At 39.3% G+C, this 72,089-nt stretch overlaps 1 protein-coding gene across 1 annotated transcript; it reads right to left on the bottom strand.

Annotated features, from left to right (window-relative positions):
• Nucleotides 1-38,309: 38,309 nt before the first annotated feature.
• MCHR2 (melanin concentrating hormone receptor 2) lies at nt 38,310-57,786 on the bottom strand. The gene is given in 5 exon segments (XM_036872073.1): nt 38,310-38,617; nt 40,796-40,914; nt 43,140-43,334; nt 47,611-47,820; nt 57,605-57,786. Coding segments are annotated over 5 exon segments (1,014 nt in total).
• Between the last annotated feature and the right edge of the window lie 14,303 nt (nt 57,787-72,089).

Below are 72,089 nucleotides of genomic sequence, written 5' to 3'. Positions count from 1 at the left end.
ACAGGTGCCCAGTACAGCACACGTGCTTTGCACAATGAAGAATTCAGCCCTGATAACGTATCTGTTTAGTGTCACAATCAAACTAGGCAACTTGCCACATAAAAGATAGTATCTAGCCTAATAATTCGGATTAAATAAGATGTGTAATTTACCTGGCAAATCTGAAAAGGTTTTATTTTTGAGAAACGCTGGAACACTTACAAAATCAACCTGATTATTACATTTTTCACACATACCAGTTGCAAAGATGTTGATGTCCAATGGAGGAATATATCTGTGTGTATATACTTAGGACTCATACCACTATTGCACGTTAATTATATTTTAATTAGGTTTATAACTTTGTGTCAGAGTAGAAATATCAATATTATTTAATTTTGCTGATTTTTTTTCTGGAAATTATCCTCCCTGTTGTTATACTACATTTTTTTTTTTTGTCTATAATTGTGGGTATATTAGCATAGGTTGATTTCTTTAGTTCCCTCCCTCCCTCCCTCCTTCCTTCCCTCCTTCCTCCCTCCCTCCCTTCCTTCCTTCCTTCCTTCCTTCCTTCTTCGCTCCCTCCCTCCCCCTTCCTCCTTCTTCTGTCTCCCTCTCTCCCTCTTTCTCTCTCTTTTCCTTTCTACCAACAGAGACTTATTTAGCTTACTGTTTCTCTCAGTGGGGCTATAAAGATGAATAGGTTGACATGGATACAGACTGCTATAATGTAAGCCATAAAGTGATGACTGCTTTGAAAGGGTTAATGTAATGTGCTTCTGTGATTCTCCGTGTAGCAGGGTTGTTTCAAAATAAGCTCCAAGCCAGTGTTATTTAGATTATTGTCCTGGTGCCAGATTTCGTGCCCTGAGAGTTAGATGAAACTCTCTCCAACTTAATCATGTTCCAGAAGCAAGGCTGATGAGCTGGTGGCTTGGGTCCCAGTGTGTGCAGAGCAGCTCTGGGTGGCTGTCCTCCCACAGAGCGGACAGCGGGCTGCTGGTGGTGAGAGCGGGCAGCTTGGGAAGCCCAGCGACAACCATAATGCTATGAAGCAGGTCACGCACTAAAGGGGGCAGGATGCCAGACATCGCTTAATCTCTCAGACTCCGATTTTCTTCATCTCTCAGCAAGATATACTTTTCTTTCATATCACTTATCACAGCTATACAGTTAACTGTGTGATATTTAATAGTGTTGGTCTCTTTCACTAAGCCACGTAGGCTCCACGTATATAGGGGTTGTGTGTGTTTTTGTTCATCTTGTGTATCCCAGTCCCTAGCACAGAGTTTTACATACAATAGGCAATCAATAAATATTTACTGAGAGCACAGATAAATGAACAGTGGAAAATTATTCACCTGAAAGTGTTTTTATGAGGATTAACAAGTAATAACTATTGATATTTTTGAAGGAATGCACGCATAATATAAGATACCTAGATGCTCCCTGGCTTGGAGTGGGTACTTAATAAGTGGTAAGAATTTCAGGTTAACTCATGCATGAATTGTTTAAGGGCAAATAAATAAATTAAAGACTTTTAACACTTTTGATTACTTTTTGTCTGATGTCAGTCAGTGACATATCCATATCATGTCATAGAAACCAAAATTTTCACATGTGTTATCATTAGGTCAGTATTTATTTTGAGAAACCAGGGAGAGTTTTTAGGGGTATTTGGTCTTTGGCAGGTGTAGAAATTATATGGATTAGAAATAGAAATCCTTCTTTTATGAAGACATAGATTGACGTCAAATATTCCGTAAATGAATCATTTTACATTTCTAGTTGAACAACTTGCAGCCATGAAAGCCCAGATTCCTGCTGTATGGCTTAGCAAACAACTGGAAAATATGTGTTTAATGCAACTTTGGGGCATCAACTTCTATGTACCAAATCCCATGCACTTAGACTGAAAAATCAATTCATAGACAGAACCGTCACATAGAACATTGAAGCATTCTCTCACTGGTCTAGCAATCTTTTGGTAATGATGATTGCATAGAAGATTCCACAGAGGGCTGTCAGCTGACGTCTTTCAGCTGTCAGGGCTCTCAGCAGCTGGGGAATAAGCCCTTCCATCCAACAGGAGAGTCTGGGTCACTATTGGAGGGTAGGACGGCAAGATGAAGGGTAGTTGACTGGTGCGCCTGGTGGGTGGGTGGTGACTGGCAGTGGCTGGTGGCTGATGATGGGTGAGGGTGCACTCAGCCACTAAGTCTTTGCTTAGTGCCACCTAAGAGAAACTAGAGTAGGTATGATTTGGAAAGACATAGATCCATGCACCCAGGCTCAAAGGAGCCATCTTTATCTTCACTCTCCTTCTCATGTCTTTTTTCAATGACTGGGCCAGGATGGGGACTGGCTTGAGCCTACACACCACTTGACCTGTCCTTTACTCTCTAATCCTCTCTCACAGTTGGTTTCCTTTGCGGTGGCTTTTTTTCCCCTCTTAAGTACAAAGGATTCCCATGCAGTATTTTCTCTGGTACTTCTTTTCTGCATTCTCCCTTTCTGGGGGAAAGTATTATTTATTCAGGGACTCCTGATTCTGTCCGAGTCCCAAGAGAAAACCAAAGGCATACTCAAATTAGGATAATTCAAGGAGAGTTTACTAGAACTCATTATATACGTGTGAGTGGAGTCTAGGGGAACCTCAAGGGAAGGTACAGGAATATGGAGCTAGCATATATGTAGCTGTGACCCCTTAAGCCTGAAGGGAGAGGGGTGGGAGAGGTTATTGGAACTCAGAAAGAAAGAGGGGAGTATGGAGGAGTGAAGACCTTCTGTGAGGGGCATGGCATGGCCGGCCTGAGATAACCTCACAGAGAGGGAACCTGGGGAATAAACACCCTGACCTCGCTCTCCCTCTTTTCAGTCTCCCGCTGACAGAGCCCAAGGGGAAGCCAGAGGGTACCATGGCCCATGTTCATCTGCACAGGTTGGGATCCTGGAGCAAGTCGCAGGGTGGAAAAGGGTGGGGAGTGGATCTGGAGGAGCAAACAAGGTATCTGGCAAAACTTCCACATCGATAGTTCTAATCTTAACCTCTTTCCTGAGCTTGCAATCCAGGACACCCAAAATACCCTCCTCCTGAAACTAACCCTATTCACAATCTTCTTGTTTCTGTTAATGGCGTCTTAATTTCCACAGTTCCTTAGGTTCATAACACCAAGTCTTCTTTGAGGTCAACTCACCCCTTTCACTAAATGGTGAGTGTGAGGGCACAAGTTGTGCTTTTCCTGCCTTTGTGTCTTCCGTAGCATTAAGCAATGTTTGAAAATTGTATCTAAGATATATTTGTTGAATTTTCCTGACTCAGTGACTTGGGCTTTATTGCTAAGTAGAATAACTATAACCCTGGAGGTTTTTGTTTTTCCCTTGATTATTGCAAGGTTGCAAAACTGGAGTTGCAACAAAAGGTGGCAGTCCAGAACACAGTGTCAGGGAGAGCACAGAGAACTGCCGCTGCATCAGGGTGGAAGCAGAGAGGAGAGTGGGCAGGCAGAGGTGCTCGGAGAGTGGTTGGAGAATGAAGGCTTCCCCTGGCTGGTAACACAGAAGGGAGACTATTTGCTCTTTTTAAATGATTATTTGTGCTTTTACCTTAGCTTTTGTTAATATTTTAAGTACCTTTAAAACCAGAGGAATCTCACATTGGTTGCCCCAGGGCAGTTTTGAGATAATTAGCTGCCTACATTTCTTGCATCTTCTCTCTCCCTTCCCCCCCACGTCCACATTCCCTCAAAACCTTCACACTGCGCAGCCCCAGCTGGACCCTCCCTAGGGTCAGTATGCTGTGCCATAAACTGCTTTCTCCACTCCTACAGAAGTTTAGATTCAGTGACCAATTCCAATGCAGGCTTGCCCTGGCAGGGGGCACACAGGTGGGAAAGGAATTTAATAACGTCTATTGGTTTTTTTTTTTACAGTGGCACAGTACCTACCTCTTTAAGGCTTTAGTGACCAGTAACACCTCAGTGTGAAATTACTCTCCCACAGAAAAGTTGAGCAGATAGTACAGAGAGTTCGCATATATCCCTCCTTCCCGCCCAGAGTTTCCCTGTTAACATCTTGCATTAGTGTGATACACTTGCCACAATTAATGAACCAACATTAATACATCACTACAATAGAGATACATTGAGCCAATATTGATATAGTGTTACATTATGTTGATACACTGTATCCAATATTATACACTGTTACATTACAATATAGACACGTTGTGCAAATATCGATACATTGAACATAATTGATATAGCGATATACTGTCCACATTTAATCAGATTTCATTAGTTTTTACCTAATGTCCTTTTTCCTGTTCCAGGGTCCCATCTAGGATCCTGGACCCAGGACCACATTACATATACTTGTTAAGTCTCCCTAGGCTTCTCTTGGTTGTGATAGTTTCTCACATTTTTCTTGTTTTTGATGACCTTGACAATGTTGAGGAGTACTGGTCAATATACAGTGTAGGATGCCTCTCTATTGGAATCTGATATTTTTCTCGTGATTAAACTGGAGTTATGAGTTTTGCGGAGGAAGTTCACAGAGGTAAAGTGCCCCTTTTATCACCTTATATCAAGGATACATGCTATCAAGGTGATTTATAACTGTTGGTGTTGACCTTGACCACCTAGTTTATCAGGTGAGTCCCTTTTCCCCCCTTTTCTTCACTGTATTCTTTTTTTTTAATGTTTTCTTTTTGACATTAAACATTTTATTTTATATCGGAGAGTAGTTGAATAACAATGTTGTATTAGTTTCAGGTGTAAAGCAAAGTGATTCAGTTATCCATGTACATATATCTATTCTTTCTGAAATTCTTTTCCCATTACAGGATATTGAGCAAAATTTATAACACATGCTGATAGTAAGATAACTTATTTCTAAATTTTTTGAGAGTAAAACTCTAGATAAAATGAAAGTTGACATTTAAAAACTTCATTTTATTGGTGGTTTTTCTTTGTCACTGTCCTCAGTACAGGCCTAATCTGCTTGCAGGGTAGCTCAGCACTGGGCCTACTTTAATGGCCTCCGAGGAAGAATGTGTATCATTTAACTACTATATTTGAGTTCTTAGAGGGTTGAGACTGTGTTTTATTCATTTTTGAGTGCCTCGCAATGCCTTTTAACAATATTTATTGACTGAATGTATATATGCAACACCATTGATTCTAATAATTTGCTTCTGAGTTTAAAAGTAAAACTCTCCATCTTTCAAAACTTAAAAAAAAGGGCCTCCCAGTGAATGTTTTTGAATCAGTCACTGTTTTATTGTTTTGCAGTGCTAATATCCTGGGAACGAGGCCATGGTCTTAATGATACAACTGTGATTCATCCTTCACCACAGATTAATTTCTTTTAGGAGATGATAGTTGGGTGTTTGTTGTCAGGGAGAGTGGAGTAATTGGGAGGTCAGAGGAGAATATATTCATTGAGATAAATAAACTTCAAGTTGTACAGGCTCTTAAAACATGCTTTCTGAAAAAGACCATGCTGGCATTTTTCCTCTATTTGTTTTCAGCTTCTATATTCTAATTTACTGAAAATGTTGCTAGCCAAAACCTGGTTCTACCCACTGGAAAAACATTGCCTTTATAATGAAAAACATTTTTTTGCCAACTGTGCCTTTTAGATTTTATGCATGCTGTTTATCTTGATGCCCAGCATTAAAATTGGCTTTTAACTTTTATTTGAATTTGTACTCTTGTACATATACCATTTTTCTTTTTTATAAAAATCACAATTTTGTTTTCTGAGAAAGCCACTAGTGGAAGAGAAATTGCTTTGTAAGTATTTTGATATGAATCTAGGTTTTGTAAATAACTTGTCTGAGTAAAAATGTACATTACTAGTTAGGCTTCCTCCTATGTTTATTTTATTTTATTTATTTATTTTAATACTTTTTTGGCCACACCACATGGCATATGGGGTCTTAGTTCCCCGACCAGGGATCGAACCCACACCCCTTGCATTGGAAGCACGGAGTCTTAACCACTGGACCATCAGGGAAGTCCCTCTCCTATGTTTAAATAATCTTTGGTATCCTGTATTATCTGTGTGCCTGCAGCCTAATGTTTAGCAGTGTTTCACTAAATCCAGACTATAACAAAGTTTTCATTGACTCTCAGTAAAATTTAGCAACTATAGAAAATATTGATTTTTTTCCCATAAGGCTAAATTTAGTCAGTGTAAAGAAGTATCCATTATTCTGTGATTTTGATTAAATGTCCTTTGTTTCACAAAATATAGTGATAGGAGAATGGCAACTATTTTTAAAAAATGTTCTTATTTAACAAAACAAAAAGTTGGAAACCCTACGGAAGATTCTTTTCTGTTTGTGTTCTAGGCCATGAGAACCCATGGAAATTACTGTAATAAGAGTGGCAGAGACTATTCCTGATCCTAAAATGAGCAGTTGCAAAATAAAAACTGATTATTCTCTAAAAGAAATGTTTGACCAACCATATTAGTCTTGGGCAAGCTGAAATAGCTGGTGGCCGCTCCATTCTTCCTGTATGCTGGAAATCCTCCCCAAAGACTGAGGATTAAACCCTCGTGGACATAAGCCCTGGCCCAGGCTGATGGGAAGCCCAGTCCCAGCTGGGAGCATGCTCAGGATTCACTGATGCTGAGGAAGCAGAAAAGTGGACCATATGTGCAACACAGGATCCCCTACTGGGGAAAGATGAGAACTTCCTTGAAGAGGAAAGCACGTTAGCTATTGGCGGTCAAGTGATATTGGAAAAGACAGGCCACAACTTTGTGAGCTGGGTCTTCTTTCACGCTGGCCCAGGACCTGGGCTGGATGAATTCCCTACATGTGACACTTCTGGCAGCCCACCGGCCTCAACAGTAAACAGAGTAGTGGCAGGCCATGACCGGCATTATCCACGGAGGGCAATCTCCTGCATCCAATTCATTTTTTGCTGCAGTTTAAGTCCTCCTGGGAGCTGATGGGTGATCGGTGAGTAGAAGTGTAGAAACATTTCTTGTAGAAACAAGAAATTGTTCAAACTTTTAACGTTTGATTTCTGTTAAGGACTTTGTTAGCCCTGTTCCCCTATTAATTTTCTTGCTCTGTCTCGATTTGTGGCTAACTCCTCACACAAAGCCGGCTCCCACGGAGGGGACAGGCTTCTTTCCAGCAGCCAGCAATACTGCCACCCTCAGCAGGCATTCACACAAACACACTGTCCCATAATGACAGTGTAGTGAGGAGGGGTCGGAGGGCAGTTCAGCCCCCTGTGAAAAAGCCTAGCAGTTCATGCCTGTTTGGTACTATGCCGAGGTGGGGATGGCAGGGGACACGGAGGACGTTTGGTGCTTCTTGTGGTTCCTCCATTCTCTTCTCAGATGTTCCCCCTGTGGACCTACTGATGAAGTATCAGCTGTTCCAGTGGCCTGTGGTTATCTAGAAGACCTTTTATATCACAATTCCCACTTCCCTTTGGCTCCTCTTCTGGTGTTCTCTAAGCCAAATACCCATTTATGATAGAGACTAATGCATTGATATAACCATAGGTTCCTCTCTGTCTTAAGCAGCTTTCTCAGTTGGCCAGCCATTTGCCTGTGCTTATTCTTGGTAAAATGAGATCCATCTGATTAGGTCGAGGGAGCCAAATCCTGGCCATGAAGGCCTGGCACGACTCCCTGTTTCATATTGTAGGAAACATGCCCTCCCATCCACCTTCCCCCACAGCAGTCAGCAGAGGAGTGGTTGCTGACACTCCATTGCCACAAGGAGCTTCCATGACAGCACCCTCAGCTGCTCCTTTCTGCAGCAGGGCCAGTGACTTATCTGATTGGTGAGTCCAGGGGAAGAAATGGAAATTGCTCCCTTCAGACCTCCTGAATGCCCTCAAAACTACTGGCCTGCCTAGAGGGTATATTTGGGCTTGTCCTGGGGATGTGGAAAGATTACTGGGCCAGTTTGGCATGGAAAGGGTGGCCTGTGGTTTCCAGTTCAACCTATGATGGGATAGGTAAGAATGTTTTTGAAGGTAATATCAGGATAGCCGTGAAGACCACTGATTTAAAGCCATGGTCTGCAATCAGCTTTACTAGAAGTAAAACTGACATTTTAATTTCCATCTGTCTGTCTCTTGGTTCTTTTTTCTCAGTTGGTTCCAAACTTGACAAAAGGGTGTTATTTAATTGGGCCCTTAAGTCCTAGCATATACTCCCAAGAAACTTAGTGACAGATGCAGAAACCACTGTTATTCACATGGTTCAATTTCCACATCATCCACATCCTGGAATTCTTATTTAAAACCTTCTAAACATATATCTTTGCCTCTAACCATCCTGCGGGGGTCCTGGGTCTGCTTTCTACAACTGAGCTACTATATGACCTAGATCAGTGTAAGTTAATATGGACACCTTTAACCTGAAGGCCTAGAGCTGTTTATAGGTGGCCTGGTTCAGGGGCCCATCTGGTCCTGGCAAATATACTCACAAAATGGCCCGGATCTGTGACCACAGCTGACCTAGCAGCTCCCTCCCTCTGTGAAATCTTCAAAATTTATAGCCTGAAAGGTTTCTTTTGAAAACTCCACTGATAATCTTATGAGGATTCCTTTGTGCAGGAGCTTTTCTCTTGGTGATTTCAAAATTCTCTCTTGTTCTTTGACTTGTGACAATTTGGTTATAATGTGTCTTGGTATAAACTGCCATCCTTATTCTTAGTAGCCCCCAGGAGTCTAGAGTATGTTGGGTCTCGAAAGTGCTCTGAGACAGATGAGAAAGAAGCCAGTCTTTTCTGTAATCCTTGGAAAAGTTGGAATGTTATCTGAATTCCCTCCCCATGGAGAAGCTGGGAGCTGTTTTTGTTTTTTTTTCCCCCTGCCCATTTGCACTGCACTGAGCTGAGGAGAGGAGCTATGGTGAATTCTCACATGCTAGTTAAAATATTGCAGTCTTTGTTGATGACTTTTCTGCTCTTACCCTCAGGTAGAAGTAGAATTTATCTTCTGTGGCCCAAATCACCTTGAATTTATCTCCAGTGTATAGCACAGGCTGATTAATTGATTGATTGATTTTTATGTCCCCTTTTGACTTTGAGAGCAGTGACTTATTATGTTTGGATTCCAGTGCTTAGAACGGTCCTTGCCATGGAGTCAAGACTCAGGGCATGTTTGTTGGAAGTACTCAGGACACAGTTTCTCCATTCTTCTGCTACTTTGGGGTAGAGAAAAGTCTGAAACAACCAAAACCTAGGGCACTTTGCCTTTCTCTTGGAGAGTTCTGGGAGAGGAGAAATTGTGAAGCCATTTACTTTCAGCTGGCAACTTTTCTCTGATTAACTAAAATCTCTCATGCTGGAATGGAACATATATTCCAACCTCAATATATTCCTCTTGGAGCTTCTTCCTCTTTTTTTTGGTTATTCTTTTCTGAACACTATAGAATAGCATTGTTAAGGGGAGAAAAAAAAAAAGTGAGCATGATCCTGTAACTCTCTTGTCGGAGAAATGGCTGTGTGTAACACTGGGGCCAATTGTCTGAGGCCTGTGCAGGGCAAGGGGATTACCCAGAAGCTCCACTAAGGTAGAGAGAGTGGAGAGCACTTTTTCCCAGAGTAAATACTCCAAATGAGTGCAGAGGTGAAATGTCTCAGCAGGATGCTAACACTTCACTTCGGCATAGCTGCTGTGTCATCTTCTTTGCTTTCAGAGAACAATGCCTGTATAGTTCAAGCCAGTGGGACTTCACATTGTAGAGCTGAAGATCAGCTTGCTCTAGCCCCGGGTCAAGGTGAAATCAGAGTCCTGTGTCTGTCAGCCTGCCTTCAATGTTCCCCAAAGTCTCTCATAGTCTGTTTAGGGAGGGTTAACCTTTAAACAACAACAACAACAATAGCACAAAACCCCAAATAAAGCAAAACAAAGCAAAAAACCTCCTTGAATTCTGAGTGTACTGCAAAAAGAGAAGATTCTATTTTTTCTATTCTATGTATTCTTAAAGAAAAATTTTATGCAAAAGAGGAAACATCACTATAGATAATAACTAAAGCAGGATTCACAAACTCAGATGCCTTCAGATGATAGATATGTGACTTACAAAGGTGAAGCCCCAAGGAATAATACTAGCAAGGGGTGAGCTCTGAGGGAACTGGTGAGTGTGTGTCCTACTTAAAGACGTTCAGTTCAAACTTTTGAAAACCACCTTGTGGGCTATAACCCACAGTCTGGGAGTTTGGGATTTGCAAACTAAGATGATGCCCTTAAATCAGGCATATGATCATAAATATTACCTGAGGTCTGGTTAAATGCAAGAGTCCCAAGGCTATCCCCAGAACTTCTAAACCAGAATCTTGAAGAAAACGTCCTGGGAATCTATCTGTCTATCTACCTATCTATCTATCTATCCATCCATCTACCTTCCTACCTACTATTTATTTATCTACTACCCAGATGATACTTGGTTGGGAAATCTTGGGACACTCTGAAATTCAGTCTGGTGCTCTATAACCAAATGCAGAGCTATTAGACTTGGGGAGAGGAGTGCTGAATGATGGGCTCACTTGGGATGAGTGTTAAGAGAGGACAGTGAGGTCAGGGAGGACATCCTGAGTGGAGAGATGTTCATGCCATGAATGGCTGGAAGGCAGTCAAGGAGAGTGGTTAGGGCTATGGTGAGATCCTACATGTGAGCCAGTGGGTTTACTACGATTTCCACAGTCACAGCAACTGATTTGAGATGTTTGGAAACCTGATAAGTGGAAGTGTCTTTAAAATGTATTTTGTCCCTACAGGAAACAATGTGTTTGGGAGCTTTGCTGATAGACCAACTGCTTTTGTTTTGTTTTTTTTTTTAAAAGCACTTTTCTTTTTTATAGCTACTTTATTTATTTATTTTATTTTATTTTTGGCTGTGTTGGGTCTTCGGTTCATGCGAGGGCTTTCTCTAGTTGAGGCAAGTGGGGGCCACTCTTCATCGCGGTGCGGGGACCGCTCTTCATCGCGGTGCGCGGGCCTTTCACTATCGCGGCCCCTCCCGTCGCGGGGCACAGGCTCCAGACGCGCAGGCTCAGTAGTTGTGGCTCACGGGCCTAGTTGCTCTGCGGCATGTGGGATCTTCCCAGACCAGGGCTCGAACCCGTGTCCCCTGCATTAGCAGGCAGATTCTCAACCACTGCGCCACCAGGGAAGCCCCCAACTGCTTTTTGAATGCCTCAGTTGTCATAAGGTCTATCTGCCATTTTTCTGGATCAAAAGATTCCAGAAGTTGTCTAATTTTTATTTTTCATTTATAAAGGTCACTGGCAATAGATCACTTGATCTGCCAACTTTTGAAGGCAAAATAAATTTCCGTCTTGAAAAATCGATGACCTTCTCTTGCCTTACTGAAATGTCATGTAGGTGTTAAGACCACGATTAAAAATGCCCCTACTACAACGTGGCATATCAAAGGTAGAACAATTGTTAAGCTATAGTCACATGTCACTTTGCTGCAGAAAAATAAAGTAAGCCCTTGATAAATGGAAGACTCAAACAAATGTAGCATGGTAAATAAAAATATTAAAAATCCTTGTTTTATAGGTTTCATATAGTACATAAATACAGATATTGGCTGATCAAGCTTGAAAAGTTCAACATTTTGTTTTGACAAGAACATAAATATTAGATAGTGGAAATAGAGTTAGAGAGATTCAAGCTCTGGTTTATTGTTATTAATGACTAATTGATAATGTTTGTAACAATATGGTGATTAATAATGTTACTCCCCTTTTTGTTAATGATAAAAGCTACGGCTATTGAACACTAAGTATAAGTCAGCTATTGTTATAGTCACTTTAATATTTCTCTCCTTTTTTTTTTTTTTTACAGCAACTGTCAGGGTAGGTATTATTACCTCCATTTTATAGAGGAGAACTGTGACTCAGAAGGGTAGAGCTAGGGTTTATAACAATCCACCTGACCCCAAAGCTCATGTTTTTACCGATCGACTGCCGAAATCAGCAAGTAATTTATTAATTGCCCACTATGAGCAAGGCACTGTGCAAGTGTCAAAGTATAAAATAAGATTCTGGGAATATGAATATGAGTGATGACAAATAACAACCCAAAGTGGCATACAAAAGCTACGCAAGCCATACAGACAATAAATGATGGGAAAAGTCAGTGGAGGGAGTTATCACTGAGGAGTAAAGACGGACTTCACTGACTCATTCTGGAGACAAAGGCAGAATTTGGACAAGTGAAAAGACCAAAGGGGTGAGTGGGGCTGTGATGTGATTTTTGAGGATTAACCTGACTGCAGTGGGAGAATAGATTTTTCCTTCTGGAGCAGGTTATGCTCCAGAGTGGGGAGATGCTCGAGGGAGTTTGTTCCTACAGCCTCCTTCCCATGTCCACGTCATGGGCTGATGATGATCTGGAAAAGTGAAAATGGAAAGAAAGAGATGTGGGAATATAAAATTATAAGCCTCATATACTTTACCCCAGCCTTGTCTAGAAAATATCTTAGAGCAGAAACGAAGATCCTTAGTTAATGGCCGTAAATGAAGAACCTCAGACAAATGAGACTGTGGGCTTGTTGGGAGAACAGGCACACAGCTAGCCATAGTATATTGTCAGATAAGAACAATATTAGTGATTTTTGCACACTTGTCACTAAAAAGTTTAAATGTGATCAATATTTATTTGTATCCCATCACTGTAAAGTTATATTTCTCTCTAAACTTCTTTTATAATCAGACGAAAGAGCTTTCTTGTAACAAAGATTTTTAAATAGTTCTCCAAACTGTTGACATATAACCTTTAGACTAGAATGTTTGTTATAAGAAACTACATTTACTAGAACATTGTTATATAAAATTGTGTTCACTTGGGTTTTATTCATCACCTTTGCCATTTATTAATTTACTGTGGCGTTACTAGCTTTGATAAACTCTACCTGGATAAAAACTCTGTGATAATTCTCTTAAAAATAGGCAGAGAGCTGAAGGCATTTATTCCCCTTGAAAATGAATTCACAAGTAAAATCCAGTGTCTTTCAGACTGACTTTCAATCACAACTCAGAATTTATTGTCAAGGTAGATTCCAAAGACCTAGGAAGGGTGAATGGCTAGGGTGTGTGATCAACTGACTCTTGAGCAGAACATGCCCTGAGAGAGTTTTCTGTGTATGTTAGCATGTTCCCAAGATCTTTATCCACATGCTTGAGGCAGAATGAACTGAGTTGGGACTTTTGGGTTCTGGTCCTGACTGCTCAACTCATCAATGTGGGTAAATCTTTGGATAAACCTTTGGATAAATATTGTAATATCTTGAAGAGATTTCTGAAGCCCAATGAAGTTCTAAAATGCCATAATTCATTGATTCTTTCATTTTCTTCGGACTGATAGAATATATTTGCAGCGTGGTTGTTTGGGGTTTGAGAGTAGCCCACTGCCATGAAACAGTGCAACTAACTGGCGCTTACAGAGAATGAGACCATGATTCTGTCACCGTGCTCTAACGGATTGCTTTCAAATATATCTGACAGTTCAAAGAAAGGCACTAATTTGTTCTCAAAGTCGTAACATAATCTCTGATTCCTCAGGCAACAATACTGTGAGTTGCTGTATTTTAAAACGAGGCAGGCAAAAAGATGCCTTTGGAAAATGTAGCACTGTCATTTTTATCAAACTTAAAAAAAATTTTTTTTTATAGTATTAGATTTACCAACTGAACGTTTCATGCTCAACTCCAAACACATTTAGACTTGGTTTCAATAGTTTCAGGGCCCACATGTGTCTCAGAGATAACTTAATACCATATTTCATTTAATGTTCGCTCACACGGTCTGATTTTGCCACACTTCCAAGTTAGCATTCTAAATTGATTTAGAAGAATTAATCTTCAAACACTCTTGCCTCTTTCTGCCAGCTGGTCCCTTTGTAGGTTCTTTGGAAGATACTGGGTTGGTAAAAAATAAAGGTCTTACTTTGTTAAGTGGTTATTCTGTCATCAGAAGATCAAAACAGACTAGTCAATTTTTAGACCCATCAATTGAATCTACTTGGGTATAAATGTGCAATATGATAGCTATTTGAGAGTTATAAAACTAAGGAATAATTTATTTGCTTAAAGTTTCTTGTAAAATTGATTGTTTCTTATAGTATTTAAGACTTAGGCTATGTAATCAGGATGGTGGGTTTAGATGCATTTGTAAGATAAAGTTTTGCTCTGCTGGAAAAAGAATCCTTCTAAATCATCATGAGTAGAAGATACTTAGCATTAAGCATTCAGCATGGGTATTCTTCTCTTTTCTCTTTCTTTAGTCAGAACTACCATGCTATGTCATGTGGAAAAAATGTTCAAGATCTTAATGGTACTCTAAGTGGCTCCTTTGAAGTGATTGAATATCTTTCTTTTAGCGGAAAAAAGTTAGCATGAAGAATAATTCATTAATTTGCCACCAACAGGTTCTTCCTGTCATACTATTGCATATAATGGGAAATATGAACACTTGTACTCAGATGCCAAATTTTCCTCGGAGAAAGGATTGAGAAGTGATATAATAAGGGCAGGCTTAAGGAAATGTGCCTGTCCCTGATTCTATAAAAATTTCATAGAAGTCCTATGAATTTGAACTAAACATTTACTTTGTAAATTAATAAAATATGAGGAATAAATGGGGGAAGATGAGCAATGAGGGTAAATATTGCCTGTATTAATTAGGTCCAGTCAGAACAGAAACCAGTTTAGGTATTTCAAGTAGAAAGGAATTAATTCAGGGAGTTGGCTACAATTCCAAGTTAGAAGGATGGAGAAGCAAATCAGAAAAGGGCATGTTACCCAGAGATCGGCTGCCACCCCTGTTACTGCTACTGCAGCTGCTGCTGTTGGAACCCCGATGCTGAACTGCCGCTGCTAATTCCAGAGATACTTACTACTGGGAGGTAAGAAGAGATGAGGCATCCTAGTTGAGCATCCAAAGATCCACAGGTGAGGCGTGTGAGCAGAGTGCGTTGGGGGAGTGCTCTGATGTTGGACTAGGGCGTGACGGCTCTGTACTTCTTGTAGATGAGAGGTGCTCAAGGAGGTAGACTTAATGGTGACTGAGACATAATACATTTTTACCCAGAAGTGTTGAATCAAGGATGTTGGCCACCTCAAGAATTTGGGAAATAGATTTGGATATGGTAATCAGGATGTTCTGTTTCACCATCGTGGGAGTTATAGTTCCTTTAGTTACAAAATGCAAGCTCTCTCACGTACCCAAAGTCTAATCTTTTCTTGGAGTTTCTCTCTTTATATGATTCAAAGCATGACATGACTCACTGGTTTATGAATTAGTCCTTCTTATTCATCTACTGCAACGGTTCAGGAGAGAAGAAACTCCAACGCATCCTTGGAGACCAACAAACACATCTTTGAAGTCCTCATAACTGACTGGGAAGCCCTGCCTGCTGGTCCCTTCTGCCTCTAGTACTGTTTTCTATGGAAATCTCTCCTTTCTGGACTATGCCTTTTTCTGTTTTATCCTATATATTGGTCCTGAAAAAATTGGGCAAACACCACATATCCCTGCTCCCACTCTGGTAGAAATGGACCTAATACATTGACATCAGAGAAAAATGCTATGAAATTGAACCCTTTCTTTCATATTTTTCGGAGGAGGCTGAAAGGCAGCTCTGTGTAGAACAAAGGAATCAGCCATTTAAACTGGCCTGACTAGTTAAGCCAAATAACTACTTGTTTATTTTACCTTTGAGTAAATTGACCAGATATTTGACAGAACTGAATGATAAGTTCAGTAAAAATGGCCACTGCAACTCATAACTTTATTCTCCCCATTTGTTACTTGAAAAGTCTTTTTATCGTAACCAGTGAGTTACTGGAAACTGGTTTGGAAACAATTTGCTTTGTCTGAGAAGATAACCACCAGAGCTTAATATTTTTCCAAAGAGTCATCCAAGATCTAGGGACTGGCTTGAAATGCAGGTCATTGGTACCTACATTTTCTTTATACCCTTCGCTTGTTTTTCACTTCTTATCATCTCTTCTAAGTGCAATCTTTTCCCAGTATTTGTCCCCCATAATGTCTGTGTCTTCCTTCTGTTTTTACCTGGCTCTACAGTTTTATTGGATGCTTATCTGCAGGGCCTATCTATGAGCACCTAGATCTGTTCCTCATTACTTTGGTGGTGGGGGAACAGGACTTTGGGTCTACCACTATAGGAAGTAGGAGCAATCCCATTCCCATGACACCCAATTAAGAAGCTCTTTCTTTTGTGCAGTTAGTGGGGTTGGTTGTAGCCTTTAAGGTCCATCGCAATTGAAGGAATTACAGAAAAATGCTGTGTGTGTTTAATTGTGTTCCGTAAGCATACTACCATATAGTCAAATGATCACACTCTGCCCATCCCCCCAAGTCTCTTAGGAATTGTCAGAGTGTCTGTGTGATTTGAGGAAAACTTCCAGCTTCATTTGGACTAGTCCGCAGGATGGAGTTAGCTGTACTTGATGAGTCTTACAGTTATTCAATAAAGTTCGTAACTTACCGTGAGACTGCACAATCAGATGCATGGCAGTGATAGGCTGGGATTTATTGTTGACACAGTATGTGATATTACACAAAGAAAATAGGGAGGGGAGGTACAGGGCTTCAGGTCCTGTATTTCTGCTGTAAGCAGCTTTGTTTTAGACATCTTTGCTGCAAACATTTTTGCCACATAACTAATTGGCTGTAAGTCAATTTTGCCATGAAAGATAAAATAATGTTGACAGTTTTTGGTTTGACAGTTTGGTTTCAACTGGTTGAAATGAGTTAGCATTTCTTCAAGTTAGTGACGTTATTAATGGCTTCACTGAAGCTGACAGATGACGATGACTTGCCCCAAGAGTTGGTTTCGTATTTTGAAACATACTACATTGGAGGAGAAAGAGACCAAGGTCCTCAAAGTTGAACCCACATTTTCCATAGAACTTTGGAATGCCTATCAATGGACATATGACAATATGCCAAGAACAAAAGACAATGTATAGGTGTGTTCACAGCACAACACAGAGCTCAGGTACAAATACACATCCTAGTATTTGGAAACTGATACCTCTCTTAATGAAGGAAGAAATTTTAGCGAAAAAAGAAAAAGCATCATGTTGAACAAGGAGACAAGTCAACAAGCAAAAAAAAAAAAAAAAGTATAATACATTGGGTTTTGGTGATAGGGACAAAATCTCTTCTTAAATAAATGAGAATCTATCATTATCTATCATCGATCTATCTATTCTCTAACTATTTAATCTATAAAAAATGTCTTTCAAATATATTTGCTTTTGGCCTAGAATAAGAAATACATTTTATATCACACACTGCTGTATGCATGTGGGCACAGCACACACACGTATATATACAACTGTGCTGTTTTCTAGTAACCAAGGGGAAAAAAAGAGGAAAAACAACTGGTCAAGAGCTGCTAACCTGGTTTCATGGCTCTCTGGTTATGTACGACCTGTAGCTTGAAAAACACTATTAGTACATATCCTAAATAAACAGATAAGCATTTAAAAGTCTGTACACCAAAACCCTTTATAAAAATACTTTAAAGCAAAGCACAGGACTCAGAGAAGTGTTTAACTAGAGCAGAGTTCTTTTTTCTAGGGACCCAGAGATGGTAGTAAGTTCACCCTAATTCAGCACTGCCTCCCCTATGAGGTTTCTGATTGAATTGTCCTCTCTTTATTGCTGTGAGTGATGTAGAAATTAACAGACTAATTCCTGTATCTAGTCTCTATGTTATTTTTTTGACAACAAGGAGATTATTTTAAAATAAGTATTTAAAGAGATTGAAGTTATTTCATATGTGTTTTTGCATCCATATGCATGTTTGTACTAGAAAATAACTGCACACTCAATTCTGCATGCCCCACCCCCTTCCATTGCTCTCTAGGAATTTAGACGATGGTCTTTTTTCTCAGTCACGGTCTTGGGAGTATTTAGACATTTGCTTGTGTTGGCAATGGGACATTTCCCCAAGTCAAAAAAGAGACTCTCTCTGCCCGTTTGCTTAGCTTTGTTAAAAAGACTAGCCAGATTTGTGGAAATAGCTTTATCTTATACCTTAGTGATCACCTACACAGAAATTAGCTCCTATCCTTGCTTCCCCAAGTTAGGGGGTCTAAACACGCGTACAGCTCATACTTTACTACATGCTTTTTGTAACTTAAGTTCTGCCTTCATTTTTCAGGAGCACTCTGTATTCAAAATCTCACACTGTTTCGTAAACCTTTCAGCAAGAATCTGTAAGAGCAGTGACATGCTGTTTTGATTATGTCTCAGCTCATCCATTTAAGATGGCTGAAAAGTTGTTTCAGCAGATTTCCTGCAGGTGTATCTGATTACCTGGGCTCCATTGTTTCAGTAAGATAAATGGAAAACTTAGATCTTCATGAAGTAAGGGCTGGAGGGAGAAATTCTGCAATGAATTGTCTTAAGAAGCAAAGAGTTCCCCCTCCCTAGAAATGTTTAATCATAGACTTGGTGATTGCTGTTGGAGAGATTTTGGAGAGGATGCTGATGTAGGGCTGAAAGGTTTATATGCTTGTAAGGTCTTGTCCAGTTGAGAAATTTTCATAGTCTAGATTATGTGAAAAGACAGACATAGGATCTATTGAATTTTCAATGACATTCACGTGGGCTGGCATCCCTGTAAGGCTGGCCCCCAGTGTTCTAAGTTATCACTGATAAAGTTCGGGTCCATCATGACAGCAACTTCAGAAAAGTTTGTGCCGAATTTATTCTTCAGCTTAAAATCTTCAGTCACTATTCTTTAGCCCAGGGGTCCCCAACCCCTGGGCCATGGACGGGTAGCGGTCCATGGCCTGTTAGGAACCCGGCTGCACAGCAGGAGGTGAGTGGTGGGCGAGCAAGTGAAGCTTCATCTGTACTTACAGCTGCTCCCCATCGCTCGCATTACCACCTGAGCTCCACCTCCTGTCAGATCAGCGGCGGCATTAGATTCTCATAGGAGTGCAAACCCTACTGTGAACTGCACATGTGAGGGATCTAGTTTGCACTGTCCTTATGAGAATCTAATGCCTGATGATCTGAGGTGGAGCTGAGGCTGTGATGCTAGCGCTGGGGAGCGGCTGCAAATACAGATAATCATTAGCAGAGAGGTTTGACTGCACAGAGACCATAATAAATCGACTGCGTGCAGACTCATATCAAAACCCTATCAGTGAGTGGCAAGTGAAAACAAGCTCAGGGCTCCCACTGATTCTGCATTATGGTGAGTTGTATAATTATTTCATTATATATTACAATGTAATAATAATAGATATAAAGTGCACAATAAATGTAATGCGCTTGAATCATCCTAAAACCACCCCCCCGGCCGCCGGTCCGTGGAAAAATTGTCTTCCATGAGACTGGTCCCTGGTGCTAAAAAGGTTGGGGAGTGCTGCTTTAGCCTATTCTTCCTTTTCATGGGATGTCAAACTCTGGATTTGAAGAAAAGTTATTAAAGTTTAAAGATTGGGGAATCCTGTTGGTCTCAGACACGAACATTCTTTGAAGAACTTCTAACGATTTTTTGGCATTCTGGAATCACAGATCCTACCCAGAAAAGTGCACATTAAATCTTATAGGCTCAGAGGATTACCCCCAAATTAAGCATCCTTGTAAGAAAAAACATATCCTCTCCAAAGTCTCACATTCTCACGTTTTAGGGATTGGCAGAACACACCAGTTAGTCTTCAAGTTATTCTCATGAGGCACTGAATCTCTTTGTGGAAATTAAGCATATTAACAGATGTAAAATAGATAACTGATAAGGACCTACTGTATAGCACAGGGAACTCTACTCAATACTCTGTAATGACCTATATGGGAAAAGAATCTAAAAAAGAGTGGATATATGTATATGTATAACTGATCCACTTTGCTGTATACCTGAAACTATTGTAATAGTTTCACAACACAACATTTTAAATCAACTATACTCAAATAAAAGAAAAATTAAAAAAAAGCCTCTACCACTTAAAAAGAACACATTAACAGAAGTAATAAATACCCTCCCCCACCCAACAATAATGGTGAATTACGTTTGCACTGAAAATCATCTCAGAATTGAAAAGGAGTTCATAAAGCATAAAAGCAACAGAAGAAATCCCTTACAGAAGTGTAAATAGAAATAGAATAAAAGAAAGTAAAAAGGCCAATGGGTGACTACATAAAAGTGAAAGATGGTTCACCAAAGAACACTATAAACAAGATTAAAAGGAAAATGAGAAATTGGGGGAAAATAATTGCAATAAACATTTAGGATGTAAATGGGTTTTAGAAGTCAGCAAGAAAAACATTAAAAACCAATGTAACAAACGGTCAAAGTATATGAAAATACCATTCTTTCTACAGCAGTTATTGAGTGATTATAATGCGGCAGACATGGGGGATCTTGGGACAAACACCTCTGTCCTCAAGGAGCTCAATTCACAATAAATGAAAAACAAATGGCCAATTAACATGTGAAAAATGCCTAACTTCATAATCAAAGAAATCACAAAACCATTCAGAAACAACTTTGGCCTGTCATATTAGCAGAGACAAAAATAATATTACTGGATATTATGAAGGAGATGGGAAACAGATGCTCTTATCTATTGCAGGTCGGAGGTTTCATGGTGGCAAGTTTTTGGAAAGTATCTTTGCAACACGTGTTAAGAGTTTTCAAAAGTAAGTGCTTTTTTGATCTATTTGTTTTCTTCTACACATCTGTTCCCAAAAAAGTAGTTAAAAATTCAGACAAATACTTACATACAAAGTCCATTGCAGTATTAATTACAATCTCAAAAAACTGGGAGTAACCTAAATTCTATTTAAAAATATATACTACTGTCCAAATTGTAAGATAACATACATACATAGAAAAAACTAATATAGAAAAATTATATTTTATTTTTTGTTTCTTTATTTCTAAATTTTCTATTTATATTATTTTTCTAATGAAATGTTATTATAATAAAATATTATTGATAATTATCTTGGACTACTGAATTTGGGATCATTTTTATTTTCTTCTGAAGAAAATTACTTGTTTTTCAAAATCTCTACAATAAACATTTTTATATCTCTTATAAACTTAGAGGAAAACTAAACATTATTTAAAAACACATCTTGACTGCAAGAATGTATTTAAATCATCAAATTATCAAATTATCATAATTCTAGGGAAGCAAGAAAGAACTTATTTATGTAGAGAAGATACCAGGTAGAACCAGCTGTCTTTAGAAACTGTGATTATTTGCTTGATAACATTTATGGGATTTTGATTTATTGAAAAAAAAAAAGAACTGAGTATTTTCCACTTGATACCTGATGTAATTGTATAATTTTGAAAAGGTTATACTTTGAACATTCAAATGATCTTAAAATGTAATAGGCATTTTTGAAGTTTAGAAATTGGTTTACGGGGTGCAAGCTTTCAGTTAAGTACTTGTATCCTTCTTAAATATCATTCTCATAGATTTGCAGTAAGGCATTTGAAACAACATTAAATCTTTTAATCTCTTTTTTAAAAATATTTTTCACATTAAATCTTGAGGAGTGCAAATCAGTTGCCTTTTAGAAAAACCTTGCTAAGACCTAACTAAAGATAAAATGTCTGCAAGTACCTTAACACACAAGTGATGTGCCATTGCTTTATTACTACATTCAAATAAGGAAATGAATTCTTGCTTTTTCTTGACTATACAAAGCATGTGGATGAGCTTCTTGGGTTGCCAATATTCTGCATATTACCACACATTGATGCCAGGAGGGAAACACATTCTTGAGGACACAAAAGTTTACATTTGGAACCCTCTCAGTTCTAAATTCTGCCATACGTATCTCTTCCTTTGGTTCTAATTTGGATCCTTTCATTATAATAAAACTATAATCATAAAAAGAAATGAAGAGGTTTAAAGCGATTTGTAAGCCATCTCAATCACAAAAGTCTTCTTATAGTTTACTTGAGAAATCTTCCTATTTGTTAACATCTAGATATGTATTTTTCCACACTATGACTATGGATATAAATACAAATATATATACACATAACACATGCACACAGACACACATACAGACACACATACCCTACATCCCTTCAAGTATTCTCCTTTCTCATAAATTACTTCATTTATTTATTCCATCAATTGAATGTTTCTTAAGTACCTGTAATGTGATATATACTTAAGCACCACCAGTACCAAGATGAGTCAAGACACATCTAAGGGGCTTACAGTGTCTGAGGAGCTCACAAAGTAGTGGGTAAGACAAATACACAAATGCTCTTGCTGGTTATGCTATAGTAAAGGAGCCACAGAGTAGTAAGTACCAACACAGGGATGATTAATTTGGCTTGCTTTGACAAACACATGAAAGGATGCTCAACATCACTAATCATTAGAGAAATGCAAATCAAAACTACAATGAGGTATCACCTCACACCAGTCAGAATGGCCATCATAAAAAAATCTACAAACAATAAACGCTGGAGAAGGTGTGGAGAAAAGGGAACCCTCTTGCACTGTTGGTGGGAATGTAAATTGATACAGCCACTATGGAGAACAGTATGGAGGTTCCTTAAAAAACTAAAAATAGAACTACCATATGATCCAGCAATCCCACTACTGGGCATATACCCTGAGAAAACCATAATTCAAAAAGAGTCATGTAGCACAATGTTCACTGTAACTCTATTTACAATAGCCAGGACATGGAAGCAACCTAAGTGTCCATCAACAGATGAATGGAGAAAGAAGATGTGGCACATATATATACAATGGAATATTACTCAGCCATAAAAAGAAATGAAATTTAGTTATTTGTAGTGAGGTGGATGGACCTTGAGTCTGTCATACAGAGTGAAGTAAGTCAGAAAGAGAAAAACAAATACCGTATGCTAACACATATATATGGAATCTAAAAAAAAAAAGGTTCTGAGGAACCTAGGGACAGGACAGGAATAAAGACGCAGATGTAGAGAATGGACTTGAGGACACGGGGAAGGGGAAGGCTAAGCTGGGATGAAGAGAGTGGCATGGACATATATACACTACCAAATGCAAAATAGATAGCTAGTGGGAAGCAGCCACATGGCACAGGGAGGTCATCTCAGTGCTTTGTGACGACCTATTTTATTTAAAAAATAAAAAAAGAATATAGCAACAGGAGAAGTAACCTAACTCTGTATGTTTAAGTATTTAAAAGTGTTTGTAAATTGTTAGATGCTCTAAAAACAAAACCAAAATAGCACTGTTGCTTTTATGCTTTCTTTTTGTTATAAAAAATTTACTAGCTATTTATATATAATTAATTTATTTTGCATTGGAGAATATTTTTATTGTTTTGTTTTTGGGTCCCAGTCAAGTTCCTTTATGATAGAACAAATTCTTACATTATCTGAATTTTTATGATGAGTGTGTATTACTTTTATAATCAGGAAATAAAAATAACTTCGGATTCAAAAATAAGAGATTATGATCAACTAAGGTACACAGACCATTTCTGTTTGTTTCTCTCTGTAAAGGGCCCCAAATACATGTTAGCCAATCAAGCACTTAATCTCTTTTAAAGTTTAAGAAGGTAGCAGGAATAAAAGAAGGATGATATAGGAAATAAATAAATAAATAAAAACAGCTATATTGAGATATAATTTAAAAAATTTGGCTTGCTTTGGGGTGAGTGTATAAAGAAATAACATTTAAATTGGGTCTAAAGAGTGGGAGTTTGTGAGGTGGAAGGGAAAAGGGTTTCTAGGTAGAAGGAATCCATGCACATAAAAAAGCATGGATTTGTGAATGTCTACTCCATGTGTAGGACTGACCAAATGAATTCCAAGCGGGGAATGGCTGCTGGGGTTCGATGGTGAAGGGCCTTGTACTCCAGGCTCTATTTAAGTCCCAATCACGGTGACCTGGGACCATGACCATTATCAAGCCCTTCAAGGCCAGAGGTCATCTTGTTATCTGCCTGATCAATTATCCCAGAGTGTTCTGTTTGGGTATGCAAATAAGGCCCCTCTGGTGCAGAAGGCAACCCTCCATTCCTGCTGAAGGTTTTGCTTAATAAGCCCATTTGTCTCTTCGGGTGTACTTCGCTCAGAATCAAATAGTAAACAACACCCAGAGTGCTTCATAAGACCTTTGCCTTTGCAATGACCTAGGAAACCCAAGCTCTGCTAATCGGCAGCGGCAGTGGCAGCGAACACCTACTGAGGCTGGCAACTGGGTCAAAATGTTAATTACTCCCCAATAGCCACATTTTTTTTTCTCTCTTCGTTTGCTCTTTCACCTCTTCAGAGACTAATGGAGTTTGAATTTTCCTTACTGCTGAGACTACTGTGATGTTAAAAATAAGCTAGCCCTTTGCCTGTCTCCCGGGCACCTAAGATCTCAGGCGTCCTTGGCTTCTCTCTCTTTCCAAGTTAATTATATTCAGTGTGAGCTTGAATTTTCAAATCCATCTGTTTTCTTCATCTCTGTAGACAATTTATTTATATCTACTCTTTTAAGTAAAAAAGAGATAGAACAACAGTTTCCTCATACTTTAAACCTTTTGAGTTCAATGCAATAACTGTTTCTTTAGAATAAAATCAATGGGAGAGAAATTATTTCACAGCTGCTCTGTGTCTTAAGCATTGACGAAAGTGTTAGCATGTTTAATGCTAGCTGGATCGTAAACTTTGCAAGGGCAGGAAAATGTTTTGTTTGTCAATCTATATCTGAAACTTAGTATATTACTTGGAATATGCTACGTGCTCAATAAATATTTATAGAATGAAGGAAGAAAGGAAGGAATCAAGATTCATAATAACTAACACTTCAGAGACTCACAATTGTTTTTATCACCAAGGACCAGCTTATTAATTTTTACTTTCATGGATGCCATTTCAGTTACCTGTTGCTGCAGAACAAATCGCCCCAAAGCTAATGGTTTAAAACATCAACGATTTATTATTTTCCACAATTCTGTGGATTGATTGGGTGATTTCTCTGTTGCTTTCACCTGGGTCACTCACATGACTATAAATGCTGGATAGTCATCTGGGCTGTCAGGTCCAAGATGGTCTCACTCGCTTCTGGAAGTTGGTGTTGGCTACCAGCTGGAGTGCCTCAGTTCTCCTCCAGGTGACCTCTCATCCTCCCTTAGGCTAGACTGGCTTCCTTACACAGTGCAGGATTCCAAGAGGGCAAAGGTGGAAGCTTCAAGGCCTCTTGAGGTCTAGACTTTGGAAAGCTTTTCCTCTAAGATTCAGTACAAGGCAAGGATGTCCACTCTTGCCAATTCTGTTCAATGTAGTACTGAAAGTCCTAACTAGAGCAATTAGGCAAGATAAAGAAATAAAAGGCAACCAAATCGGAAAAGAAGAAGTAAAATTATTTCTTTTGACAGATGACATGATCATATATGTAGAAAATCCTAAAGACTCAACAAAAAACCATTAGAACTATTAAATGAATTCAGTAGTCTCAGGATACAAAATCAACATACAAGAATCAGTGAAATTTCTATGCACTAACAACAAACTATCTGAAGAAATTAAGAAAACAATCCCATTTACAATACCAACTGAAAGAATAAAATAGGAATAAATTTAACCAAAGAGGTAAAAGGCTTGTATACTGAAAATCATAAAACATTGATGAAGGATATTAAAGGAAACACAGATAAATGGAAACATATCCTATGTTCACGGATTGAAAATAGTAATATTGTTAAAATGTCCATACTACCAATGTGATCTATATATTCAATGCAATCCCTATCAAAATCCCAATGACATTCTTCACAGAAATAGAAAAAACAATCCTGAAATTCGTATGGAAATACAGAGGATCCCAAATAGCTAAGGCAATCTTGAACAAGAAGAACAAAGCTGGAGGTATCATAGTGACTGATTTCAAAATATATGAAAAGCTACAGTATTCAAAACAGTCTGGTACTTGTATAATGACAGATGCATAGACCAATGAAACATAATAGAGAACCCAGAAATAAGTCCATGCATTTATGGTCAACTGATTTTTGACAAGGTGCCAAGAACACACAATAGGGAAAGGAGAGCCTCTTCAATAAATAGTACTGGAAAAACTGGATAACCACATGCAGAAGAATGAAATTGGGCTCTTATCTCACACCATATACAAAATCAACTCAAAATGGATTATAGATTTAAATGTAAGACCTGAAACTGTAAAACTACAAGAAGGAAACATATGGGAAAATTATCTTGACATTGGCCTTGGCATTGCATTCATGGATATGACATCAAAAGCACAGGTAATCAAAACAAAAACAGACAATTTGGGTTTCATCAAATTAAAATGCTTCTGCAAAGCAAATAAAAACAAACAACCCCCCACCCCCAAAACAATCAATAGAGAGAAGAAACAACCTATTAAATGAGAGAAAATATTTTCAAACCATGTATCTAATGAGGGGTTAATGTCCAAAATATATAAGGAACTCAGACAACTCAAATAACCCAATTAAAAAAATGAACAAAGGACCTTAATAGACATTTCTCCAAAGAAGACTTACAAATAACCAAGAGAAAGGAAAAGTTGCTCAGCATCATTAGACGTCAGGGAAATGCGAATCAAAATCACAATGAGATATCACTTCACACCTGTTAGAATGGCTATTATTGAAAAGGCAAAAGATGTGTTGGCAAGAATGCGGAGAAAAGGGAACCCTTGTGTATTGTTGGTGGGAATGTAAATTGGTTCAGCCATTATGGAAAGTAGTATGGTGATTCCTCAAAGTATAAAAAATAGAACTGCCATATGATTCATCAATCCCACTTCTGAGTATATATCCAAAAGAAATGAAGTACCCAGTATTACTTAAATTTATTAGCAAAAGATAGATATTTGCTTTGAATGTTTTTCAGAGAAATAGCAAATGTATTCAGTTTTGTAAATTAAGAAGAACAACACATTTTGTTTAAGGTGGTACAGAAACAACTGTATTCTCAGTAAAGATCAGGCAGTATTTTAGAAATTTTTTTTGCTTTTGATTAGGTGGAGGCTTTACACTTTTCAATAGGTTTCTGATAGAAAAGAATACCTTTAAAGCTGTATCCCAGAATTACATTCCCAATAATAGTATGATGAAGCCTAGGATAGCTTTGCATCCTCAAGAAATGCAAAGCTTCATTTTCAGGAAGCAATGTCAAGTTTTTCAGTTGTTAAGGTAGCAAGTACTTGTGGCTTTGTTGCCATAGAAATACAATTTATTTCAAAATTATTCACAGTTTTTTCTCAATCCTGTGCCTGAAAAAAAGTAAAACATTTTGTGAGATGTTTAATCAATTTTGATCCTTTTATATGATTCATTTATGTGTTTGGATTGGCGTTTATTAGTAGCGAGGAAATCACTTGGTGGAGAATTCTTTCATTGCGTGATAGAGATGAGTACATTTAATCTTAGAAGAAAATGCATCAATGAATTGTCAATATTGTTTTTTTCCTCAATTCTGTGATGTGCATTTTCCCACGTTACTGTTTCTGAAATTAGGGTACATCTTACTAGTAATGTGAGTGTTTAATGCTGTATTTTAGTTTCCCATAGGCAGTTGTTAAATCAATGGTGCATTTTACAATCAATTGTATTTTAGAGTTGAGGAATCACTGTAGATTTTTCTCTGGTTCACCCAAGAAGAGAGAGCTGATCTACAGGAAACACAGGAGACACTGGATATTCAGATCTTGAGACTGGGTGATGTCTTAGGCAATTAAGAAAAAATTTCAGTGGAGCTCAGCATGGGGGGTAAATTGTGCTGTAAAAGCATATTAAGTGATAAATTTACAAACACCAGAAATCACAATACCAATTTAGCTTAGTGTTTTGAATGGACTATAGCTGTGTCTGAGCTAATTGCTGAAAGGGCAAAGGAAACACTTTGCTGCTATCCCTGTTGGGTGAAGTCATAAAGGAGTCATAGCTGTAGGCTGTTCCTAACGTTAGGCTAGAAGAAACTAAATTCTAAATTCTTCGCATAGAGAGGTGTCAACAAAAAACTGGGGGGAGTAAAAGAAAATATTGTTAACTTCTATATTTTGCTTTGGGCTCATTCCGTTGAACTCTTTGAAGTGAATGGAAAATTAATCTCTGCCATCCTGACAAGAAGTCCAAGCCAATTAGGAAGAATCAGTTATTTTTTTAAAAGTCTACAACTTTGAAAACATAATTCAATCCAATCTCGATTTACTCACTAAAGTCTCAGCAATTTGTTAAGGCTATTCAGTTATCAACTTTAATTTTCCTACAAGTTGTAAGAAAAACTCGAGGCCAGTTTCTCGCTGCTCGCATTAGGTACAGGTCTCCGGACACACACTGGACTGTGTTAAAAATAATTTGGTCTAACTGGGGTTCATTTGATAATCTCTAAAATGTCTTTCAGGTCCAAGGTTCCATGATCCCTGTGGCATCATACCTTTTAAAAGTGGTAATTCCTGGGACTGCAGGTGTAATACAAGTGGCTAGATTTCTGAGAATCTGGTGTGATGAGTGCCTTCAGACGATTAGCCATATTTAGGACATATTTTACTAATTCTTTTTTTAAAAAATTTATAATATTTAAAAAAAATTTTAATTTATTTTTGGCTGCATTGGGTTTTCGTTGCTGTGGGCAGCTTTCTCTAGTTGCAGTGAGCGGGGGCTATTCTTCGTTGCAGTACATGGGCTTCTCATTGTGGTGGCTTCGCTTGGTGCAGAGCATGGGCTCTAGGTGCACGGGCTTCAGTAGTTGTGGCATGCAGGCTCAGTAGTTGTGGCTCTCAGGCTCTAGAGTGCAGGCTCAGTAGTTGTGGCACACAGGCTAAGTTGCTCCGCGGCATGTGGGATCTTCCCGGACTAGGCCTCGAACCCGTGTCCCCTGCATTGGCAGGCAGATTCTTAACCGCTGCACCACCAGGGAAGTCCCGTTACTAATTCTTTTTTTTTTTTAACATCTTTATTGGAGTATAATTGCTTTACAGTGTTGTGTTAGTTTCTGCTGTATAACAAAATTAATCAGCTATATGCCTACGAATATCCCCATATCCCCTCCCTCTTGTATCTCCCTCCCACCTTCCTCATCCCACCCCCTAGGTGGTCGCAAAGCACCAAGCTGATCTCCCTGTGCCATGCGGCTGCTTCCCACTAGCTATCTATTTTATATTTGGTAGTGTATATATGTCAATGCTACTCTCTCACTTCATCCCAGCTTACTCTTTCCCCTCCCTGTGTCCTCAAGTCCATTCTCTACATCTGTGTCTTTATTCCTGTCTTGCACCTAGGTTCATCAGAACCATTTTTTTTTTTTTTTTAGATTCTATGTATATGTGTTAGCACACAGTATTTGTTTTTCTCTTTCTGACTTACTTCACTCTGTATGACAGACTCAAGGTCCATCCACCTCACTACAAATAACTAAATTTCATTTCTTTTTATGGCTGAGTAATATTCCATTGTATATATGTGCCACATCTTCTTTATCCATTCATCTGTTGATAGACACTTAGGTTGCTTCCACGTCTGGCTATTGTAAATAGAGCTACAGTGAACATTGTGCTACATGACTCTTTTTGAATTATGGTTTTCTCAGGGTATATGCCCAGTAGTGGGATTGCTGGGTCATATGGTAGTTCTACTTTTAGGTTTTTAAGGAACCTCCATACTGTTCTCCATAGTGGCTGTATCAATTTATATTCCCACCAACAGTGCAAGAGGGTCCCCTTTTCTCCACACCCTCTCCAGCATTTATTGTTTGTAGATTTTTTGGTGATGGCCATTCTGGCTGGTGTGAGGTGATACCTCATTGTAGTTCTAATTTGCATTTCTCTTATAATTAGTGATGTAGAGCATCTTTTCAAGTGTTTGCTGGCAATCTGTATATCTTTGGAGAAATGTCTATTTAGGTCTTCTGCCCATTTTTGGATTGGGTTGTTTGTTGTTTTGTTATTGAGCTGCATGAGCTGCTTGTAAATCTTGGAGATTAATCCTTTGTCAGTTGCTTCATTTGCAAATATTTTCTCCCATTCTGAGGGTTGTCTTTTGGTCTTGTTTATGGTTTCCTTTGCTGTGCAAAAGCTTTTAAGTTTCATTACGTCCCATTTGTTTATTTTTGTTTTTATTTCCATTTCTCTAGGAGGTGGGTCAAAAAGGATCTTGCTGTGATTTAGGTCATAGAGTGTCTGCCTATGTTTTCCTCTAAGCGTTTTATAGTGTCTGGCCTTACATTTAGGTCTTTAATCCATTTTGAGTTTATTTTTGTGTATGGCATTAGGAAGTGTTCTAATTTCATTCTTTTACATGTAGCTGTCCAGTTTTCCCAGCACCACTTATTGAAGAGGCTGTCTTTTCTCCCTTGTATATTCTTGCCTCCTTTATCAAAGATAAGGTGACCATATGTGCATGAGTTTATCTCTGGGTTTTCTATCCTGTTCCATTGATCTATATTTCTGTTTTTGTGCCAGTACCATACTGTCTTTATTACCGTAGCCTTGTAGTATAGTCTGAAGTCAGGGAGCCTGGTTCCTCCGGCTCTGTTTCTCTTTCTCAAGATTGCTTTGGCTATTTGGGGTCTCTTGTGTTTCCATACAAATTGTGAACTTTTTTGTTCTAGTTCTGTGAAAAATGCCATTGGTAGTTTGATTGGGATTGCACTGAATCTGTAGATTGCTTTGGGTAGTAGAGTCATTTTCACAATGTTGATTCTTCCTATCCAAGAACATAGTATATCTCTCCGTCTGTTTGTATCATCTTTAATTTCTTTCATCAGTGTCTTACAGTTTTCTGCATACAGGTCTTTTGTCTCCTTAGGTAGGTTTATTCCTAGGTATTTTATTCTTTTTGTTGCAGTGGTAAATGGGAGTGTTTCCTTAATTTCTCTTTCAGATTTTTCATCATTAGTGTATAGGAATGCAAGAGATTTCTGTGCATTCATTTTGTTTCCTGCTACTCTACCAAATTCATTGATTAGCTCTAGTAGTTTTCTGGTAGCATCTTTGGGTTCTCTATGCATAGTATCATGTCATCTGCAAACAGTGACAGTTTTACTCTTCTTTTCTGATTTTGATTCCTTTTATTTCTTTTTCTTCTCTGATTGCTGTGGCTAAAACTTCCAAAACTGTGTTGAATAAGAGTGTTGAGAGTGGACAACCTTGTCTTGTTCCTGATCTTAGAGGAAATGGTTTCAGTTTTTCACCATTGAGAACGATGTTGGCTGTGGGTTTGTCATATATGGCCTTTATTATGTTGAGTTAGGTTCCCTCTATGCCCACTTTCTGGAGAGTTTTTATCATAAATGGATGTTGAATTTTGTCAAAAGCTTTTTCTGCATCTATTGAGATGATCATATGGTTTTTATCCTTCAGTTTGTTAATATGGTGTATCACATTGATTGATTTGCATATGTTGAAGAATCCTTGCATTCCTGGGATAAACCCTACTTGATCATGGTGTATGATCCTTTTAATGTATTGTTGGATTCTGTTTGCTAGTATTTTGTTGAGGATTTTTGCATCTATGTTCATGAGAGATATTGCCCTGTAGTTTTCTTTTTTTGTGACATCTTTGTCTGGATTTGGTATCAGGGTGATGGTGGCCTCGTAGAATGAGTTTGGGTATGTTCCTCCCTCTGCTATATTTTGGAAGAGTTTGAGAAGGAAAGGTGTTAGCTCTTCTGTAAATGTTTGATAGAATTCGCCTATGAAGCCATCTGGTCCTGGGCTTTTGTTTGTTGGAAGATTTTTAATCACAGTCTCAATTTCAGTGCTTGTGATTGGTCTGTTTATATTTTCTCTTTCTTCCTGGTTCAGTCTTGGAAGGTTGTGCTTTTCTAAGAATTTGTCCATTTCTTCCGGGTTGTCCATTTTATTGGCATATAGTTGCTTGTAGTAATCTCTCATGATCCTTTGTATTTCTGCAGTGTCAGTTGTTACTTCTCCTTTTCCATTTCTAATTCTGTTGATCTGAGTGTTCTCCCTTTTTTTCTTGTTGAGTGTGGCTAATGGTTTATCAATTTTGTTTATCTTCTCAAAGAACCACCAGCTTTTAGTTTTATTGATCTTTGCTACCATTTCCTTCATTTCTTTTTCATTTATTTCTGATCTGATCTTTATGATTTCTTTCCTTCTGCTAACTTTGGGGTTTTTTTTGTTCTTCTTCCTCTAATTGCTTTAGGTGTAAGGTTAGGTTGTTTATTTGAGGTTTTTCTTGTTTCTTGAGGTAGGATTGTATTGCTATAAACTTCCCTCTTAGAACTGCTTTTGCTGCATCCCATAGGTTTTGGGTCATCTTGTTTTCATTGTCATTTGTTTCTAGGTATTTTTTGATTTCCTCTTTGATTTCGTCAGTGATCTCTTGGTTATTTAGTAGTGCATTGTTTAGCCTCCATGTATTTGTATTTTTTACAGTTTTTTTCCTGTAATTGATATGTAGTCGCATAGCATTGTAGTCAGAAAAGATACTTGATATGATTTCAATTTTCTTAAATTTACCAAGGCTTGATTTGGTCTATCCTGGAGAATGTTCCATGTGCACTTGAGAAGAAAGTGTATTCTGTTGTTTTTGGATGGAATGTGCTATAAATATCAATTAAGTCCATCTTGTTTAATGTGTCATTTAAAGCTTGTTTTTCCTTATTCATTTTCATTTTGGATGACCTGTCCCTTGGTGAAAGTGGGGTGTTAAAGTCCCCTACTATGATTGTGTATTACTGTCGATTTCCCCTTTTATGGCTGTTAGCATTTGCCTTATGTATTGAAGTGCTCCTATGTTGGGTGCATAAATATTTACAATTGTTATATTTTCTTCTTGGATTGATCCCTTGATCATGATGTAGTATCCTTCTTTGTCTCTTGTAATAGTCTTTATTTTAAAGTCTATTTTGTCTGATATGAGAATTGCTACTCCAGCTTTCTTTTGATTTCCATTTGCATGGAATATCTTTTTCCATCCCCTCACTTTCAGTCTGTATGTGTCCCTAGGTCTGAAGTGGGTCTCTTGTAGACAGCATATATATGGGTCTTGTTTTTGTATCCATTCAGCCAGTCTATGTCTTTTGGTTGGAGCATTTAATCCATTTACATTTAAGGTAGTTATCAATATATATGTTCCTATTACCATCTTCTTAATTGTTTTGGGTTTGTTACTGTTGGTCTTTTCCTTCTCTTGTGTTTCCTGCCTAGAGAAGTTCCTTTAGCATTTGTTGTAAAGCTGGTTTGGTGGTGCTGAATTCTCTTAACTGTTGCTTGTCTATAAAGGTTTTAATTTCTCCATCAAATCTGAATGAGATTCTTGATGGGTAGAGTAATCTTGGTTGCAGGTTTTTCCCTTTCATCACTTTAAATATGTCCTGCCACTCCCTTCTCGCTTGCAGAGTTTCTGCTGAAAAATCAGCTGTAACCTTATGGGGATTCCCTTATATGTTATTTGTTGCTTTTCCCTTGCTGTTTTTAGTACTTTTTCTTTGTATTTAATTTTTGATTGCTTGATTAATATGTGTCTCGGCGTGTTTCTCTTTGGTTTTATCCTGTATGGTACTCTCTGTGCTTCCTGGACTTGATGACTATTTCCTTTCCCATGTTAGAGAAGTTTTTGACTATAATCTCTTCAGATATTTTCTCTGACCCTTTCTTTTTCTTTTCCTCTTCTGGGACCCCTATAATTCGAATGTTGGTGCGTTTAATGTTGTCCCAGATGTCTCTGAAACTCTCCTCAATTCTTTTCATTCTTTTTTCTTTATTTTGCTCCCTGGCAGTTATTTCCACCATTTTATCTTCCAGCTCACTTATCTGTTCTTCTGCCTCAGTTATTCTGTTATTTATTCCTTCTAGAGTGTTTTTAATTTCAGTAATTGCATTGTTCATTACTTTTTGTTTGCTCTTTAGTTCTTCTAGATCCTTGTTAAATGTTTCTTGTATTTGCTCCGTTCTGTTTCTGAGATTTTGGATCATCTTTACTATCATTAGTCTGAATTCTTTTTTAGGTAGGTTGCCTATTTCATCTTCATTTATTTGGTCTTGTAGGTTTTTACCTTGCTCCTTCATCTGCAACATATTTTTTTGTCATTTCATTTTTTTTTTTTTTTTTTGATGGTTGGTGCTGTATTCCTGTCTTACTGGTTGTTTGGCCTGAGATATGCAGCACTGGAGTGTGCAGGCACTTGGATAGAGCTGGGTCTTGGTGCTGAGATGAGGACCTCCGGGAGGCCTCACCCCAATTGATATTCTCTGGGGTCTGAGGTTCTCTGTTAGTCCAGCGGTTTGGATTCAGAGCTCCCACCACAGGAGCTTGGGCCTGACCTCCAGCCTGGGAACCAAGATCCTGCAAGCTTCGTGGTGTGGTAAAAAAAAAAAATAAAAGGAAGAAAGAAAGAAAAAGAGGAGCAGTACAATATCAAAGAATAAAAAATAAAATAAAATTAGAAAGATAAAAAATATATTAGGAAAAATAAAACTATAATTGAAACAACTGCAACAAGGTAAAATAAAACCACAGCAGAAAAAAAAAAAAAAAAAAAGGTGGGGGGAACAGTCCAAAGGAGAGATCACTAACAAAGTATAAAGAATAAAATAAAATTAGAAAAATAAAAGATTTATTAGGAAAAATAAAAAAATAAAAGAATCAACAACAATGAATCAACAAGGTAAAACAGAACCCCAATCTAAAAGAGGAAAAAAGAAAAGAAAAAAAAAAAAGTCTTGCCTATGGGGGTGGAGTGTAGGCGGGGGTGGAACTTAGGCAGGGTCAGGGTTTAGGGTGGGGTGGGACCTACGCGGGGTGGGGGGTGACGTTTGAGCATGGGGTGGGGGCCTAGGCTCAGGACCCACACAGTGGAAAAGGCGCTGGGGGCGGGGCCTAGGTGGGGCAACGTTCAAGCGTGGGGCGGGGCCTCTGCTTAGGATCTGCACAGAAGGGGAGGGGCAGTGCATGGAAAGGAGGGCGTCTGGAGTGTGGAGTTCCGGAGTTTGGAGGTAGGGCCCTGAGTGAGGGTGTGTGGGCGGGGTTTAGGCCCAGCGCGTTGGAGGGGGTCTCCAACGTGCTGTGTAGAGGTGGGGCCCTGGGTGGGGTTGTAGGCACCGGGCTTGGGTTCTGCACGGCAGGAGGGAGGCTCTGAGGGCAGAGGATTAAGCCCTGGAGCCCAGCAGGCTCCTGGGTGCCTACGTGGACAGGGAAAACACTGGCCCCATTCCCTTACTTTGCACCCCTCCCCCACTGTCTCCCCCAGCGTCTCCCCCGCCCCGTTGGACCCCTAACTGTGGGTGGGTCCCACTGGCTGTAGGAACTCCCCTCCCCCAGTAACCCCTCAGGTGTGCCAGTCCTGTAGGTCCGGCCTTTACTTTTGCTCCCCCTTCCCTTCCTCCCACTCCCTCAGGACCCGCGTGGCTGGAGGGGGCCTCAGTGGGCAGAGGGTCAGGCCCAGGATCTCAGCAGGTTCCTGGGGGTCCAAGTGGGCAGGGGAAACTTGGCCATGCTCCCTTTTGATCCTCTGCTCTCCCAATGGTTCCCCAATTTCCCCCTCCAGGCATGGGATCCCTTCCCCTCCACCAGTCGCCCCTCAGGGACGCCAGTCGCATCCCACCTCCACTTCTCCTCCCCCTTTACTCCCCACATGCCCCACGTCCTACCCGGTCACCGGGGGTTTCTCCCATCCCTAGGTGTCCGTGGTCCCCCACCGGTGCCTGGTAGGTGCCCTAGTTGTGAGGAGATGCGAATTCTGCATCCTCCTGTACGCCATCTTGATTCTGCTCCCCCTTTACTAATTCTTAAATCTTTAGTCTTTGTTCAGGAGAAATTATATTAAGGAAATATGAAATAGTATTATATTAGAAAACCTTAAGAATAGAAGCTACAAGCTAGAAATAAATTAATATACAAGCAATTTTTATTCATTGATTTATATTAATCAATCAAAATTTAAATGAGTCACCTAAAATTGAATAAGCATAGAGGAGGGATACAGTTATGAGTTTACATAATGAAAAATACCCAAGTATTAATTAGATATATGAAACTGATCATTAACTTCTCTTGAAAGTAAACATGTATACATATCATGAGCAAAAATACAAAACATAGAGAATCTCTACAAACCACCTCTGCAAATCTGCATATATATGCTTATGCATAGAAAAGCTATATAAAGGCACCAAAATAAACTTAATAGTCACCCTTTTTCTTTTATACTTTGATTAAAAGCTAACTTTCTTTTACAACTCTTAATAAATATAAATTAAAATAATTCACTGACCAATTTATATACTGGAATTATTGGAGGCCTATTGGAAATGTTATTTAAAAAATGTCTGGGGCTTCCCTGGTGGCGCAGTGGTTGAGAATCTGCCTGCCAATGCAGGGGACACGGGTTCGAGCCCTGGTCTGGGAAGATCCCACGTGCTGCGGAGCAACTAGGCCCGTGAACCACAACTACTGAGCCTGCGCGTCTGGAGCCTGTGCTCCCAACAAGAGAGGCCGCGATAGTGAGAGGCCCGCGCACCGCGATGAAGAGTGGGCCCTGCTTGCCGCAACTAGAGAAAGCCCTTGCACAGAAACGAAGACCCAACACAGCCAAAAATAAATAAATAAATTAAAACAAAAAAACCCAGAACTCCTTTTCGTTTAAAAAAAAAAAAGTCTATTGCTTTAAAACCATTTAAAATTTTAAAATCATAATATTTTCCGTATTAAAAAAGACAAAGGAGGTAAACTCTTCAATTTCTCTTCAATTATCAAATAATAACTTCTGTTTATGACCCATCGTGTTCGGTCTTCAGATGTCAGGGTTATTCACTGAACTCTGACTGTTGCACCTTAGAGTAGCGAGAATGAAGGCCCCTGGAATTGTAGCCATGACACAGCTTTTGATGGAAACTATAAAGGAGCATACAGCCTCTGTGTGTAGCTCTCCAGACCTCAGTTACAGAACTGAAATATCTCAGATGTGCCCAGTCTCAGTTTGTAGTTCTCATGCTATTTACACAACCTTTCATCCAGATATGAATTTTGATATTACCTTGCTCCAAAATGGTCTCTAAAAGATCTAGAACCAAATGCATTGGGTTAAAAGTCATTTGTCTTGACAACTGAGATATAAAAATGGAGATCAGGTTATTAGAAACCTGGTCTCTGTGACTCTTTTATATAAAGGGCTGATGAAAAATCAGTTTTATATGCCCATGAAGCAAGCGGTTTTATATATTTAGATGAGGGAGGTGGGTTTACAGATTCATCCCCAAACAAAATAAAGTATTTACCTTTGTTGAGAATATAGACTTTAAAAGCATTTTTTCCTTACTATATCAAAGTGAATGTTTTATACAAGCCACAAAAGGAAAAGACATAATGAACATCTGTGAAATTAAAAGCTAATTACTTTCTGCAGCCTTGACTAAACATCCACTGTAACCTAAAGAGAATGTGTCTGAGTGTACTTGACATCCTGAAGAATACTATTATACTATTAAAATGCAGATGCTGGTTTCTATCATTTGTAGGTATGAGAACAAAGCTGAATGCAAAAGAATATGCATAAACTTATTTCTTTAAGAATATGAACTCATTTCTTTCAGACTTTAGTTCTTTTCCTGCAGGGGTGTAGGAGAAAGCAAAAATCCCAACAACAACAAAACCCAATTATTGGCTCTTTTCAGTATGATAGGTACAGGTTGCCAAGGGGCTGTAGTAAAAAGACAGAAACAGGCAGACCTGGATTTCAGCCCAGCTCTTATGTAGCTGTGCAGTGTTAAGCTTATCACTTAACCTTTCTGAGCCTTAGTAAACTGGGGTAATACTTAGCTCGAAGGTTTGTTACATATAATCTTACATGTTGTATGTGTTCAATACATGCTAATGGTCATGCTAACAGATGGAGTTGATTATTGAAGGCATTAAATTAGACCCTATGAAATTGACATTTTTGTAGATTAAAAAATGGCCATACTTAAGATCTCATTGTAAGGTGGTACCCTCTTAGGAGCCTCAAGGGCACTGTTACAGTGAGGCCACAGTGTAGACGGCAAGGTCAGATTCCTTGGTGAGTTTTCAGTCGATGGTCAGGGATGGCCATATTCATCAGTGACTAGTTTATAAGATGCTGCAATAACATCCACAACCATGGAGCTCGGGTCTCTTCAGCTATCCCACTGCCTACTGCCTACACAGACAAATATTTTGTTTCACTAAAGTTAGCATATTAAACTCACTGCATTTGAATGGTTACAGCACTGTTCCAGAGTCACAAGGGCACAACAAGAATGGACACCAGCACACCGTTTTGCCTGCCCTTTTTAATAACATCAGTAACGTAGGCAAGCCTGCCTAGACTTTTGATGATCCATGTACTCTCCTTAAAGCTCTATTTCAAGGTGCTTTCCATATTGTTGATTTCCTTCTCAGTCACTCTCCTTTGCCCTTGAGGCAGGCGTTTCCGGAAGTTTCCACTCAGCAGGATGTAGAGGAAAGGGTTGATGCTGCTGCCGGCATAGCTGAGACAGATGGAGAGGTAACAGCCCACATAGAAAGCCGGTGTGGGCTGCTCCGCCTGTAAGTTCACCAGTTGTATCACGTGATAGGGGGCGGCACTCAGGATAAAGACCGCCACCAGCACCAGCACCGTCTTCATCAGCTTCATCACTCTCTGCCTTGGAACACTGGGATTGTAGCTGTAGTGGAAACGTTTGGAGAGGCAGAACACAAACAACCATAGAAATTATGGGGCAACAATGTCCCAGAACTTTTTGGACAGTTCAAAATGGCTATGTAGTGAACTATGAAGCTCATTTTTCTTCCTACTTATTTGGAGCACTGTGAAAATACTCTTTTTCAGCCCTGTGAAAAATTGCCCAAGAAACAAAATAAATAACATAGTAGTGAATTATAATCCAAAGTATCAAAGATATATGAATCTGTACTGATATAAATGATTGAAAACATGGGAGAGAAGCGACAAACCTTCTTTACAGAAAAATTCCAAATAATATATGTTGATACTCCCCTTTCCAGGAGACAGAGCTTAATTCTCACCCTCCTTCTTTCCCTCTTGAGGGTGGGCTATACTTAATGACTCGTTTCCAAATAATGGAATAGAGAAAGGGATAAGTAGTAATTTTGAAGTGAAGAAACCTCGTAAACACTACCTTAACCTTAGAGTCTAATCGTGATACATTATCAGACAAACCCAGACTGGGGGACATTCTACAGGATACCTGACCAGTACTCCTTAAGTACAATACTTAAGACTATCAAGGTTATGAAAAACAAGGAAAGAGTGAGAAACTGTCACAGACCAGAGGAGACTGTGGTGATGTGCCAACTAAATGCAGTGTGGTCCCCTGGATTGAATCCTGGAGCAGAAAGAGGACTTTAATGGAAAAACTGGTGAAATCCAATATAGGGTAGAGTTTAGTTAATAGTAGTGTACTAATGCCATTATCTTTGTTTTGACAAATGCAACACGGTAAGATGTTAATGGGGAAACTGGAGTGAGGAGTATATGGAAACTCTCTGTACCATTTATGCAAGTTTGATGTAAATTTAAAATTATTCTAAAATAAAAAACACTTAAATTTCCCAAATTTCATCATGTTATATCATATTTAGACATTAACTAGAAATTTCTCTGGGACATGGCTGAAGCAGATGAATAAGACTGGGAATTGGCAGCTGAAAATCACTCTAAGATACTGATTCTTCTGCAGTTCATCAGAGTAGGCACCATCATTCCTCTAACTTATTGCATTTTTAGGGATAACTGGACAATATGAACTTTGTTTCATAAGGTGCTCTTAGCATTTCTGAGAAAAGTGTTGGGAGCAAAGTGATCTGATTTGGAGAACTGTTTTAAAAGGGTTCAAGCATCCTCTCCAGCTGTCGATGTCATAATATTCCATATGATTCCATTTCAACCTTCTCACCCGTGATACATTTAGAAGCTAATTTTTGTCTATAACTGTGGTTGCTTCTCTTTCCCATTCTAAATAGGCCACTCTTTAATAATGTAATAATTCGAAAGAATTTAAAGAAATCAGAAAAAATATCATGGGCCAATAGAACACCTAAACCTTTGGTACCAGGGTTTGCCACAAATTTTGACTAATGGTGGTTACATTTTTCACATATTCTTTTTTTTAAATCTTCACAGTGTTACATATGGTGTGTGGGGAAACCCCACAATCTTGTCTTCTCAAAAATATACAATAATCTATTCTAAAGACAAATTTTAATAATGATTTTTTAACCTAACACGTTGTATAATCACTGACTCATTTGAACAACTTGATATGTACAATTTCAAGTAGAAAATAATTTAGATTTATTCATATAGTTTTAGAGACAAGTATCTTTAAAGGTCCTTCCCAAGTTTATTGTCTTTAGGTAAGTCTTTGGTTTTATTTAGTCCTAGTTAACCTTGTTCTAAGTATTCAAATATTAATGAGATCCTCCTCCCCTACACTAAAAAAAACCCCACAAAAATTAAAAGGTTATAAAATATACACATCTAGGATATTTACATATGTACACAACTCTGCAAAATGTACAAATAAAACATTTAACAATGCTGATGACAAATACAAAATTATTCTTTAAACAGAGTCTTGAGTTCTGTTTACATATTTATGAAACCATTACATCAGTGATTACAATATTTATCACTGAGAGATCCTCAAATAGCTGCTTCAGAACATGACTTATTTTCAGAAAATGCCTTATATAGACATTAATGCCCATATGTCTGAGCTTGGCATGTTTCAAGTGACTAATGCTTAAGCTTCTATTGTAGATATCTTAGATCTCTGAATTGTTCCTTTAACAAATAAAACAAAATAAGGCATACACTTACCCATCTGGCAACCTTATTCTGTTGATACATCTCCCAGGTATAGCATAAAATTAAAATATAGCACACCAAAATCAAGGGCAAAGGGAAAAAGAAAGTTGTTATCATCAAATACAGAGCATACCTATAAAATGAGAGAGAAGACATGACTGTTACATTCACAACGCTAGGAACTGACTTTTACAGTTTATGATTCTGTGATTTTTCAGGGCCCAGAATAAAAGTGCTTGGGTGAAAAGTTAAGGCTCTCTGGGTACTTTCACATACAGAAGGTCTGCTTTTCATTATTCATAGACAACGACTCTTCTCTAGCCAGCTCTTCTCAGTAGCCAATGCTACTGAGTACTACAGAGTGGGTGAGGATGCTTATTATCATTATATTTAGTGTTATTAACAACAACAGGCAACAGGTGGCATTTGTTATGTAGTAGGCACTATTCAGGGTGCTCTACATATTTGTAACCCATTGAATCTGTGCATCCCCAGGAGTACAATGCCATTAGCATCTTCATGTTACGGAGGAGGAAACTAAGGCACAGCGGGGTTGAGCGGCTTGCCCAAGGTTACTCAGCTAGTAGGTGGCAGAGGTGAGATTTGAACCCAGATACTCAGGCCAGCTCCAGAGCCCACGCTTGTAACTGAGACTCCAGATGGTCTCTCAAAGGGCACAGAGGAGGACCTGTTGTCAAATCAGCCGGTCATTTTCTCAGTGCTCCGCCAGGGGGAACCCTTGGGTGGGCCAGCTCCGTTTCTGCCCAGACACCGGGTATCCTCCTTCCCGGCAAAACCCTTGTGTGGAAGAAGACAGCCGGCACTGGGTGGGTGTGGGCGGGGTGGCAGAGAGAGCGCTCCGGAGCCAGAGGGTCTCTGAACGTAGCACACTAGTCCCAGTCTCCGTTCACCGTAAGGATTTAATTCTGGCAGGAACAACAGAGGCCAGGACCTCAGAATATCCCTTACCATAACCAACCGAAAAGAGCAGAAACAGCTGTCGATGCAAAATAGTCTCTGCTTATGTGACACAGGCCAAAGTCATGTAGTCATATAGTGAGCTTCAGGTCCTGCCCTCCTTTCAGACAGGGTGCGGCCAGGTTAATTTATCAGCCCTCGGTGATTAACTATCATTTCACCTTTAGATGAGCTGACGCTTTCTGTCTGTGAGTGGAGCCAGTGCTGTTGTGAGAAATAACGAATAAATGATCATGGTATCGATGTTGCACTCCTCTGGAGATTTTTTTTGTTGCTGGATTCGTAGCCTTGCTGGGCCTCTACCTCCATCCCTCTCAGACTGTGTCTGTGTGATGCAGAAATGACTCATCTATTTGACAAGTGGTGGACTGGGAAAAAGGGATCTGCCAGACTGACTTGCCATAATGTAGGTAAAAAGCACCTAGCACAGCACCTGGCCCTTAGCAGGCGATCGAAAAATCTTAGTCAGAGATTCTAATGCTGTGTTCAAAATTTCAGTTAGAAAAATTTCGACTTAATTTTTCTTTTCAAATTAAAATGTAATAAATGACTGTGTTGGTTGCTGTATTAGTTTCCTAGAGCTGCTGTAACAAATTACCACACACTGGATGGCTTAAAACAACAGAAATGTATTTTCTCACATTTCTGGAAGCTGGAAGTCTGAAATCAAGGTGTTGGCAAGTTTGGTTCCTTTTTGAGGTTTTGGGGAGGGAGTATGGGCTCCAGGCCTTTCTCCTAGCCTCTGGTGGTTTCTGGCAATCCTTGGTGTTCCTTGGCTTATAGACACATCACTCCAGTCTTTGCCTCTGTCTTCACATGCATCCTCTCTGTGTCTCTTCAAATCTCCCTCTCCTTATCAGGAACCAATCATTGGATTTAGGGCCCACCCTAATCCAGTAAGACCTCATCTCAACTTAATTATATGGGCAAAGACTCTGTTTCTAAATAAGATCATATTCACAAGCACTGAGAGTTAGAACTTGGATATATCTTTTCGAGGGACATGACTCAACCAAACTCCAGCTGCATATTGATAAGGTTTGAGTCTCATAACTCCTAGACCCTTTTGGAAAGTCTGCGCCTCCCTTGATTGCTGTGCTCCTATTGAATCTGGCTGCGATGGATCTTTAAAATCCATATTTAAATATATTTGCACCCACTGAGGTTACATGATTAAACTCAAAATCTTCTTGTAAAGGTTACCCTCTCCTTAAAATCAAACTATCAACTTGATGGTGGGAAGCAGAGAACTAAGTGGGGAGACTGGCCCGAAGAGTATCCCCAAGGACACTCTGCGCGGTTGCTCACGTGTTGACAAAGAGGATGAAGCACTTCAAGACTTAATTCAACTCTTATTTTTCTTAAGTTTTAACAACCTACCAGAGTACATTGTCAGGGGATGTTAAATCAAAAGCACAACTCTCAACGCTGTCTTTAAATCTGATGACCTTCAAGTAGACCCAGACAGGCAACGCAAGAATAAAGGAAGCTGCCCAAAGGCCCAGATTGATGCAGATCGTCTTGTACCTTGTTCTCCAGCTCGTCATTCAAAACGGTTGGACGAGAGCCAAGTACCTGCAAAGCCGGTTGAGAAGGGTTTGGGAACAATCAATAAAAGCACTGAGCTCCAAGGATGAAAGGTTCATGACAAGAGTAAATTATTAGTATTATTATCCTCCCTGAAGCACACCTCTATCAGGGTGAAAGAAAGTTATATTTTTTTAAGAGCTGGCTGGTACCTGTAGAGAAAACAATTCTTGACCCCGTAAGTCTGAATAAACCACTCACTGATACACAGCTGTCACTTACGTGAAGACCCTGAAAATGGTAAAATTCTGCCGTGCAAACTTTTTCTTTACAGAGGTGCTTCCCTTGCACAGGAGGCTCTGGAAAACTTTGTCTCTGAACGGGGATTTCCTCCAGGAGGGCAGGACAGGAGGGAGGGTGCACCGATGTGGGACAGGGGGCACAGCGGCTGATGTAGGACAGGAAGGAGGAAAGTGCGTTGGCTGGTGGGAGAATCCCCAGCAGCATGAGATTCAGGCACCTGGGACAGACATTTTGCTCAGATGGCTTTAGAGGTAGTTCCCCAGGCTCTTGGAGGCTCAGTTCACAGAAATCACAGAATTAACAAACGTGACTAGCAGACAATACAAATTCCTCAGGAAACGTAGGCTGGAGGAGGGATGTGGACTAATTTCATGGAGAAGGGGTTTTCTCTTTCCTTTTCTTTTTGATCCAGAAAAAAGGATAATCATTAATCAAACTTGAAATCCTGATATATCAAACATATTTGGTCCTCCAGCAAATCCAAGAATAATTTTTCAGACACAGCTGAAAGCTAAAGCATGAAAAAGAGAGCTCAGATCCAGAGGAGGTATTTGAGAAAGCACAGTTTTGCTGGGGGTCGGGGGGTGTAGGAAAGCAGCATTAGTAGACATTAAATAAATGTCAAATGTGGTCAATGGTCCTTTAATTTTCTCCAAGATTTTGTAGAGCTACTTAATGAAGATTTATGAAAATGGCAAATTCTCTGTCTCCTTGCTCTTTCAATTTTGCACAAGAGGTAGGACGTTTTGCACTCGGGGGACCCCTTGCCATGCAGGGACAGGCTTGTGACCCCGGGTGCCTCAGCCACCCCTCCTCCTTCCCCACACTGCACCTGTGTTACCTGTCGCTAAGGAGAGAAGGCTCCCTTCCCTTCCTGCTGAGGAAGGGAATGAGGTAGTGATCGTACAGCAGCCCTGCCATCATTCTGTCTGGGATTAAAGATGATGGAGTCATGGCATCAATCGGTTAGGGAATCTTCTCTCATCATCCCCCCAGCTGAAAACTCTTCAATGGTCTTTCTTTGTTTTTTAGATAAAATTCAGAATTCTCACCATGACCCTTGATGTCTTTCTCCCTCCGGCCCTCCCTGTCACTCAGGCTGAAGTTTGTGCCAGTCTCTCCCTGGCCTTCCTTCAAACTCTGTCTCTTTCAGCGTCAGGTACATGCTTGCTGTTCTACCCGCCTGGCAGGACGTGCCTCTCTTCCTCTGAGTCCCCATTTAGGTCTCCCTCTCGGAGAAGCTTCCCCTGACCACTCACTCTATACGAGGGCCCATGACTATAAATGAGGATTGTGGGGCAACTCTACTTTTCCTTCTAGTAGGTATCATTGTGTGGAAATACACATTTCCCCGTGTGACTCTTCACGGTGTAATGTCTGTCTACACCTCTGGAATGGGAGCCCCATGAAGGCAGGAGCCTTGGCTATTAGTTTAATGCTGCTGTATCTCCTGTGTCTGGTATCGTTCCTGGCATACGGTCTGTGCTCAATAAATATTTGTTAAATGAATGAATGGGGAATTTTGGCTCCTACTTACTGACTTTGTTGTTGTTCTAGAAAATTTACTTAACGAAAGTAACCACTAATGAAAGTCTAGGTAGCTTTCACCTGGAGGCAAATATGTTTCATATTTTGGGTGTTTACAGAATTTTTTTGTATTGCTTTAAAGGTAGGAACCCTCTCTTAAAATATTCCACACACTTGCAGTTATTAATTAATCAGAGAAAGAAAAATGAAAGAGTTATGGGAAACACTTGAAATTTATGATCCATTAAATTGACAATTCAAATAACTTAAATGTATAAACAATAAGGCATACTGGTGGCACTGACATTTAGTGCTGGCATTACAGAGAAAACTTCATCTCTGTTTTACAAAATTATAGATTTTGTTGAATTTTTGTGAATTTAGTAGAGTTAGAACTGCAAGAAATGCCAGGGGCTGGGGGGAAAGGTTCAGTTTTACAAAATCTTTATTTGTCTCTGGCCACGTGATCCTCTAAAGTGAGGGCAGGGAGAGGGATAAAGCCCTGAGTGTCTTAATTTGAAAGTAAAATTTTAGCATTCTGTGTCCATAAGGTTAAAAATAATACACACTATTCAGTTGTGTAAGATACACATGCACACACACACACACATACACTCAGAAAAAAACCTGTGAACATTAGGAAATGTTCTGTGGTCTGTTCTAAGGCAGACAATGTGCTTTCACTTTATTTGCAGTAAGAGGTTTACAGAAGGGGTACAGTTTCCCCTCTTTAAAGAAAAAGCCGATACTCTCCTGCCTTCATGGTATGTACATGGTATGAAGAAGCTTCTCTCCTTCTGAGAATGGCATCACGATGGTGAGGACTATACTTTAGGTTGCTTTTCTGCAGTGGTTCCTGCCCCACGCAGGGCTCTGCTGTTGGAACCCTGGCAAGCTCACCAGGCTTTACTCCACACACCATCAGCATTGGTGGCATCAGCTGAACTAACCAGATCGACCTACCCAGCGCGCAGATTAAAAAATGTGAAGCTAATTATAAGTTGAGAAGTATACTCTACATATTTTGATAATTATTTGTAGAAAAGCAGCAGGATATAAAAACTGCATTAAACATTACCATCATTATTCATGTCTGAATAATAATGATCCAGGGAATGATTTATATGAACCCTGCTATTCCTTTGTTTATCCATCTGAAGAACTACTCATCCCTTCCCGACCCCAAAGGCCCACTTGGAAGGGTAAGAGAGGCAGAACTCAGGAAAGAGTCCTTGATGGACTCAGGGAAATTTAACACAGCCCTCAAGACTGACATTCACTCATTCATTCATCAGTAGTTTTTGAGCACCCATGTGCCAGGCACTGTTACACAGACACTAGTGTAGTGACCAAAGACCCTGCCTTTGTGGAATTTACATTTGATGGCTAGGGAAAGCTAGACAAAAACAACACACCTGCATATCTTTGTGCACGAAATATATTAACATATGTAATATATTCGAAGCAAGGGAGAAAGAAAAAGTAGATCAGAGCAAGGGGGACCAAGTGTGCTGGGTGGGGCTTCGGGTGGGAAGCAGGTGGATAGAGATTTCAAGGGGGTTGCTCTGTTGTGCTTTCTACTCTTGTCTTCAGGGCTTGTTTCTGTTTGGCAATGCTGCTAAGAGCTGGTGTGGAGGCCCTGGCATCTGGATGATGCAGGGCACATCCTAGCTTGCATGCTTCCTAAAGAAGCCAGATGGTGAGGTAGTTGCCAGCTACCCGCCATCTCCAGTGTTGGACAGCCTGCCTCTGAACTGGGCTCCATCACTCACTGGCTCCACAGGCTCTGGCCATCACCATTATCTCCTTGAATAACATTAGCTTACATGGGTGGAGAATAGGGCTTTGGCATGTTCTGGGATACAGTCCAACAAATTTCTAATGATGTAAATGGCGGTATTTGCATTAATCAATCATAATGATGAGTATAAAGGATGGTCCTCTTGGTACTCTGACTTCTCTTCATAGCTGTTTAAGAGCCCACTACACTGATCCCTTTAAGCTGCTAGGTGATAACAAGGGTGTGTGAGACATTGAACTTACCAGAAAGAGCCCTAGACAAGGAGTGAGGAGACCTACTTCAGTTCTCAGCTCTGCCACTGACTCTCTATGTGCCTTTAGCAAATCCCCTCACTTCTCAGGACCTCTGCCTCCTTCTTGCAAGAATGATGGGTGGTGGTGGGGCCTTCATTCTGGTCTCCAACATTTCATGATTTTATGGTCTTTTTTTTCTTGCAGTCAATTGTAAATAAAACTGAGATCGAAAAAATGATTGGGAAAAAGGAGATGTTTAGTGTTTTAAGTTTTCCATGAAAAAATTGACCTCTGTGAAAGTTGGAAAAATATTACCTGATCTGTCCTACAATGAAACAAACAAAGGAAGAGGAACTTTACTATTACAAACTGGCACTGATGTTGCTTAAATTGGGATGACCTTGGGGAAGTACAGGCACCTCTGAAGTATGTTAATATATTTCATAGTCTCTTCACTTACCTGTCCACACTCATTACAGTCATGATGGCACTACAGGCAAACTGGTTGCAGGTATCCAGGGATGTGATGATGGTGCAGAGAGGCCCCCCAAACACCCACTCTCCTCCCCGGGCCCACTGGTGAATAAGAAAAGGCATTCCCATGATGTGGACCAGATCAGCCACAGCCAGGTTGCAGATATAAACGTCAGGAATTGTTTTTTTCCTGGACCTGAAAGAAATGGAGGGAAACCCGAGGATTGACATTGAAAATACACACGTTTAATTTATGCCATCTCTTACAGATTTTCAATTGCTAAAATTAATTTTAAAAGTTAAAAGGAAACCATCACAAATGCACATATGAATGCTTGTGTATATTCAGACGTTTTGAACTATTTGTCTGATAACTAACTGCAGTGGTTTAAAAATATGTCCACAAGTTCTTTGATATTGCTTTCAAGAGCGGGGGCCTAATTCCCTCCCTTTGAGTGTGGGTTGAACTTAGTAACTCACTTCTAGCAAATAGGATGTGGTGGAATTGACGGTGTGACATTCAAAATTTGGACATAAAGGCATGGTGGGGTTTTCTCCTTGCTCTCTCTTGTATCACTTTCTCCGGGGGAAGCCAGGTGCCGTCTTGTGAGGTTACTCAACAGCACCATGAAGAGGTCCATGTGGAAAGGAACTGAGGCCTCCTGCCAACAACCAGTACAAACCTGCCAGACCTGTGAGTGAGCTCCCTTGGAGTAGATGGTACAGCCCTAGCCAAGCCTTTAGATAGTCCTCTAAAGATGGACAGACAGCTCGACTGCAACTTTTTGAGAGACCCTGAGCCAGAACCACCCAGCTAAGCTGCTCTTGGATTCCTGACTCTCAAAACTGTGTGAGAGGGACTTCCCTGGTGGCGCAGTGGTTGGGAGTCCACCTACCAATGCAGGGGACATGGGTTTGAGCCCTGGTCCAGGAAGATCCTACATGCCGTGGAGCAGATGAGCCTGTGCGCCACAACTACTGAGCCTGCGCTCTAGAGCCCGCGAGCCACAACTACTGAGCCCATGCGCCACAACTACTGAGCCCGCGCACCTGGAGCCTGCTCTCCGCAACAAAGGGGGGCCGCCACGATGAGAGGCCCACGCACCGAAGCGAAGAGTGGCCTCGCTCGCTGCAACTGGGGAGGGCCCGCGTGCCGCAGCGAAGACCCAATGCAGCCAAAAATAAATAAATAAAAATTAAACAAACAAACAAAAAACTGTGTGAGATAACAAATGTTGATTGTTTTAAGCCACTAAGTTCTGAAGTAATTTCTACATAGCAATAAATTATACCAACTCGAAACTCACTCAGGCAAAAGACTTTGTCTTTACCTATCCCTAGCACCAAATATAGCTGAATAGGGAAAATAAATGTTTCCATCTTGCAATGCTTTTTTTTCCCCCACTGAAGCTGTAAGTTCAAATCCTGAGGCCATTGTTAAAACAAATTTCAACCATTACTTAGAAATATTCCAATAAAATTTAACTCAATAGAAAAGACTATTAATTAAGACCCTGAAATCCAGAGTGTGGAGTAGAAATCTGAAACGAGTGAATTGGTGGAGGGCACTGAGAAACATCTCCTGTCATCTGTTGGGGGAAGTGAAGGCAAAATAATTTTCTGAGAGCAGAAATTTAATTTAAAATTCAGTTGCTCCCTATCTTCAAAGAGTTGGGGCATTCAATAATAAACAGGTATCTTTATCTGGGAGATGCTATTTATTAATTCAACAAACATTGAGCACCAATTATATGTCAGGCATAATATTGTGCTTTGGGCTGCAAAGCTAAATCACCTAGAAACTCTAACATCAAGGAGCTTATAGTCTAGACATGTATAATAAATGATCACATTATAACGTGATGAAAGAAAGCTAGAGAAACCACAAGGAGCGCATAAAAATGGGCCTCTACCCCCTCCCCTGGGGGCAGTCAAGGCAAATTTCTTGGCAGAAGTGACATCTGTATTGAGGACAGATAAGAATTTAAGTAGCACGTAAGAATTAGCCCTAAGATTGTGCCACAATTATTAGTTCACCCTGGATCCAGGTCTATTGCTCTGTTGTTTGGAAGCTAGTGTGTGTCTTCATTATTCAGGGACTGCAAATTCTACAGCCTGTGAACTTCATATTTAAGCCATCAAAGGCTCGTGTGAGGGGTCAGTCGGGGCCAGGATGTTTTACCCAGGCCCTGGCAGCACACACTATATGGGGGAGTTACTGGTGTGAGTCCTTATTCAGCAACCACACTTTGGGCATTGTTGATGCCACTAATACAGCAGGTTGGTTCCTTGTCCCCAGGACGTTGGTGGCTCATATCAGAAAGACCAAGAAGGAGAAGAGACTTGAGAAAAAGATCACGTCAACCAAAAGAGATGCTAAATGACTGTTCTTGGTCTCTAATCCTCGTCCTCACCAGACCATTGGGAGTAGGAGATGGAGAGGGCTCAGGGGAGAGGAACTGATATTAGAGGTCAGCTGGAAGGAGTTCCATGCTAAAAAACAAAAACAGAAGCAAAGGGACTTCCCTGGTGGTGCAGTGGTTAAGAATCCGCCTGCCAATGCAGGGGACTCAGGTTTGAGCCCTGGTCCAGGAAGATCCCACATGCCGTGGAGCAACTAAGTCCGTGCACCACAACTACTGAGCCCGCGTGCCACAACTACCAAAGCCTGTGCGCCTAGAGCCCATGCTCCACAACAAGAAGCCACTGCAGTGAGAAGCCCGCACACTGCAACGAAGAGTAACCCCTGCTCGCCAGAGCTAGAGAAAGCCAGCACACAACAACGAAGACCCAGCACAGCCAAAAATAAATTAAAAAAAAAAACAAAGCAAAACACAATAATAAAAAACCCTATAAATCTTTGCCTATTAAGTAGATGTTATTTCCATTTGAATTGGGGTATAAACCACAAGTGGTTGCTTAGGTCCTGACTGCAGCAATTAGATCCATGGCCCTTGCTCTCCTCCAGGTAGGCACCCATCATTTACTGATAATGAATTATGGGAATTCCTTTGTTGAGGACATTGCATGCCATTAACTGGAAATACAAAAGAATTAAATAAAAGTGTTTCCACATGATACTCTGTATAGCAAAAGAGAATTCTGAAGCAAATGATATATTTATCTGGACATAAGGTACTAGGGTAATAAAAATAACATTATATTTATTATTACTTTTTTAAACTGAAAGTGACTGCATAGAAATTAAAAATAATTAAATAGAAATGGTAAAATTTCTAACTATACCGCTTGCATTCTTTTCTTAGGTCTAATTTATCTTCAGATTTCATGTTGCCAGACTTCATCAGATTTCTGTCTCTCATGAACCAAACATTAAAAAAATATGTAAATCAGTGATCATTTCAGCTAACGTGTCTTTCATATGGTTAATATGGCCATATCTAATGCTATGATAAATTAAGGTATACCACCATCCCATACAATAAATGATAGAGTTGTTACACATCATACTTTGGAAGAATATTTAATCAAATGGGAAAGTACTTATTAAGTAAAAAAAAAAAAAATCAACTATGTAGGTCGTAGGACCCCAAATTTATTTAGACGTTTGTTTAAAAACATGCTGAAATAATATGTCACAGTAATCCCAGTGATTATCCACTTGGTAGTAGTAGTATGACTGATTTCGACTTTATTCTTTGTATTTTTTAATGTTTAAAAAGATTCTATTAAAAACATGTTTACCTTTTGCAATCAGAAACAACAATATATGCAATGGATTAAATAAAACTAAAAAATATATATATATAACGCCACACAATCAGGATGATGCCTTGCTGATCGGCTTACTCTCAAGCCCACTTTTCACCCTTCTGCACTTTGTTCCTAGGTCTTCTTGCCAACTGGCTTTCGTTTTGTTTGGGCCAATAAGAAGCACTATTGGAGGGAAATTGGAGGGGAAGATGAGAGGAGAGGCCAGGGTATTTCCTTCCCCTCTCTGCTGTTGGCATCTCTGGTGACTGCATCCCGCCCACCTTCCTTCTGCAGTTCCCGCTCCATGGTCCCAGATCCCACTGTGGCTACAGCTCCCACCAGGCAGCCCAAACTTCCAAGATCTGTAAAACCACTTTTTTTTTCCTCCATTCAGCTCAGGGCCAGGAGAAGGGTGGTGGTGTTGGGGCGGAGGATGGTGGTAGGACATGGTAGTACCTTCCTAATTTTGTTTATCTCTGGGTCGCCTCAAGAGTCCCTGTTTGGCATTTAACTCTAGTTAAATTATATTCCTATTGTGAGTGTAAAAATTAATAAACAGAAACCTCAATTAAAATGGAGTCGGGAGGCCAGAAGCGGGGAGCTCTCATGCCCTACGATAGCAGAGCTCAACAGAAGAAAGACTTCTTGCCTGGCAGGAGCTTAGCCAATGAGAGACTGTCACCACTCAGCCAGTGATAAGCCACTATATTTTGAACTCTCAATTTCTCCAATGGACTCTGTTTACTACAGCCCTCCCAACTTCCTTTTCCCCCTCTGTAAAAGAATCCTCCTCTCTCTGTTGGGTGGCACTTGCATGTGGCTTGCCATAGTTGCAGATCCCAAATTGCAATACTTTGCTGATCCTGAGTAAACCCATTTCTGCTTCAGAAATAACCGGTAGTTCATTTGTTTAAGGTCAGCATGAGGCAACACCAATGGATTAGTAGTGATTTCGTAAAGCGCTGTGCTGAGAAGAATTGTGAGTCATCACACAGGCACTACTAAAGGACAGACCTGTGTGATTAGACATGACTGCCAAGGGTGGGAGAGTTTAGAGTAGAGTGACATATTTGCCAACCCTGCTCTAGATACACAGTGTAAGATATATAAAGAGAACTTAATTGGAAATTCTAGTTTCATTTCTGTGCCCTCACTTATTGTGTCCTTGGGGAAGACATTCAACCCCTTTATACTCCAGAGCTGTCTTGGTGCATTGGACCATAGCAACAAGGGTCTCCAGTCAACTTTCCAGTTCATACAAATAGAACTACCATACGACCCAGCAATCCCACTACTGGGCATATACCCTGAGAAAACCATAGTTCAAAAAGAGTCATGTACCAAAATGTTCATTGCAGCTCTATTTACAATAGCCAGGACATGGAAGCAACCTAAATGTCCATCGACACATGAATGGATAAAGAAGATGTGGCACATATATACAATGCAATATTACTCAGCCATAAAAAGAAATGAAATGGAGGTATTTGTAATGAGGTGGATGGAGTTAGAGTCTGTCATACAGAGTGAAGTAAGTCAGAAAGAGAAAAACAAATACAGTATGCTAACACATATATACGGAATCTAAGGAAAAAAAAAAAAAACAGGCCATGAAGAACCTAGTGGCAAGACGGGAATAAAGACACAGACCTACTAGAGAATGGACTTGAGGATATGGGGAGGGGGTGGGGTGAGATGTGACAGGGTGAGAGAGTGTCATGGACATATATACACTACCAAATGTAAAATAGATAGCTAGTGGGAAGCAGCCGCATAGCACAGGGAGATCAGCTCGGTGCTTTGTGACCACCTAGAGGGGTGGGTTGGGGAGGGTGGGAGGGAGGGAGATGCAAGAGGGAAGAGATATGGGAACATATTGTATATGTATAACTGATTCACTTTGTTATAAAGCAGAAGCTAACACACCATTGTAAGGCAATTATACTTCAATAAAGATGTTTAAAAAAAAAAAAAACTTTCCAGTTCATTTGAACAGATGTGACTGGGAGGTTTTGTAGCATCTCAAGCATAGGGTATGTGTACAGCAAGGGTGTGGGTCAACTCCAACTCCAGCTGGCACCCTGAGAATGGTAGAGGGCTGGGTCAGAGGGAGCAGTAAGCTGAGGGGGAAAAAAGAAGAGGCCTTGTTCTAAGCATTTCCCATCTCTGTCTTAGCAACTGGTGTTCCATCATTAGACCATTAGTATTCCTTCAGGAACACTCACTCTTCTTGTAATCTCTGTATAAAATGTAGACACCATGGTGGAGGGTTAAAAAGTAAGATGTTTCAGTAATGCATGATTTAGTGTAAATTAGTTGACTTGACAGCCAGTTGAGGGCAGGGAACGAAAGAATGGGAACGTTTTGTTTATAGGGAGCCAAGGCATCCTTTAGAGAGTCTCTGCCCACTCAAAGCCGTCTGTCAGTAGACAGGAGAAAGATGTGTTCAAAACATGGGGGTGGGGGACCGACGGAGAGAAACATCATCGCCTTTATTGAAGGAGTTTCCCAGGACCCACTGTGGCCGTGGAGAATAGTTGAGTAATGGGGCTGAGTTCATAAGTCTCTCTCCCAAGAACAAAAGGGGAAAATTTTATGTTTTAATTGGCCCAGTTTTCCTCCTACATTTTAAAATCTGGCTTCCTTTTGACCTGTTGTGAATTTAAAGTATGACTGAGTAGTAATGATCTGGCTTCACTACTTTATAGTCACCCTCCTAATGCACAAATTGATTCTTTTTTAAAAAAAAAAAAAGCCACATAGGACACCTTATTTTGGAAGCTCCATCTTCCGTAAATCTATTTTTCCATACATTTTTGTAGTCTTCCTTTGGCAAAGTCAGAAGTTAGTTCATTTCTTGCTTTCCAGCATCACTAATGATCTTACTATTGTTCTATTCATTCTCTTTTGATACAAGTATTTATCATAAATGGGAAAGTCCTAAATCTTCTTTAAATGTATCTAGTTCTCCTTATTTTTAATGTAGTCTTCATAGTTTGAGCCATCTGTCTGTTAAGAAGGTAACAAATAAAAGATCATGGCAAGGCATGATAAAAATATTAATATAAATTGTCTTAAATTTTTTAGAGAGCAATTAAAAAAACTGTTAGATAAATCCCAAGCTGAAAAAAATGAAAACTAATTTACTTTCAAATGACTTTTGAGAGATTAATAAATTTTTGAAGAGTAATTTGCAAAGAAAAATATCAACATCCTAGCAATAAAAATAAAAATAAAGTTGCTTCAGATGTTTTTTGAAAGATTAAATGATTCATCTTAAAAGCTCCATTAACGTATATATCTTCTCACTTATTATCTATAAAATTGTAATGGTATGAAGAAGTAGCAGATTTTTCACAATCATTGCAAGTAAATTTGTCAGTATTATGGCTCAGGTTTTCTCTCTTTTTTTTTTTCCAGTTTAATGACTATCTGCTTTATGTTGAGAATCTGTTTCGGGGAATTATAGCTCAGTATTGACTTTTAGAAGAATTCACATTCCATGTTTCTTTTTTTTTTTCAAGCTTTGTCTCCATATGAGTGGGTGGAATCAGGCCATTGTCTATTGGTGTAACTTGAGGGGGACCAAGAAGTTTCTCTGGCTCCAAATATTTCAACAGCCTGTCACAGGGCCTGAATTTCACGCTGAAGAGTCTTTGCATATAAAAGGTGTCTGTAAAAATGCAACCATTTCTGGAGGGCTACACCTTCTAAGGACTTGGTTTCTCAACAGTGGGACCAAAGCTCTCAGGCATGAGGCACACTGCTTGTATCTTTAGGAGGGGACAGCAAAAATACTGAGGGGCAAGAGAGAAAGATGGAAGGAGAAGTGAGCAGGTGCAACAGACAAACAGGGTGAGCTGGAAACATTCCCAGGTCTCTGACTTAACTTTCTACTTCACATTATGCCTCCTGAGGCTTTCTGAGAATATTTGATTACTTTCATCTCCCTTCCTGGAACTTGTTATTTGACCACCTTTTTTTCACCCACTTGTTTTTAATATCTTGTATTATTTTTCAAATGAGTTAATGTATTTAAATCTTGTCTTCTCCAGTAAACCATGAACTTTTTAGAGTCAGATGGTGCCATATTTCTTTGGTATTTACATAACTCTTAGAATAGTTCTGGGCATGCAGTAGGTATTTGGTAATACATATTGAGTGGAACTGCTTCTAGCACTTAAGAAATAATTTTAATTGCTTGATATTCACAAATGGTTTTACAGGACACAGTAAGGAATGTCTGAATTCATTAAGAGTAGAATTCCAGTATGCCAAATAAATCTTCAATTGTGAATGTCATTAAAAAATACCATTGATACACTACACTTAACTACAGAGATAATGACAATAAAAATTTGAGAAGCCAGCTGGGGAAAGTGACAAGTGATGAGCTTTCTCAGGGATAGTGAGTGTCATCCTGTCACTCTCCCAAGGGCTGCTCCTGTTTTTAATTGGTCCTGTGAGGATTCTTCCATCCACATGGGAAATCGAACCATCTTTCTAGTTTTGATGATTTGTTTGATGTTATTATTGTGGAGGATATAGCCTGGAATTTAGAATCATGGGATCTGAGTTCAAGTGCTAGGACTGTTACTTACCAGCTGTGTGATGCTGGACAAATTATTTTCTCTCCTGAGCCTCTTTCCTCAAATGAGTATTGCCATTTTGAGGAGTAAATGAGTTAACAACTGTGCTCTGTAAGTGTAATATGCTACACAAAAGTTTGTTGTAGTTATGTGTTAATATAATGCTGAAAACACCTTTTTGGTAGTAATTTAAAATGTGTTTTATAATTTATAAATATGGACAAAAATCTTTTAAAATCGTGGTTGTAAGTATGATCGGAGACCAGTACAAAATTTTTTTTAACACATTATATGTATTAAAACAAGTAAACCTTAAATGTGAAAATAATCGGGATAGCAAAGGTATCATGTAGTGATGGGGCATGTGTACACTAACTCTAAATTCATTTTGTCAAGCCAGTAGAGGACAAGTACAATGGTCCCTCAGTATCCATGAAGGATCGGTTCAGGACAGCTGCCCCCCACCCATACCAACACCCACAGATGCTCAAGTTCCTTATATAAAATGGTGTAGTGTTTGCATATAACCTATACACATTCTCCCTAATATTTTAAATCATCTCTAGATTACTTATAATACCTAATACTATGTAAATACTCTGTAATTAGTTGTAAATACAATGGAAATGCTATGGAAATAGCTGCCAGGGCATGGTAAATTCAAGCTTTGCTTTTTGGAGCTTTCTGGAATTTTTTGCCACATATTTTTGACGATGGCTTGAATCCCCAGATGTGGAACCCATGGATACAGAGCCCATGGGTACTGAGGGCTGACTGTAATCTGTTCTTATGCTCCAAGTTAAACCTTAGGCTCTAGGTTTGAGAGGAAGCAGGAAATTAGCTGAATGAGGAGGGGGACATGAAGCAGAGGCGAGAGGTACTAGGGAGCAGGTGCCTCTCAGTTTGGCCTGCACTGGGTGGTCCATATTGAGGGGAGCAGCCCACCGCGTATGACTGCCTGAATCTCTGGCAGTAGATCAGGTAGAGTATCTCTCTACCTGAGGCCAGGTCAGCCTCTTAGGGTAGCTCTTATTGCCGGAAAATAAAATGGTTGCCTTGCAGTTTCAGTTCTTGCCTGGGCTCCACTGCCAGAGATTCTGAGTTAATTGGTCTGGGGTGAAACTCTTTATTAGGATTTTTAAAAGCTCTGTGGTGATTCTTTTTTTTTAATTTTTAAATATTTGTTTATTTTTGGCTGCATTAGGGGCATGTGGGATCTTTTGTTGCAGTGTGTGGGCTTCTCTCTAGTTGTGGTGCGCAGGCTCAGTAGTTGTGGTGCGCGGGCTCAGTAGTTGTGGCGCACGGACTTAATTGCCCTGCGGCATGTGGGATCTTTTTTCCCCCACCAGGGATCGAACCCGCCTCCCCTGCATTGGAAGGCAGATTCTCAGCCACTAGACCACGAGGGAAGTCCCTGTGGTGACTCTAATATGTAGCTAAAAATGAGAATCACTGCTCTGAAAATTCACTGACTCAACAGTAAGCACTGTCATTTTGACTTCTGCAACTCAGATGTTACTTAATACACGATGAAAATATTTGTAGAACTTCTTTAATTATCTTAAGCAAATATTTCCAAAACCTGATTTCATTAAGAAAAATCCTACAGGGGGAAAAGGACTCATTGAAAGAGTATAGCATGTTCCTAAATTACGGAAAAGAAAAAGAAGCCCTTACCTTATTATAGTGAATACAATGAGGATGTTGCCAACCAGCCCCGTTGAACAGATAATCCCAACCATGGAAGGGAGGATGGCTGTATCCACCATGCTGAGGGTTTGATAAGCAAACTCTGGATTCCAGGATTTGTTCAAAAGTTCAGCAGAGGTGTTACAACAGGACGAGTGAAGTAAATTCATTGTTTATGAACTTCCAGTGGTTAAAGCTGTGAAGGAATAAGACGAGATTTATTTAATGAAAATTTGAGGCAATTCCTTCCGTACAGATTTTCTTTAACTTAATTCAAAAAATATTTATTGGGGCTTTCTTTGCACCAAGAATTCATGCAACGTAAGATTCCAGGGTGAGTATGATTGCTCCCTGTCCATATGATGTGAGAGTTTACGCAAATTATTGAACAGTGTACTATGATAGTGTGCACATGTTCTCCACCTGATTGTAGTACACGCTTCGAGCATAGCTAATATTTACTCAGTACACACCAGTCCTGGTTGTTTACAGCTGGCCTTAGGTTGTTAAGTATACCTTCTCTGTCTGCTATAAAGTGCATGGGGGACACCAACTATGATTGTTTAGGAATGCAGTGGGATAAGACTTCCTAAGATGATACCTGGTCTGTCTTGAAGGATGAGGAAGAGTTAGATCAGGAAAGGACACTGTGGGAGGGAAAAGTGTTGTAGAGAGTCAGGGGACCATGCACAAAGAAGAATGATGGCACAGGAAAAAATGCCCACCAACCAACCTAAAAATAAACAAGTAAACAGACGAAACCAATGGAACTGGAAAATTATTTGCTTGGCCAACCATCTTGATAAAAGACATTTAAAAAATGCCATCTAAGTCTTGTTTCTGGTAATGGTAAACTGAGTAACTGAGATTAACCCTCCCCCTGAAAACAAGAAAATATTATGAGCAAAATTTATATATGGGTATGTATCAATGTGTGTGTGTGTGTGTGTGTGTGTGTGTGTAGACAGCAATTTAAAAATATTCAAGGGACTTCCCTGGTGGTGCAGTGGTTAAGAATCCGCCTGCCAATGCAGGGGACACGGGTTCGAGCCCTGGTCCGGGAAGATCCCACATGCCGCGGAGCAGCTAAGCCCATGCGCCATGACTACTGAGCCTGCGCTCTAGAGCCCGTGAGCCACAACTACTGAAGCCCGTGCACCTAGAGCCCGTGCTCCGCAATAAGAGAAGCCACCGCAATGAGAAGCCTGCACACCGCAACGAAGAGTAGCCCCTGCTCGCCGCAACTAGAGAAAGCCTGCGTGCAGCAATGAAGACCCAACGCAGCCAAAAATGAATAAATAAATAAATAATTAATTAATTAAAAAAATAAAAATATTCAAGATCTGAAAAGTTACTGGGCTCTCCCTGGCCAGTTTTTGGATGAGATCCAGTAACTGCGAGGTAAGGAGACTATTGAAGCATCAAGGCTATCTTTATCCAGAAGGTACTTGTTGATGCCACAACCATTTGAACACTTTTTCCATGTCTGTATCATGTTCAGAGGGAAGTCAAAGCCCTCAGCCTACTGAGGGTGGGGAATTTTGCAGAAGAACCCTTCTTCTGAGCTGGAGCACCAGGCGCAACATCCTTAGGCATGAATGAACCTGATTTAGATCTTCCTTTCCTGCCTCCACAACTGTTGGGAATTCTGAGAGAGCTGCCTTGGTGCTGTTGGAATGGAGAAGAAAGAGAGAAGGAAAAGAAAAGCAGATCTTTCCTGGGAAGGTTCAGAAGAATCCTTTCTCAGATTTGTACCCTCAGTAGGCAGGCCAGGGACTTTCAAGATTGGACCTTAATCTTAGGCGATCCAGGCCTGCAAAACCTGCTACGTAACCAGGCAGATGCAAATGCAAATTCTTTTTGAAGGGAAAAACAGCCATTCTAGGCCTCAGAAAATCCTCAAAATATTTCTGAAGGCAATGGCCAGCAAAAAGTCAAAGATACAAGCATTGCATGTATGCTGATTGAAATGGATTAAAGACTTAAATGTAAGCCCATACACTTTAAAACTACAAGAAGAAAACACAGGGAAAATGCTCCTTGACACTGGTCTTGGCAATGACTTTTTGGATATGACATCAAAAGTGCAAGGAACAAACACAAAAGTAAACAAATGGGACTACATAAAACTAACAAGCTTCTGCACAACAAAAGAAACAATCAGCAAAATCAAAAGGCAACTTATGGAATGGGAGAAAATACTTTCAAACCATCCATCTGATGGATCCATCCATCCATTTGGATATAAGCAATTTATATCCAAAGTATATAAGGAACTTATACAACTCAATAGAAAAATAGAAATGGTCCAATTAGAAACTGGGTAAAGGACTTTAATAGACATTTTTCCAAAGAAGACATACAAATGGCCAACAGGTATATGAAAAGATACTAACCATCAGGGAAATGCAAATCAAATCCCAATGAGATATTTTGTCATACCTGTTTGGGTGCCACTATGAAAAAAATAAAAATTGTTGTCAAAAATATGGAGGAAAGGGAATCATTTTGCACTGTTGGTAGGAATGTAAATTAGTGCAGCCACTATGGAAAGCAGAGTGGAGTTTCTTCAAAAAATTAAAAGTAGAACTACCAAATAATGCAGCAATCCCACTCCTGGATATACAACTAAAGGAAATGAAATCAGTATATTGAGATATATGTACTCCCATGTTCATTGTAGCATTATTTACAATTGCCAAGACATGGAAATAAGCTAAGTGTCCACTGATGGATGAATGGATAAAGAAAATGTGATACACATACACACACAGGAATAATATTGAGCCATAAAAAGAAGGAAATCTTGCCTTTTGTGACAACATGGATGGACCTTGAGGGCACTATGCTAAGTGAAATAAGTCAGAGAAAGACAAATACTGTATGTTCTCACTTATATGTAGCATCTAAAAAGGCTGATCTTATAGAAACAGAGTAAAATGGTGGTTACCAGAGGCTTGGGAGGTGGGGGGAGAAATGGGGAGATGTTGGTCAAAGGGTATAAACTTCTAGCCATAAGACGAATAAGTTTTGGGGATCTAATGTACAGCATGGTGACTTTAACAGTATTGTATTATATACTTGAAAGTTGTTAAGAGAGTAGATCTTAAATATTATTACCATAGAAAATGGTAATTATGTAGGTGGATGGAGGTGTTAACTAACCTTTTTGTGGTAATTGTTTTGCAATATGTACATGTATCAAATCATCATGTTGTATACCTTAAATATGTTATATATCAATAATATCTCAATAAAGCCGGAAAAAAAGAAATGTGGTATATACATACAATGTAATATTAGTCAACCGTAAAAGTGAAGGAAATCCTGTCATATGCTACAACGCGGATGAACCTCCAGGACGTTATGCTAAGTGAAATGAGCCAGTCACAGAAGGATAAACACTGCACGATTACACATGAAATATCCAGTGTAGTCAAACTTATCGAGGGTAGAAGGTGGTGGCCAAGGGTAGGGGTATGGGGAAATAGGGAGTTGCTGTTCAATGGGAATAAAGTTTTAGTCATGCAAGATGAAAAAGTTCTAGAGATCTGCTGTACAGCATTGTCCTTATTCAACATTTAACACTATACTGTTCACTCCAAAATTTGTTAAGAGGATCGGTCATGTTATGTGTGTGTGTGTTTCTATCAGAATAAAAAAATGTACGTGAGGACAAAATGAGTGCTTGAAAAATGTGGCAAAGTGAATGTTTCATGTTCTAGATGGAATATTCCAGTCAGTAGCCTGTTGGTAAAATATGTTCACACACAAAAAAGTAATATCAAAATTGAAAAAAAAAAGGGAGATATAATTAAGATAGTAAAAAAGCAAGGCTCACAGGATATTTCTAAGACATATAACCAGCAAAAGGCTCTTGTTCAGAATATATAAAATATGTATACAAATCAATCAGAAAAATGTAGACAGTTCAACAGAAAAATGGCCAAATATTTCAATAGGCATTTATAGGTATCCGATGGTGAATAAACATTTTCTAAGGTACTCAATACACATTGGTGATAAGGAAAAGGCAAATTAAAAAACACAATATACCCTCAGATTGGTAAAAAAAAAAAAAAAAAAAAAAGAGGTTTGAGAGTTCCAAGTGTTGGCAAGGATATGGAACTGCAGAAACTCCTACCACTGGCGGGGGTATGAATTGTTATACCACTGTGGAAAACAGGGAAGCATTATTGATTAAAGTTGAATAATTACATATTATCCTATGACCCAGAATCTTCCCCCTAGGTGGGATATAACTAGAGATAGACATGTTTATATGGACCAGGATAAGTGCTCCAGAATGTTCACAGAAATATTTATTTAAAATGTCTTAAACTGAAAATAATAAAAATGCCCATTAACAATGGGATGGATAACTAGACTGTGATATATTGATACAATGAAATACTGCACAGCGCTAGAAGGGAACAGACTATAAAGACACACAGTAACATGGATGAATCTAATAACTTAAGGTTGGGCAAAAAGCAAAAAGTTCATGAAGTATGAGTCCATTTAGAAAGAATTTTAAAACACAGGCAAAACTAATCTATGTTATTAGGGATACATATAATAATGATAAAAATATAAAGAAAAGCAAAGAAGTGATAACTGGAAAAGTCAGATTGATGGTCACCTCTAAACAGAGGGTTCTGTGGATGGCTCTGCAGGTTATATTAATAGAAAAATAGTTTTTAAAAAGCAGTCTAATACAATTTTATGAATGGTGGGTGTGAGACTAATTATGATGAGCTCAGGTGTGTGTACTGTAAAGCAGGACATTGCTACTTGAATAAGCAAAATTACATCTAAATGACAATCCACACAATGAATAGCTAGTGGCCATAAAACGTCTTCCCTAATCTTAAAAATAAATAAATAAATAAATAAATAGCAGTCTAACATCTGACCACGTGGTTTCAAGGCAATAATCTAAATTTCTGCTCTTCCTTCTATATTAATACTTATTTTCCTCTTAATTTTCTGTTCTCTTTTACTTTTCTATTCAGTTACTTCAAACCTTAAAAATCAGCTAATATAAATGTTAACTTTGTGTTTTTATTATGCTGAAATTTGATGCCAAAATGTATGTAAAAAATTAGCAAAAAGTTATTTTCAGGCAAAACAGCTATACATGACTGACGGGTTGAACTCACTGAAGAATTTCATACGGAAAAACAATTACAGTCAGTGACCTCATGTTTGTTTTTTTTTTTAATTTTTAAATTTTATTTTATTTAGTTTTTTATACAGCAGGTTCTTATTAGTTATCCATTTAATACATATTAGTGTATATATGTCAATCCCGGTCTCCCAATTCATCCCACCTCATGTTGTTTTAAAAAAAACAAACGCCGGCTATTTGAAAAAGTCAAGATGATTAGTTTATTTCAATCTTCATTCTGTTATTTAGATCATGAAAAACCATGATGTTTAAGACTGATTTTGGGGGATACACAAAATCTAGTGTTCAAGATAAGAGGTGAACATTTAACCTTTATGACAACTGTTTTTTAGCATTTCCACAATTTTCAAAAAGAAAATATGGATTATATATTCAAATTAACAGGTTTGGCGAACATAGGCACTTTTGGAAATGATTTAAGTTTAAGACAGGCAAACTTTTTCCAGTGAATTACGTATAGCAATCCATTATCTCCCAAATCATTTATGTATTTCAGTATCTCTTCTCCAAATATAATCTACAGGAGTATAACTCCCCAAGGTTTAGCCAACATTTCGCTGTGTTTCTAAGACTTAACAGCCTCACATCTAAGATTTGGGAGTATAATCTACTATATGGCTATATGTTAATTTTTTTTTAACATTTAACAAATGTTAAAAATGTTATTGACGACCCCTGGGCTGTTTGAATCTCAACCCAAATCTCTTCAGCCTCACCCTTCCATCTCTCTGTGCCTCTTGCTTTATTTATCTCCCAGCTCTCAACTTCTCCGAGGAAGATGGGAACTTCAGAGAGTGGGAAAGGAAGTTATCTGTAAAATAATACTATGTGTGGAAAGAGCTCTGAAAGTAAGCTGTAACCTTTAATCTAAAACCTTTACTCATGTCACTAAAAAGCTGACAGAGTAAGAGCCCTGTTACCTTGGCTGTGACTGTTTTTCCTGGTATCAATCAAAACCTCATGCTTAGCATCTGCTGTAAATGTTAGAATTAGAAGTAAAGACAAATTGATGCATCTATGAAAATTCTGTCCAAGTAAAATTTTGTGAATCCCTCTGTCATATTTATAAGAAATTTCTTATTTTATCAATTCACTTAATTTCAAATTTGAGAAATTAATCAGTTGAATAATAAATCCATGTCAAGGAAAATAATCTCCTCATTCTTCATCTTGTCTTGTCAGCTGTGGCAGGTAATGGCCTGCTTGCCCTCCAGGTATATGACTCCTAAACATGAAAAGCTAGTGTCCAACAATATTTGGTGTTTCACCAGGTTCACAAAGTACGATATACCTATATTTCTGTCCTTAATAGACACTACTCATTAGTTAAATATATAGGAACAAAATATTAATTCACTGATGGCTGCTATATATAGCTGTTGAAAAGTTTCAAGCATTATTATTAAATTGTTCATATTTTAAATGTTACTAATATTTACTCAGAAGGTTATTTTTAAGAATCTTTTAGATAAAGAATGTCTCAATTGTTAAGTATGATTTCCTTATATCTAAGGGCCATTTTCATCCAGGTCAACTGCCCTCTAACTTTACAACAAAAGCCAATGCTTAAATAAGACTAACTTAATAAATACTCTTTTGCAGGAAACCCCCTGTGCTATCTCTGTCTGTCTTCAGGTGATTCCTCTGGAGCGAACCCATCCACCCAGGTAATAAATACTTTCCCTTGAAGTTTTCTGGGTATAAAACTATTTCTCACTTATTAAATTGCAAATTTTGGCACTTATTTGGAATATAACCCCAGAAAACTGGTCTTAAGTAGTTGAGAATGCCTTTTTGTAGGAAAGTTTTTTTTTTTCTTAAAAAAAGGAAATTTATGCTTGTGAGGTTGGTGTTGAAAGAAGACTGACAGTGTCAGTTTAATGTATTGTGCTTCACATCGTTTATATACACTGACGCCTTCATACATACACAATTTATTCATGATGACTAGGACAAGCAAAAGGAGGAATGAATTTCAAGGAAATTAGATTTTTTTTAAAGAAAAAAGAAAGTGTTAAGGAGTCTGAAAAGTGATAAGAAAACGTATATGGCAAAGAGGAGCAGGATGCAGAAAATAAATCAAAAGAACTAACAGATGATGAGTGTGGTTACATCAGAGTGATAATATCACACAATTTTGATATTTTAAGAAATAAATCCTAAAATAATAATCCTTAACTACTTTTCAGTAACCATACCCATGATGATGGAATTAAATGAGCCAGATTTAGGGCTACTTGTCTTATTACTGTTTTCAAGTTAAATATCAAAAAAAAAAATCATCTGGGGAAAAAAGCCTGCTGCTAATAACTAGTAAAGTCATTAAGGATGTTTCAATAGCCACAAAGCACAAAATATAACAATTATATATACCTGCCTTCACCCCTGCCCATATATCCACACACACCTATGAGTCCCAGTTGTATAGATTTGCTCTCCAAGTTATGGCCCAACTAACTGGAGGATCTCGTTATTTTTCACCTGATCCACCCATCTCCTTCCATTCTACCAAACCTCTCTTTGGGGAATCTCTATCTTAATGATCTCTAGGCATGCTCTACTTTAAGTCATTCATTCACTCAACAAACATTATAGTGTCTATAGCAAAGAACAAAACCAACAAGATTTCCACCTCCTGGAGTTACATTCTAATATTTAAGGGTTTATGTTCATGTAAGTGTACCACATTCTGCCACTTGCAATCTGTAACTTTGGTTAAGGAATCTAAGTCTCAGTTTCCCCATTGGTAAAACAGTAATAAGAACAGTACCTATCTCAAAGTATGGTTTTGATGATTAATGGGATAATATGAACAAGTGCTAAGAATAATGTGTTCTAGTAAGTGTTCAATTAATATCAGACATCATCATCATCATCATCATCACCATGCAGGAGAGTTTGCTTACTGGGGTATAGGACACTGGGATGGGGATAGAGTGGGAAGAGTTGTAGGAATACGAGTTGTGAACCAAGGCAGGGCTGAGGCTGCCACTTTCAATCTTTAATCGACAGTGAGTGGGTTTAGAAACTTAACAGGTAAACTGAGGCATATTAACATTTTTTTTTTCAAGAATTTATTTGAGCAAACATCGATTCAAATCAGGCAGCACCAAACCGACAGTGGTTAGGAGTGCTCCATTGACAGGAGCTAGGGTTTTTTTTAACAGAGAAGATGCAGAAGCAAAGCAAGGAAACGATTTGATTGACTATAGCGGAAGCGACTGCCTTATTTGGGAAAGCCCAGTTGGCTATTTGTGGCTGGTTGTTTCATTTTCTTGGATTCCAGTGCATTAACTCTGGCTTAGTTTTTGGTCTGCTTATGTAGGCTACCACGGCATTAGAGCCACCTCCTTGTTTGATTACTTTAATGAAACATAGTACCATCTTTTAGCTCAAAACACCTCAGGCAGTCGAGAGGACCAGAAGAAAGAGCATCGCTCTCATGACCCCATCTCTCTCTATTGATTGTCTAGACAGCAGCTGCAATAACCCGATGTAGACATGGGAAAACCAGGCTTGGTCACCTCCCACAGGTAGAAAGAAAACCTCCTGGGGATCACTCTACCTCTCACTTCACAGTTTTCAATATACCTCTGAGTGAAAAGGAGAAGTTGGAGAGAAGAGACTAGTGAAGTTTGTCTTGATGAATACACCATGATTGGGTGATGGTGCAAAAATACGATCAAATTGGCTGGGAGAGTGGTTTTTTGTTTTTTAATTAAAGTACAGTTGACTTATGATATTATATTAGTTTCAAGGGTACAACATAGTGAATTGATTTGCTATTTTTATGGATTGTACTCCATATAAAGTTATTATAAAATATTGGCTACATTCCCTGTGCTGTACATTACATCCTTGTAACTTTATTTCATACCTAGTATTCTGTACATCTTAATCCCCTTCACCTACCTTGCCCCTCCCTCAGCCCCTCTCCGCTAGTTTGCTCTCTGTACCACATGACCCTGCAATTCCACTCTTGAGTATTTATACAAATGAAAACACTAATTTGAAAGGATGCATGCATCCCAGTGTTCATAGCAGCACTATTTACAATAGCAAAGATATGGAAGCAACCTAAGTGTCCATTAACAGATGAATGAATAAAGAAGATGTGGTATATATATACAATGGAATATTACTCAGCCATGAAAAAATTTTGCCATTTGTAACAGCACGGATGGATCTAGAGTGTAGTATGCTTAGTGGAATAAGTCAGACAGAGAAAGACAAATACTGTATGTTTTCACTTATATGTAGAATCTAAAAAATGAAACAAATGAACAAATATAACAAAACAGAAACAGACTCACAGATACAGAAAACAAACTGGGAGTGGGTTTTAAACATACCCATCGGTTTATTTCTGCTGCTCACCCATTTCCTTAGGATAAGTAGTAGCTGAACACTGTAACTGGTGTAGCCTAAACAACTGAACTTTATGCTCGCCTTTGATACAAAGGCATTTCACTTTTAATCCCAGACATTCACAGCATTCTTCATTTAAATGCCTCTGCTAACTAAGCAGAGAGAAGTTTTTCTCCACTGAACAAATGCAGGAATTGGATCTTACATTTGGTGGGGTGTGTAGACAGTCAGGAGCAGATGCAGGAGATTTGTAGGTCCTTAAGTTTATACAATGGGGGAGATGCTCTTTAAGAAAAACACAAAGTTACAAACACCTGCAAATATTTATTTAGAATGAGAAAAGACAGGATAGCACATTATAAATATTGAATAGCTAAAAATACCCCAAACAGAAAATCCAGGAAAATAATGTGATATTTTTATTCATTTCCTAACAAACTTCTAAAATACTTTTCTTCTGCATGTTTTGGTAGCATAAATTTAATTATCTCTTCAAATGACAATGCTTATAATCTATCATCTATTCTCCGAGTTGAGACTCTATAGCCTTAGGAAACCATGTGATTTTTCACAAGTCTCAATCTTTTTATGTCTGAGTATTTTCAACCTATATGAAAACAAGCTATAATCTGGTGGACACCAACTCTGTGTGGTTTTGGGGCATCAACAAATGGCATTAGTGCCCTAGGAGATGAAGCCACTGCTGGTGATTGATGGGGTGAAGGGGCAGGGCTGCTGTAGGCTCTGCTTGTGTAAACAGGGCTGCTCTGCAGCTCAGTCCTTCAAACCACCGCCTACTCAGGCCCTTGTTCAAAAAACGCTACTGCAGAGTGCCTCCTGCTAACGAGCCAAATCTGTCAACTTTAAGGAAGCCTCACCTGTGGCTTTCTGACAGCGCTCCCCAGCTACGTCATGTTTGCCGACGCACCCACCTGACCTCCAGGTGTCTTCAGGCCCCTGTGTCTTACTTCAGCTCACCTTCTGGCAGTTTCTTTTACACCAGCACCTTCCAGTCTCTGCACATGGACTCCTCAAGACTTGCTAAGGTAAGAGGTGCTGGCTGGGATCAGGGCGTGTTGCTCAAATTCCAGTTTTGCCTTTAAGAGATTTGCCTCCTTCTCGCCTCTGACACTTGCTGGCTCCTTGCCACACACATTTCTTTGTTAGCAACTCACACATTCTTCCACATCCAAAGCGATCTTAGGCTTATAGAGGCCATAGTGCTGATGCTTACCTGACTTGTTGATTTCCTTTTGACTTTTTTGAATCATTCTTTTTTTTAAAATTATTTTATTTTTGGCTGCGTTGGGTGTTCGTTGCTGCATGGGCTTTCTCTAGTTGTGGCGAGCGGGGGCTACTCTTCATTGCGGTGCGCGGGCTTCTCATTGCAGTGGCTTCTCTTGTTGCGGAGCACGGGCTCTAGGCGCACGGGCTTCAGTAGTTGTGGCTCGCGGGCTCAATAGTTGTGGCGCACGGGCTTAGTTGCTCTGTGGCATGTGGGATCTTCCCGGACCAGGGCTCGAACCCGTGTGCCCTGCTTTGGCAGGTGGATTCTTAACCACTGCGCCACCAGGAGAGCCCCTCCTTTTGACTTCAATTTCACTTTTATTATGAGATTATATTTTGGTGATTTGGTTTGATGTAAGCAAATGCTTAACTTCTGATAAGCAACTAAGGTCTGGGATACAGTCTGACACGTTATCCGCTTATTCATGAATCACTCTCATAATGTGTGAACAAAAATTAGTTTTCCTCTGCTCAAGCAATATCTCTCATTTTAATTAGCACATTTGAAATCTCCTTTGACCTTGAACTATATTAGCTGGAGGGCATTTTCTTTGCAGATTTGAAAGCAGGTTAGAGAGCCTAGATCTCACATTCTAGGCATTTTTTTTTAATTAATTAATTAATTTATTTATGGCTGTGTTGGGTCTTCGTTTCTGTGCGAGGGCTCTCTCCAGTTGCGGCAAGTGGGGGCCGCTCTTCATCGCGGTGCGCGGGCCTCTCACTATCGCGGCCTCTCTTGTTGCAGAGCACAGGCTCCAGATGCGCAGGCTCAGCAATTGTGGCTCACGGGCCTAGTTGCTCCGCGGCATGTGGGATCCTCCCAGACCAGGGCTCGAACCCTTGTCCCCTGCATTGGCAGGCAGACTCTCAACCACTGCGCCACCAGAGAAGCCCCTAGGCATTTTTTATCTATGACTCTTTAGAGTCTTAGGAAAACTCCAGCTTATCATCTTGCTAAAGAAGTGTTTTTACAGTAGTTGGAGAGAAATCCTGAAGGAAATATACTCTTTGCTTAGGGAGAACAGTGTATCTGTGAGACAGTTCCTGGGAGTTGTGGTATTGTCCAGAGCAGAGCTGCATCATTAGTTTCATGGGTCTTAGATACTTTTACTTTCATGAGCCAATTCCTCCATAAAAAATATTAAAAATTATGTTTTACAGTTGTATTGGTATAAAGTTGAATGTAATCTAGGTTAGATTATATTTATTTTTCCTCCTCAATTTAAAAGAAATTAAAACATTTTCATTGGCCACTAAAACTATCATGGGCCCTGGGTGCTGTGGCTTCTTTGCCTAATGGATAAGTCAGTTTCACTTACCCTTACAATTAAAAAAAATACAGCAAAGTATTGAATCAAAAACCCAAAACTTCATACTATTTCCTCAGCTTTGGAATGAAGAAGGACTCACTTATTTAAAAACAAGGCTATTACCAGTTAATTAAAACACTTGAAGTGTTTTACTAGATGACAAGTATCATTTATCACGCCAATCTTAAATCAGGGGCCATAGCATTACTTCCCTGGAAATAAATGTAAACAATGTAAATACTTGTAATATGTGGTAAACTCAAGGATTACACCCACAAATTGAACAGGCAGGGAACCTATTCTGTTCTTGATTCTTCAAGAACACTTGAAGAATCAACTTTAGCAGACATTTCAATGTTATATGGCAGAGGTATGGAGAAATGTGAAAAAAAATCACAGCTGATAGGCCTGTCTGGCAGGGTCATGACCAAGGCAAGGTAGGTTTCCACTTCATTAACAACATTTCAGTCACGACAGGACAGGAAGATGCCCTTCCTCTTACTTGCTTGATGATGCTTGAAATTAATTTAACTGAGAATGTAGACTTTTATCGCATGGTATGAATGGTGCTTATAATGTGAAAACCCCTTAGAAAATGACGTATTGTATTAAATGTGTGATGCAGAATTCAAGACTGCTATCTGAACCTTCTCTGAAAGCAGGTTGTGTTAAGGGGGAATGTCCTGATTCTGCCTAGCTTTTAGAATCTACGGGAGGCTATGGGAGGTCAAGGTAATTCATTAGAAGTATAGGTTATCCATTGGCCTTTCTTGAAGGAGGAAGGTAGCATGTTGGGGGGTTATGTGTGGAATACAGATAAAGGAGACCAGGATACAAAAAAATGTACCTTCTTCACAATTTGTGCTAGCATCAGACAATGGAATTTGTGAAGTAGTATTACAAAGTCCTGTTTTTCTGATGTTGGTTGGAATGCAGGCAGGGATGGAATTGGGAAGAGGAGAAGTGCCATGACCAGAATTAGGTTAAGGGAACCAGCAGGGCTTCTGGGACAATTGTACAGGTTGTGCACTGATCAAAGGTGCTGCATCTAAGGGAGGGTTGTTCATTTACTTTGTAGGCATCATAGGTTTATATATTTATTAAAACATTTTTCTGGCTGATGGTAATAGAGTATCTTGTTTTAATAAAATTGGCGTATTATGTCCATTTTCTGACAGATGGGAGTCAAGTTACTTGGGGAAGGAGAGAGTCTCTAATTTGCAGAAAGGTACAAATAGGCTAATAGTCCTGGACCCGCTAGGAAGGTTCCCAGCTCAAAAGAATTCCTGCATTTTGCCCTCATGTTTTATTCATCATTTTTTCCTATCACCTAATACAGTAGCACAGTATGCATGTGAAATTGACCTTTCCCTACCACCACACAACCACAAGCCACATGTGACTTATTGAGCACTTGAAATATGGCTTGTCTGAATTGAGATGCACTGTAAGTATAAAATACACACCAGATTTTGAAGACTAAGTATAAAAAATATAAAATAGTGCCTTAATTACAAGTTTATCTTGATTACAAATGGAACTGATAATTTTTATATAATGGGTTAAATAAAATATATTATTAAAATTAATCTTACCTGTTCCTTTTTACTTCTTTTTTTTAAAATTTATGTATTTTATTTATTATTTATTTTTGGCTGTGTTGGGTCTTTGCTGCTGCACATGGGCTTTTCTCTAGTTGCAGCGAGCGGGGGCTACTCTTCGTTGCAGTGCGCGGGCTTCTCACTGCGGTGGCTTCTCTTGTTGCGGAGCACAGGCTCTAGGTGCGTGGGCTTCAGTAGTTGTGGCACACGGGCTCAGTAGTTGGGGCTCGCGGGCTCTAGAGCGCAGGCTCAGTAGTTGTGGCGCACGGGCTTAGTTGCTCCGCGGCATGTGGGATCTTCCCGGACCAGGGCTCGAACCCGTGTCCCCGGCGTTGGCAGGCGGACTTGCAACCACTGTGCCACCAGGGAGGCCCCCTTTTTACTTCTTAAATGTGGCTACTAGGAAATACATATGTGGCTTGCCTTGGTGGCTCATTTTTCTGTTGGACAGAGCTGCTTAGAAGGCTGATTAGAGAAAATGTCCTTGATAATTTATACAATAGTTATTTACATTGTTATTCATTTAATGCCTTTTAATTAATGTAATTCTGATCTACCTCATATCTGTTTTAAGAATTATATGGGGTATAATCCTAAATAGGATTAAAGAAGAAAATTTCTGAAGAATTTATGTTCCTTCTTGGCAAAGACAGTTAAATTAAAAAAATAATAATTTTTTATGACTTGGCACTTCACCCAGCTGATCTATAAGCTTT

The sequence above is a fragment of the Balaenoptera musculus genome, chromosome 12 (assembly GCF_009873245.2).
Source record: "Balaenoptera musculus isolate JJ_BM4_2016_0621 chromosome 12, mBalMus1.pri.v3, whole genome shotgun sequence".
NCBI lineage: Eukaryota > Metazoa > Chordata > Mammalia > Artiodactyla > Balaenopteridae > Balaenoptera > Balaenoptera musculus.
This window is presented reverse-complemented; position numbering and strand designations above follow the sequence as displayed.